General features: G+C 33.8%; 1 protein-coding gene across 1 annotated transcript; it reads left to right on the forward strand.

The window, feature by feature from the left end:
* Window positions 1-25203: 25203 nt before the first annotated feature.
* LOC128206413 (uncharacterized) lies at window positions 25204-60651 on the forward strand. The gene is made up of 19 exons (XM_052908828.1): window positions 25204-25286; window positions 31963-32058; window positions 39887-40010; window positions 40238-40334; window positions 40898-41498; window positions 41969-42013; window positions 42370-42450; window positions 47542-47616; window positions 48019-48093; window positions 48343-48417; window positions 48604-48678; window positions 48913-48987; window positions 51187-51261; window positions 51818-51880; window positions 53377-53425; window positions 56608-56725; window positions 56857-56915; window positions 57207-57355; window positions 57721-60651. The coding sequence occupies exons 4-18, from the start codon at window positions 40283-40285 to the stop codon at window positions 57306-57308; spliced, it is 1620 nt and encodes a 539-aa protein (XP_052764788.1). The 5' UTR covers window positions 25204-25286; window positions 31963-32058; window positions 39887-40010; window positions 40238-40282; the 3' UTR covers window positions 57309-57355; window positions 57721-60651.
* Window positions 60652-70400: the final 9749 nt, after the last annotated feature.

Raw genomic sequence — 70400 nt, forward strand, 5'->3', positions numbered from 1 at the left:
TTACTATGTTTTACCAATATAATATTTATACGTCCTGGTATCAGGCGGCGATATATATACTAACCCTGTGGTATTATCAGGATGAAATTGACTTTTAATTGTATCATATTGAAAACAATGTTGAAAAGAATGTGCTTTTTTGCTAACGTCTGGAAGGTATATTAAAGTTTCCAAGCATTTCTTTCGATTATCGCCCCCAAACACAACGTTAAAGGCCTTGCATGTGTAATTATTTCTTTTGTTTTAAATATCAACTATAATTGGTTGTATACGTCTTTTACCAATCACGTTTATTCTTAAATAGACACGGCATTGATGCTACAATGACGCATGGGGAGAGCAGAAACTAATGTTGTTATTACTAAATAAATAGAGGATATGTCATATTTTCAGTGTAAGATCGTTTTTAATTTCATGAGTGTCTTAGAAAATCATCTGTTCACGAGTGGCGATGACGTAGCTGTTAATTTTCTATTTCTTATTTGTTGAGAAAAGTTTACTGATATTCTTTTTTATAATTATTTCTGTTCGTTTTTAGTGCAAAGATGTTATGAACAGTAATCATTGAAGTTTTATTAGTGCATCTATGTTCCAAAAAAATAATGAAAACACTTTTATTTTTAGCGGGGCATGAATACATAACCAAATTACTACGCCGCCATTTATTGAACATTTGAAAGGTCGAATGTGTGAGAAAAAGAATTGCGGATAATCATTCAATATAAAACATCGTTCTTAGTGTGTTTCATGATACATGGATATTAAGTCATCTTACTGTCAGAGACCAGTCTGTTTTGCTTGAAGACAGGTCGATTTCCAGGTATTGATAAGGACCAGTTTGTTGGCAAATTTTGAGGCGTAGGTGGGGTTAAGAGATATCAGTAAATCAGTACATTGTTGGGTGAATTTTCCGGGAAGTTCGTATTACGTATTACAACGGGAAACAGTTCAAAATACATTTGAACGATGATATAACATTCTATTTATGTTCGAACAGTTGTTTTGAGCTGTAATTTGTTTAATATGAAAGCAAATGTTCGAACATTCAGCTTCAAGATCAAGAAAACGTTTGAAAAACGGGATAACCATTTTTCTAATAAACGGTAAGTTGTGAATTTCCAAAATATATCTTTATTTAAACTTATGTAACATTTCTTTGAATTTTAAATATTTTATTTGCCAACATTTTCTTGTTCAAAGTGAAGTGTTTTGATCAAGGGTAAGTAACTACAATGGATTTTAAAGGTAGTTCTGAAGTTGATATTTTCACTCCTTATTTTGCACATTATGGTAAAATGTTGCGCCACAGCTGTTAGGGGGCGTCGTCAGGTTGCAGAAAGAATGCGCCTCTAACATTTCAAGTTATTTTATTAGGTGAATTAAAGTTACAACTTCTTCAAATATTTTGAAAGCGTGTCTCAAATTAACCTTAGTCACGGTCCGCACTATTAGAAAGTCTCAAATTTCTCAAGTTAAATACTATCTTAGTTCAGTATTTCTAAATAAATGTCAAAACATTCTAATTTCGTAGAAAATAAAATGACAGCCGCAGCATCAATGTTATTAATTTTGAATGTATGTAAAATTATCAAACATTTCCCCTAAAAAATCGAAGTTTATAAACAAAATCAAAGAAAACTAAAAATGCGGCTTGTCTCAACGAAAACCTAAACAAGAATGACATCTCCCAGTAATTTACAGGAATTTGGCCATAAACTGGCCGAAAACAGGCCGAAAATTGACCGGGTCGTTTTCTGGCCGGTGTCAAAACAAAGCGGCCCGTTTATGGCCAAAAAACGGCCAGGAAACGACCAATCTTTGATCTGACACTTGGCCGGCGGCCAAGAAAAAAAACGGCCAACCCCGCTGTAGCAGAAACAGCGGCAGCCATATTGGATGTATATGGAAACAACGTATAGTGAACAAAAGCGAGACTTCTTAACAAAGATTTAACATATAAATATAAAAAATTCTCACTCAGGACAACAATATTGTGTTAATCGATTAAATGATGCAACATGGCAACGTTCAATCAAGCAAAACGGAAGCTGTGAAACATCCTTCAAAAAATGGAAATGTATACAATAATTCGTACTGAAAAATTCGCGAGTTCAAGTGTTATACACGAAATCAAGTGTAGTTACTTAGCAATAATGCAGGTCTTAAAGTGGTTTTCATTAAGATCTGGATTAATTTTAAATTGTGAGTACATGGAATAAACGACAAAAACTTTTACATGCAATACAAATTCGCGACATCCCTGTCAGATTCATATCAGAATTTTGTCATTGCAAATGAAGGAATTTAGAAATCTCTACGTAAAATATGCACATAATTATGCATAATGCTGCTTATTTAATGAAGTCAAATGTATGAATTTGTGGACATGCATCAAAAGCATGAAAAGGATGTCATAATCCTAAACATTTGAGAGGTAAGTAAAATGACATTATTTTATATTTCTTATGTCCAGATGCGGGTCTTATCATTACCACACGCTATTGTATTTCCAAACTCCAGTGCCAATACCAAGTCCACTCGATGAGTACCACTTCATGTCACTTCACCTCAAGGAAAATATATGTGGTGACACCTTAGTTAAGCGTGTTGTGACACCACCTTAAGTTTTGCAGATTTTCTGAACATAAGTTAAAATGAATATTTCGTATGTCTCTACATCCCGATCACCTCAAATAATTTACAGTCAAGTTCTTAAAATAACAAGTTTCCATGTAATAAAGGTCTAAAAAGTCATTTCACTTCATTGTTACCAAGTTCTATCAATTAAAATGTCACACATGTCATAATCGCACAGGACAAGGCAAGTGTTTTAAGAATCTGCCATCTGGTGGTCCAGGTCCGTAGTATGGCTCGTACCGAACACTCCCATGTGCCAACCTTCCTGGACTGGCGCCCAACGTACCTGCCGTTCTCCTCACGACAAGCGCTGCGTTGCACAGTGGTGGTCCCAGGCAGTTATGTGTGGTAACCCCCACGGTACCCACTGGGTGCCAAAATGCATGGACCGGTTTTCAGCGGACCTGTTATAGCCACAACAGACGATAAGTTCTTCACGGATGGTTCTACGCCGTCAGTCCCCGTGCTTTTCTCAGCGCCGCACTCACGTGTTTCTACAAGAGCCGACCGACCGGCACGCGTACCATGTGTAACTAGCGTAGTGCCTTTGTCGAAAGATCGAAGTCAACGTCTTCTACAAGAACAACTTGCAGGTTGCTTAACAGCCGTTACCCTAACGCGTGTGTCTTGTTGCTGTTTCCCTGGTCCTATATGACCGCGGATCGATTCTTGCATGACCACTAGACCGTCGTGGTCCACCAACAGATAACAACGCCACCCAGTACCATGTCATTCTTTCTTAAGAAAATATCTACTAGGCTCATGTGACTGTTCATCAAGATGTCCCTTCCCAATATCGCACCCTCCTCGATGTCAGCTACCATAAACTCCGCGAAGATTTCCAGCGAGCCTAGAACTACTTGGAACCTCCCCGTTCGCAGGCACTCTTGAGTACCCCTGATCCTCCTCCCATTCAGTTGTGTCCCTGTCGCCGACCAATCTTCGCCAACTTCCAAAATCCTTGAGGCGATTAAGGAACTTCGTTTGCAAACGTCTACCTTGAATACCATACTTCTCCCGTTGACTTGGCCCCTCACAAATATTCCTTTACTGAGTCCGTTTGCCGACGTTACTCGTCGTTAACGATCCCTCGGCCGTGTGTCTATAGCCTGGACCAATCGTTGGCCGCACCGGTTGGTCCCTGAACATTTAAAGGCTACGCGTTGGTATGTTCTGCTTTGCAATTTTCGAAATTGTCTTGATTACCGATGGTGCACGGGACTTTAGAAGGACACTCACGAGTGTAGTGACCCATCTTATGGCAATGGTAACACTCTAAGGCTCCTGTCTGCATTTTAGCTACTTGTCGCATTATAGGTGCGTTCTCTTCAAGATTGTCCAACCGTTTTAGAATCTGCTTCATAAGTACTTCATTGAGGTCACCACCAATTTCAATCTCGTGAATATCGCCATCATCGGTATGACCATAGATGGGGCTATCGTCCGCAGTGGGCGTTCTTACATTGCAACTTCGCCTTTTGTCTTCGCCGATACGATATCATGTTTGCAAAAGTGTCACCACTTGGTATACCGCGTCATCGATGGTGATCGGATCCTTCTGGAACTCTACTCTGAAACTAGCATCTTTATCATCGAGACCATCCAGAAATCGTCTGACCAAGTCCTACTCCCGTGTTCGCCTATTTCGGTGTGGGTGGGCCTTGCCGGACAACATTTTGACCTCCGCCGCGTACGGCTCAACAGACTCCCCTTCACGTTGATACCTGCCGCTAAACTTGGCAGCAAATGACCTCGCTGACTCCACCACACTAAACCTACTAGAGAGCTCTGTACTGATTTCCCGCATCTGGACATAAAAAATGTCATTTACGGGGAAGTTCCAAGTAGTTCTAGGCAGACAACTGGTCGGCTGACCGGGACCACCACTGTGGAACACAACGCCTGTCTTGAGGAGAAAGGCAGGTCCGCTGAGAGCCCGTCCATGCATCTGGGCACCCAGTGGGTACCGTGGGGTTTACCACACACAACTGTTCGGCTGCCAAGGACCACCACTGTGCAACGCAGCGCTTGTCGTGTGGAGAATGGCAAGTCCGTTGGGCGCCCGTCTAGGAAAATGGGCACATGGGAGTGTTCGGTACGAGCCGTACTACGGACCTGGACCACCAGATGACAGATTCTTATAACACTTGTCTTGTCCTATGCGAATATAACATGTGTGACATTTGAATGGATAGAACTTGGTAACAACAAAGTAAAATGACTTTTTAGACTTTTGTTACATGGAAACTTGTTATTTCAAGAACTTGACAGTAATTTATTTGAGCGGAAGGGGATTTAGATACATACGAAATATTAATTTTAATTATTGTTCTGCAAAACTTAAGGTGGTGTCACAACACGTTTTACTAAGGTGTCACCACATATATTTCTCTTTAGGTGAAGTGACATGAAGTGGTACTTATTTTTTGGACTTGGTATTGGCACAGGAATTTACCAATAAAATAGCGGGGGGTATTGATGCGACCCGCATCTGGACATAAGAAATATAAAATAATGTCATTTTACTTACCTCTAAAAAGTTAAGGATTATGGCATCCTTTTCATGCTTTTGATGCATTTGCACAACTTCATACATCTCAATACATTAAGTAAGCAGCCTTATGCATAATTCTGTGAATATTTTACGTAGAGATTTCTACATGATATGAATATGACTGGGTCACCTTTTGATATTTTCACTGTTGTTATTTCACTGATAAAATTCCATATTTCATTGAAAACCATGAAAGAAAGTTATATCAAATGAGCATCGAAAGAACTCAGAATAGGTTATTATTCCTATCAGCAACCTTACATTTTGATTGAGATGTTAGCTTATAAGTGTAAATTCATGATATTGAATCTGGATTGAGTTCATTATAACAAAGCGTGATCTTCATCTTTGTCAAGGACAAGCGTCGTCTGCTTGCACTTTTATAGTTTCTTTCTAATAATCAAACAAGGAAAACTATCTTTTTTCTAAAGATGATGTAAACATCCTGTTACTTCAACTTACGAATCGCAATAGTTGTTCAACGAGCCATGCAAAGTACCGATTGTGCATTCAAATGCTTTGTTTTCTTCGTCACTGATATTTGGAAGTCGGTCATAGCTGGCTTGGTACGTTAAACAAATGGTGAGTAAATGTGTAAAAAATATTGGAATATTTGTTAATATCAAGCGGAAAACTGCATGATGAAGTAAGTTAAAAATATTATATATTCTTTTAATGAAAGTACAAACATAAGCTGACATTTAGTATCTAAAAACACAACCTGACTTATTCGCAAACTTAAAGGTAATTTTAATCATGTTGACACATATTGAAACACCTTTTATTGAATTTCAAATTTGCGCCAGAAAAAAGATACTATATGTACGAACGAAAGATACGAATAAGTAAGTTATTAATCACATGCATCCAAACATGTTCATTGAATCAAAGGTCATTGGACTGTTCTTGTCAGATTTGTACAGGAACTTTGTAAGATTCTTTCCAGTTGTTTTATTCTCGTGACATATGACCTGATTGATGTGGAAGATCCACAAATTGACATTTTAATGTTTTAATGTAACTATTATATACTACGTTGTAAAGGAAAGTGTTCGCTTTCGTTTTTGTCATTTTGATATATCTTTTCTAAAAGAAGTGTGTGATGTTTTCTTTAATATTGTTGAGAAGAATTTAATTAATATCGTGTGCTTTTTATTTCTTGGCAAACATTTAAATGTTTTATTGGGCCTCAAAAAATGAGATAAATGTTTTACAAAGTTGCAATTAACATTCAAAAAGGCAAAAATAAAGTCGTGCAATTATTACGTATATTTACACCAACAATTCATCATTTATTTCCTGAGTTGTTAAAAACATACTTAATTTCATTTAAGAAACCCTTACAGTAATTCTCTCTATCTCATTCTGTATCTAGAACGACCTGACGGTAGCTGAACCGATTCATTTAATGACTTCACAAAAACGCGGGTGTAAATTAATCGCAACAAAACATTTTTTTACGTGAAATTGTAACGCTAATGACAATAATACGTTTAACAAATCATAAATAAAAAAACAACTTTTAAACATGCTGATTGAAGTTTACGTGGCCTGCTGACACAAAAAAAGATAATTATTTTTCAATTTATAATAAAAAGTGATGATTCGCAATCCGAACATATCCGTAGATGTTGCGTTTATCACAGAAAGGTCGTTCATTTAAGGAATAGAAGTTGAAGTGTAGATATTATTTCATAGGTTTTCGGATGTATTAAGGTTATGATTGGACTGGACAAAATAAACCTGACAATATTGTATTTCACCTAACATGAGCTAATTGCTGCAGATAACTTATCATTTAACAGAAATTTCAAACTACATGGGAGAATGCTTTATGCAACTGTTATTACTAAACACTTTGTTATGAATCATGCATTGAAGAGTTTTCCTCTTTCTATATCCAATTACTGTCTTGCGGATTAAGTAGTAAAATATAAGATGGATATTCAAATCTGATAAAACAGTTTTAAAATACAACAATTGAAATCCGGTTTTAAGACTCGACCTTGTTTACTATACGTTTCATCTCAGAGTTCGATTTTAAATAGTCTATATTTTATCTTAAGTAAAAATGGTCAGTTTATCAATGCCAAACTCTGACTGGATAAAATGTTTATATAAATTTATAAGATATAAGATATTTACGAAACCTATTAAATTGAAAGCTAAAGTAACATTTTGCTTTTATTCGCTGTTCTAAATTATACCCATATGTTTGGTCAAAAGCTGCTTCCAAAAACTAGTCTGTGTTTACATATCCATTACCATTAATCTATCAAGGATTCTATTTCTGAAATAAGAGTGTATTACAGGATCATAGTATAATGAAATTCTTCATGATTAATAGCTCACAATGAAATTAACATACTGCTTGGTTGAGCAATTTACATAATATTTAACTTCGTGGACACCGAAAGTATATACGTTATGCGTCTGTTTTGTAGCCGTAAAATTGCTCACTCGATGTAATAAAAACTGCATCTGACAGAAACAAACATACAATGTCTATATAATGACATACATTTAGTGCCTTTTAGACACAGGGTTGTTTATCTATCAACACCGTATTTTTAATGATTTTTGATTCGAAAAGATGTCGTTTTAGGAAGTTTATATTAAAATTGTTTTTATTTTCATGAAGAATATATTCTATTTAATGTAAATAATAAATTGTATTTTTGATTATCTTTATATCATATAATCGAATAACATGCACTTATACATTCCATTATCATGCATTGTTATCCACTCCTCCTTCTGCATTGCACAAATTGTTAGTTGATATCACCAAAAGTTTGCAGAATTCACAGACAAATCGACTCTACGACATTTTTTGTAGCGATATACTACACTATCACACAATTTGCCCAGCCACTCCTTTTCCACATTACTAACATCAATAATTCTAACACATAAGGAATTTCAGTGCTAGAGTTATATTATTTGATGCTAACCTCATCTCGCAATCACCTCTTCAATGCTTTGCGTCATTAAACACAGTATCGACATCCACTTTACAATTCCTCCAGTCTCTCAGCATTTTGATGTATATAGAATGTAATATCATCTTCTATTTGTTTGCATTAACATCATCTGCGTGGTATATTGAAATTTTAATATCGTTATGAAAGAATAATACACATGCTACTATATATAGTTACATTTTACTATTGAAAATCGTTCCCCCAAAATGATTATCGTTTCTACACGTGGGATTATTACGGCAAAATGAGGGCGATTTTCACGAACAAATAAACTGGCCGACCAATACCTCGTAGGCAAACATTTAAACAAAAAGAGATTTAAAGGGATTTAAACCGAACTATCAGTGCAAGAAAAATGAAATTAGTTTTACCATTTATAACACCTTCCGTCTTTTTGTAATGAGTACTACCTGGAACCGTATCGAATGTTTACATTCAGTGAAGGTCATAAAGCAGTGAGACAAGGAAAAGTTTTATTGAAACGTTCTGTTTTACTTTATCCGCTAAGAAATGTTTATTATACCAGCGAAATGGCTAGGGTCATTCAAGCCAAGATTCTTATGAATCTGCTTCTAGGCTTGATCGACCCTAGCTGTGCTCACCTATTGAAATGAACATCAAAATCAGCCGATGTAAAAACAGGAAATATTTGAAGAATGGAAATATCGCAGTCTTTTTTCTGAAAACACTTTTGAAAAGGTTTGCTATTGTAATTTCCAGTCACCTGTTTTTTGTACACAGCTAATGCCCTTAAAACCAAAATGTAATGTCTCATTTTTTAAACTTTCAGACTTCATGCTAATAAATCCTTTATTATTCCACAAAACAATGTTTAAAACCAGTTAAAATCATTGACAAACGACAAACATATGTATTATACAGGATAATACATTGTTGGCGATGACTTTTGGTTAATAACTGTCCCAGTGAAAATGATAACCCTCGGGCAATTATTCTCCCCACTGAGGCAGTTATCAACCAAAAGCCATGGCCGACCGTGTATTATTCTATAAATACACAATGGCTATAAAGATATAAAGTTTGAGTCCAATAAAAAAAAACTGTTGCAAGCATCATATTCTCTGTGTATTGCAATGGTCAGCAACCCATGTCAAATATCGTAGACTTTGCATCGACATTTGGATATCACGCGAGCATGTCGTTCATCATAATTAAGTATGGTCAATTCCTTAAATTATTGTATTGAAAGGCTAATTGTCGTAGGACCTGTACTTGATCTGAATCACGAATGTTTTGTTTGTTCATACTGGCTTTTCCCCGAAACATGAGCACTTTAAGAATACTTATTACATATACATTTATGTTTTTACGACTAACAAAACGCAACAGGGAAAAGAGAAAACTGTGGCAAACTTAAAAAACTACATTTATTGTTTTACAGTTTTACAGTTATCTAAAATTTGAATTTTTAAGAATAAAGTATAATGTCCTAAGTCCAAAAGGTTCTTCAAAAAAGAAACTTGAATAACACTTACTGCTTAAAGAAATCCTCCTTATATAGAGCTTATATAGTATTTCTTAAACCCATAGTTATGTGCTAACAACTTCAATATACACATGACGTACATGACAACCTCGTATTACAAACAACTTGTGGCAATATCAACACAAATGTAAAATGTCAATGATAGCAATTTGGTTGTTAGCCCATTATGTAAAATAAGCGTTCAAAAGGTAAATATATATAGGAAACTAAATGGTTAATATGATTTAATGTGGGAAGAGTAAACAACTAAATTTAGTTTAACATTTCTACCCGCTGCTTAAAATATTATATATAACTTTAGTGGAAAATAGTTAAAAAATAAAGGAATGTTTTAATACAGTTTGAATTTTACTATTAAAATGCAATTGATTCTTTAATTAGCGAAACCATTTATAAATCTGTCGCAAAACACATCTTTAAACTGTAAGAGTGAAAGGGGCAGATATTAACACAGACCGTTAGGCTCTGTTATGTTGCATAGTTATGAATTTGATCCGTTTTACATTGCATTTGCAATTAAATTTCAATGACAAAATGACATTCATCGCATTTTATCTTTCAAATTTAAAAAAGAAACCGCCAATATACGAGTAAAGGAAATGAACTGTTTATACGGACCATAAGTTAGTTTGATCTTTTTTATATCAACACACCAGAGACAATAACATAGTGAGATTTTTTGTTCACTCACCCCCAAGTTTCCATTATACTTAAGAACGTTAAAGCACAGGGACCTCAACCCTATTGATTTTGAAGTAAAATAATGTGTCAAAGGTCAAGGTCATGCTGGCATTTAAACTAAAAAGCCATTTCTGATGCATTATTAAGAACAATGCCCAGTGACCTTTGGCATGGTAGAAAAGGTTGTTATAACACTATTGGTGTCCTTAAGCGTAAATTCTGTTTTCGATCAATTACAAAGGAACCTTTTTGCCAAATTGACATCAAAGTTAGTGGGCATGTCTATCAGATGAACTCTTATGAGGTCAGTGGGTCAAAGATTAAGGTCGATGTGCCCTTAAGCTGAAATTCCGATTAATGCCCAACGATTTCAACGCTTTCTGCCATTTTTTGTGCATTTGTCACGTTCCTATGTCAGCGTTTTTGTAACTGTGTTTTTATATTGTAAGCTTCAATCTATAAAAAACTCAGGGAACTGAAAACAGTATTTTAAAACTGTATTTCGTGTTGTTATAATAAAATTGAAATCTTCTTCTTAAGCACACAATTTACTGCTGAAGCTGTATTGAGGCGTGTGTGGTCCATTTGTGTTTCCCCTTCAGTGTGGTTTTGGCTGTACAATGTGCATTCAAAAAGGGTTTATATTTACATTTTAGGCGACTAGGCTTTTTCCGTAAGTTTGCATTGCATTATTAAAAGAAACAATTTAAAAAAAAATCAGGATCTCTTTTTCTACGAAACTTTTAGTAATTACATTATTTTGCACTTATTAAAAAACACTTGCTGTAAGCTTTACTCCTTTTCAAAAGTATTGATTTTTGTCACACGTGATTAAGGGAAAAAAGAAAGAAATGCTTAACTCCTTGCTTTTAACAATGGAACATATATGAACTGCAAGAGAACTTTGCTTGTTCCAGTGTCGGATACAAATGAAAACATTTATATTTCACTGAGTTAGCACCATAAGTGTTATTTCACGCCACTTTAATACTAGTTTATTATCAAAACTTGGTTTAATTTCAAAAGTAACATTTAATAATTATCTTTCAATGAATGAAAAATGTTAAAAGTAGTAAAAACGCACTTTCGTTGGAACTAAGCAATGTTCATTGCTGGTGTTCTCCATTCATGATAACAATAATGCATTCACCTAAATACAACATGATGCTGCATTTTATCTTTAGTAAGAGTTAATTGAAATATTATTTACTGATCATTCCAATGACAAATGCAACAGTACCATCAGCACCCTAAGCCCACAGCTATTTGTCAAACCACTTTCTAAAAGGTCGCCTGTTAAAATTTTAATGAACAGTTTATTTTCTTATAATTCTCAGATTTACAGAAAGTGAGCGCGGCAGTATTTCTTTAACATAATCATAACCTATTGAAGATACCTTGTACTTTCGTTAAATAGGATCATCATCACAGTTTGGCAACTGTGCGTGTCCCTGTTAACGAGCGCTCAACATCACACTTGCGCCAAAATTATCGTAAATCGGCCACTTATGTGTATTGTTATATGCATTAGAAGTGTAGTATGATGCAAAACATATAAAACTGGACTAAACTATGAGGGATTTTATTTATTTACCAGAGTAAGAATTTTTAACATTTATATCTAACCGATGGAAAATAAAAATGATATTTTGCATGTCACCTTACCTGTAGTTTAATATTCAACTTTCGTTTTCACATTGATTTATAACGTTAAAACGAAATTTTGTCATGCATCTAATTAAAAAATATATTTCACAAATATACCAAAAATCAGCCAAAACCCGTCTGCTCGAACTGAATACACAGGACCGATTTTTAATGTACTGAAGGTAAACATTCCCGCTTTGATCAAATGCCCCGAGTTTCGAGGTTATTTGTCCGGTGGCTAGGAGTTTGAGCCGACTGGTTTGACTCTAAGTTGAAAAAAAAACGTAAGCCTAATGACGACATATATTTGTTCCAAGTTAGTTTTTCTTTTACGTCAATTACGGTCCAATAACGATTTACTTTGAAATCATTGTTTCAAGTAACTGTTTTATTTGCAAAATTGTTCAAGCTCTTGTGTTTGGGCTTTCCTACATATGGAATAGATCCTCATCGCCAACCTTCAGGCTCTTGTGTTGGCTGTTAAACAAACGGAATAGATCCTCATCTCCTACCACAAGATGGCAAGTGCACCAGCAAGCGTAAGAACTAGTGTTCCCTAAAATTTAAATGCAATGTTGGTTCCCTCTATATGTCTTTATTACGTGTAAAACTAGTTTTTTGGTGAGACATTTAATGTTTTCTGTCAAATACATGTATGTTTTAGTAAATATGCTTTGGAAATTATGAGAACATCGTCGGGGCCCCATTTTACTAACAGTTCGTAAGTTTTGCGTAAGTTTTTACGTATATTTTCAACTTACGTAAATCATATGAATTACGTACGTGCGTTTTAATTAAATTTCGTAAGTGTTAATATTTGCGTAGGAGTAAATAATGAGTAACTCTCCGATTGGAGGTAAAAATCTCTCTTCGCGCGCACCTGTCAAAAAATAAACAAACTGTGTCTGCGAAATCTTCAACAACGTCTATGCCGCAAACGATGAAGAGGAATGAGAATTGGTCCAGGGTGTTGAGGAATTCATTCCATGATGAAAGTCATGCCATCGATAGCAAGTTCAACCATTAGTCATTACTCATGTCGATGAAGAAAATTCTTGGAAGAGGAGTGAAGAGTGGTGGGGTAATTTTTTTTTTAAATATTGTTTTGGGGCTTTGACTATCATGACGGATGACGACAATGATCAGATGCTATGTTACAGTTTTATACTGATTTTTGGTATACACTTTTTCTTTCACAATATATTGTTTGCCTATTTTAATCATAGCCTCCCCCCCCCTCCCGCCCGTCCCTGATATCCTCTTATTGAACTTAAATTATAAATTTTGAAGAAAAACTATTTGACTTTCCGACTGACAGGTGGACAAAGTTAGATGAGCAGAAGGAGAAGGTCAATTATTACTAATTTGCAAATTATCTTTCATCTTTAAGTATATCAGGAATTGTAAAATTATAGTTAAATTCACGTTATAATTATTGTTTTGTTAATACATATTTAAAGCTGCTCTCTCACAGATTGAACGTTTTGAAACTTTTTTATTTGTTGTCTTGGAACAGCCAATTTTTGCGAAATCCTAAGAAAACAATTATATAAGACAGCTGACAAAATATTAGATCGCAGATTTTTATATTTAAGTACCAACATTGATGTTTTATGCATTTTTCATAAAGCGTTTTTTAACTGTTTGAGCCATAAAATATTTATTTTCGAAAGGAATTACAATCTGATCTTTTTTCAGCAATCTATATCATATGGTTTACATATCTCTAAGCAAAAAATGCCCCAAAAAGTAAAAGAAGTTTTAAAATGGTTAATCTGTGAGAGTGCGGCTTGTTTTTTGTCTATTTGGTAAAACTGTTTACAGATTAGCTGATAGGTGATTAAGACATAGGGTTTTTTCTAGGGTTGACACCTTATTTGAAATAGTAAGATTTCTTACCTGCCTCAAATGAATATCATAAATGTGTCTGTCAATATTCCCTCAAATGGTAGGCCGCAAACCTTTGAAGAGCCATTTTTTCCTTATGCATTGGAATAATTTGACAAAGTAAAGTTTTCCTTGTAGCTTTAAATAGTGTCTATAGAACAGATTACAAAAAAATGGCCTGCCTACTCTTTTAAGATTTTTTTCTAAGCAAAATAAGGTTTTTCCACTTCATCAGCTTAATGTTTTATATAAAAAAAATGACATAGAGCCAAACTGAAATGCTTCAACTTGTCAAAATTTTGCTTTTCTGGTCCACTTGTATACAAAGGTAACAGAACTGTTCAGTTTAACAAAAGAAATTTAGTGATCATGTGTTTATAGACAGTCTAAACACCACTATATGCCAAATTGTTTGCTTCTGGGAATATGGCGCAACAAAGGAAATGGAAAAAAAAAACCACCAAAACTGAAAGATTCATGACAACTGCTAGTGTTTTCATTATTGAGGTGGCTACATGATGTAGAAAATGCATAGATAGCATTATTATGCCCATTTTTAAAAACTTTTTACTTTAATTATCTGTTTTGAAGGCTAGATTTGGCATTAAATTTAGAGTACAGCACTTCACCATTGTCTATAAGTTGCTTATTTGCTATAAATCTCACTCTTTGGAATCATTTACACACACACAAGTACTACAGAGTTGACTAACATCTTCATTCTTCTGAAATATTGGATTCAAAGCTGCATCTCCTGGATTCAGATTGCAGGACTACCGCCGGGGGAAAAAGCCACAGCTAACTGGAGCTTATTGGCACATCATGATCTGCAAGCAAGACACAAAAGCAATGTTTTACACTAATAAAACTATCTGCCACTACTGTTAAAGTTTGAAAAAGGCCTGTAAACAATCATTTGAGGCATACACAACCTTTTATGTAGTCATCAATGTGATAAATATGCAGAAAAGTTCATGAATTCAAGGATTTTCAGGACAAATTTTATGAAATATATAGTCATCTTATTGAGTACCCAGATGCATTTTGAAAGCTTTGAAACCAGACATGCTTAGAATTTCTTCTTACTTGGAGACGGTATTCCTTTCTCGGAAATCCTTGCCGAGAGCCGGTATGGAAAACCACACGAGACCACATTTTGACCAGCACTGGTTCTTGTCCTTGAAAATTCCTCTGTGGCTACAGCAACCAGGCTGGTTATTAAAATAAGCAATAAATTAGGGTTTTTAAGACATTTATAATGAATTAAGGTTGTTTTTTAATGCATGAAGGGAAAAGGCTCTTATCTTTATGAAAGCGGCTCACTTTTTTTATTTCTTTTGCCTTGCGAACTGTCAAGTTTTTCAATGTATAAACTGAATAAATGAATGAATTAATGAATATATATGAATGGTTGATAGAATTGATTAATGAATTAATGAAAGGTGGCATTATTTCTTTAAAATAGGGATCTCATTGTGTTGCTGTGATTGTTGAAGTAGATGTTTTCTTGTCCATAAGCTGAAATTCATATGCACACTAATGCTTCAGTCAATTGAACCCACGCCCCCCCCCCCAGGTCCGGGGGTGTACCGGGGAAAAGGGCCGTGTTTCAACTTTCCAGGTGGCCCCGCAGGGCCGGGTGACCGCGGTGGTTTTGCCATAGCGCCAATTTTAGCGGAGGTGCGGGGCATCTGGCCGGGGTTTAACCATCAGTTCGTCAGGGCGGGGATTTTACCCCAGGTTGGCTGGACTGATGGACTGAATGTCAAAGTCCCGGCCATTCCCCGGACCTGGGGGGGGGGCGTGGTTATAATTGACTGGTGCAAAAATAAAACATCATTCTGCATCAAATGTGTAGTAAGTTTTGATTAATTGCTTATAGAATTTGCAATTAATATAATGTTTGCTTAAAAGAGCAAACAAAATGTGCGAATAGATGCACAATACAGACCAAAGCCTAATACAAGTCAGCAGTTTCATAAGAAAATAATATTATTATCAAAGCCGCACCAGAAATGATTGACAAACAACATCAAAAAAATTCATCTAGGAATGGAACAAACAGTATCAATGGGCTTATATGACCAAACTTACTCACTTTATACTTCAGTTTGGATACAATTTTCCATTATATGATCTTGAAGTGCTTACAAATTTTAGCATGATGGCATGTTGGCATACACCAAGTACAGCTCGGCAGGGTGGCAGGCGGGCTGTCTGGCTGGTTCATCATCATTTCCTCCCGGGTCTGTTTAAAATAAGAAAGGAAAATAACACAACACCTACCCAAACATACAATCATTGACACCCTTATAGTATATACAACATACTCAATTAACACATCTCTGGCCTACCAGTTTAAATAGATGGGATCCAATATTTATTTGAGAGCTGGTTGAAATTTCAATCAGTAAAAATATCTCAATATGTTTGAATCAGTGAAAGATTGTTTTTATTGTTTATAAATGTCTATAAATCACCACAAAGCATATAATATTAATAAAAATGTTTTGAATTTTGCTATGCCTATGCTTTACTATATTAGAGCTAGCATTGTAAATGTCTTGTTAATTTTACATAAACAATATCCCTTTTTAAGTAATTCATGTACAGTAGACTGTGTTTTAAGAACAAATTGAGAAGAAAATATTTCTCGACCATATTCTATCTCAAGTCGAAACAGCTGTTAGGATGAGTAAATTGCACACTGCATGAAGAAAAATCACTGATCTACAAGCAATTGTTAAAAACTTCTGAAAAATATTGCAAAAACCGCCACTGTTTTTGTGCTGAACTGATGACCCCGCATTTTCTGATTATATGCAGAAGAAAAAAGGTATTATTATCATTGCTTGTCGGGTCAGGAGGGGAAACCCCTCCCGAACCCACCCCATTCAAATAATTAATTACTTAAATGTCATTTTTACTTTGTAGAAAAGAGTTTGTCTTAAACTGTCTTGCATGCTTATACATGCCTTCAGCTGAATAATTTTGAAAAGAGGTTATTTTTTTACTTAAAGAAATTCTGTGCAGAAATATGTGCCAGTTTAAGCGAGACATGTCAATACATTTCATCTCGCCTAAAGGTATCCTTCTGAAAACCTTGTTAAAAAAATCACCGGTAAGACACTGTAAGCTCTAGTGTTGTCATGTAATTCTGCAAAAAAGAAACACTGCCTTTTATGCTTAAACCTCCCCAGGGTCCATAATCTATAATACTCACATTATAATGCTTGTTGAAACCAGGTCAAACATGCCAAATTTGATGGTTGTCGGGAGGGGAAACCCCTCCCGAACACTCCCCTGTAAATCAAATTATGAATTACTAAACATTTGATTTCATTGTTTGTGCTGAAGTGGTTTTTCTGTAAATTCATTCATACATCTTTATCGCTTAAAGTATTCGTGAGTTATCTGCCCCACTCCGCCATGACAAAAATATTAATTCAAAAAACATTTTTAATTTTTAAACAGGGCATAATTACACACAGGTTACCCACAATCGTGGCAGCAGTAAAAGAGCAGGAGTGCCTACATGTAGGCTTAATGGTTAAACGGACTGTGTCACAGATCGATGCCAAATTTATGATATTTTTTGACAATTTTCTTTTTTTTTTCTCTATTTAATCATCTGTGAGACAGCCCCTTTAATGGACGGACGAGTCTAGTCTGTGTGAGTTGGAACCAGCTGCCCGTTTAACTCAGTTGGCAAGAGCGCCGTGCTAGTGTTCCTGTGGTCGTGAGTCTGAGCCCCACACCACGCTCACTTTTCTTCTCAGGTTTACCATAATCATGCACAATGATTTTCAATAAAAAACAAATGTTTTTTAGATTTAGTTTACACTACTTAAGTTTTAACATTTTTTATTCAATACTTTAATTTTACAATACAATAAACGAAGTACACAATCTCAGACTCATAGTTAACAGTTAGTTTGGCATCGATAGTGATGAGTCATAAATTATGACTTGAAGGTCATATCGATTGATGATGTGGATATCGATTGCATCAACTTAGCTTGTTCATTACGTAAAACCCAACGTTATGTCATTATGGTGTCCAAACAGCAACGTTTGAACGATTGAGTTTACATAAACAAGTATAATTCTTAGTACAACTCACCGTGAAAGCAACGTTAAATCCGTGTTATTGCATCATGATGAAAGTTTCAATATAATAGACACATTGAAAGAAGACGTCACACGAAGGAATGTGCCTATATGCAAATCATTGTTTACATCAACTGTCGTAAAATGCGCATAAATACATTTATCTTAATTATTTAGATATCCGGTTTAGACGGTATTTTTTAAGATGTGGGGTAAAAAAACAATTGTTATGACAAACCCTGTTCGTTTTGTATTATTATTGCAGAGTTATGAAATATAATTTCCGGTCAAAAGAAGTAGTCTTTAGACGTGTATTCATTATATGTGTTCTCCACTCCTTTTATGGAAGTGCCGAAGGTGGATTGTACATGTACCTCGGGTATTTCCGAATTGATTTTCATTGGTTAACGGAGGTCAAACCCCGCCCTAAACATGTACAATTTGCTTGCCGGCATGCACGCGCTTTATATGAACAATGTATGACGAGCTTTTCTGGTTCTCATTTTCACGGTCCAGTGGTGCCCCAATTTTTTAATGCCTATCACTCCGGCAAAAAAGAAGTAGTCCCTTGCATACACGTACAAACCGTAAGAGGGCTTGTACAGACAAACGCTTCGCGTTTGTCTTCAAGCCCGTATAATATTTAACCATTTTGTGAAACGCAAGTTTGTATCACTGTAAGGACAAACAAGCTTAAAACGATTTTCTTTTAACATGTTGATTAAAATCTCCATAAGCAAATATGCGAAATACTTATACACAGGAAATGACTATGTGTGTTCCTCTTCCATTCTTCAACAGTATACAATACTTAATGACGATGTTTTTCGTAAAGCAAAATATCTGGTTCAATGAAGTTATTCGTGACCCTATAGTCACCAGAACGTCATATCAAAATAATTTCGTCATATAAACCGAGACCATAAGAAAAGTATTGTTAATATGTATATAGATTTCAGATTTAAATATAATTTTGTCAGGTAAACACTCATCAACTATTTAAGCTATTATTATAAAATATTTTTTAACATAAAGCATAGCATTTGATAAAATGGTTGTTAAGGAAACAATGGCCCATTTGCTTACTGTTTGTTAACACAGCCCTGAATAAAATGCTCTTTGTAACGTGTGAATTTTGAAATCCGTGACGTATATAAATCAGGTTGGTTATTACCGTGCGGTACATGAGGTTGTCTCCAATTTCCCTCAAAAGATTAAACCACACTCTCGCGCAGATATTATAAATACGTTTGAAGTAGACATGCTTTTTTAAACCATATTGAATATTATTTTCTGAATTCTTTTGTTACGATATTTATATGAAATTTGTTGTTGGTAAAACGAATATTTTAATTTAAGGTATTGTTACTACGGTGATAACTCCTTTAAATTCTAAGTTATGGATGAAGTAAAACCCGACCTATATTGCTTTACTTCTTGTTTAATTCATCTCGTAGTATGTATGCAGTACGATACATAAAATGTTAAACTGCTACGGTTGACCGGCTTACTATGTTTTACCAATATAATATTTATACGTCCTGGTATCAGGCGGCGATATATATACTAACCCTGTGGTATTATAAGGATGAAATTGACTTTTAATTGTATCATATTGAAAACAATGTTGAAAAGAATGTGCTTTTTGCTAACGTCTGGAAGGTATATTAAAGTTTCCAAGCATTTCTTTCGATTATCGCCCCCAAACACAACGTTAAAGGCCTTGCATGTGTAATTATTTCTTTTGATTTTAATATCAACTATAATTGGTTGTATACGTCTTTTACCAATCAAGTTTATTCTTAAATAGACACGGCATTGATGCTACAATGACGCATGGGGAGAGCAGAAACTAATGTTGTTATTACTAAATAAATAGAGGATATGTCATATTTTCAGTGTAAGATCGTTTTTAATTTCATGAGTGTCTTAGAAAATCATCTGTTCACGAGTGGCGATGACGTAGCTGTTAATTTTCTATTTCTTATTTGTTGAGAAAAGTTTACTGATATTCTTTTTTATAATTATTTCCGTTCGTTTTTACTGCAAAGATGTTATGAACAGGAATCATTGAAGTTTTATTAGTGCATCTATGTTCCAAAAAAATAACGAAAACACTTTTATTTTTAGCGGGGCATGAATACATAACCAAATTACTACGCCGCCATTTATTGAACATTTGAAAGGTCGAATGTGTGAGAAAAAGAATTGCGGATAATCATTCAATATAAAACATCGTTCTTAGTGTGTTTCATGATACATGGATATTAAGTCATCTTACTGTCAGAGACCAGTCTGTTTTGCTTGAAGACAGGTCGATTTCCAGGTATTGATAAGGACCAGTTTGTTGGCAAATTTTGAGGCGTAGGTGGGGTTAAGAGATATCAGTAAATCAGTACATTGTTGGGTGAATTTTCCGGGAAGTTCGTATTACGTATTACAACGGGAAACAGTTCAAAATACATTTGAACGATGATATAACATTCTATTTATGTTCGAACAGTTGTTTTGAGCTGTAATTTGTTTAATATGAAAGCAAATGTTCGAACATTCAGCTTCAAGATCAAGAAAACGTTTGAAAAACGGGATAACCATTTTTCTAATAAACGGTAAGTTGTGAATTTCCAAAATATATCTTTATTTAAACTTATGTAACATTTCTTTGAATTTTAAATATTTTATTTGCCAACATTTTCTTGTTCAAAGTGAAGTGTTTTGATCAAGGGTAAGTAACTACAATGGATTTTAAAGGTAGTTCTGAAGTTGATATTTTCACTCCTTATTTTGCACATTATGGTAAAATGTTGCGCCACAGCTGTTAGGGGGCGTCGTCAGGTTGCAGAAAGAATGCGCCTCTAACATTTCAAGTTATTTTATTAGGTGAATTAAAGTTACAACTTCTTCAAATATTTTGAAAGCGTGTCTCAAATTAACCTTAGTCACGGTCCGCACTATTAGAAAGTCTCAAATTTCTCAAGTTAAATACTATCTTAGTTCAGTATTTCTAAATAAATGTCAAAACATTCTAATTTCGTAGAAAATAAAATGACAGCCGCAGCATCAATGTTATTAATTTTGAATGTATGTAAAATTATCAAACATTTCCCCTAAAAAATCGAAGTTTATAAACAAAATCAAAGAAAACTAAAAATGCGGCTTGTCTCAACGAAAACCTAAACAAGAATGACATCTCCCAGTAATTTACAGGAATTTGGCCATAAACTGGCCGAAAACAGGCCGAAAATTGACCGGGTCGTTTTCTGGCCGGTGTCAAAACAAAGCGGCCCGTTTATGGCCAAAAAACGGCCAGGAAACGACCAATCTTTGATCTGACACTTGGCCGGCGGCCAAGAAAAAAAACGGCCAACCCCGCTGTAGCAGAAACAGCGGCAGCCATATTGGATGTATATGGAAACAACGTATAGTGAACAAAAGCGAGACTTCTTAACAAAGATTTAACATATAAATATAAAAAATTCTCACTCAGGACAACAATATTGTGTTAATCGATTAAATGATGCAACATGGCAACGTTCAATCAAGCAAAACGGAAGCTGTGAAACATCCTTCAAAAAATGGAAATGTATACAATAATTCGTACTGAAAAATTCGCGAGTTCAAGTGTTATACACGAAATCAAGTGTAGTTACTTAGCAATAATGCAGGTCTTAAAGTGGTTTTCATTAAGATCTGGATTAATTTTAAATTGTGAGTACATGGAATAAACGACAAAAACTTTTACATGCAATACAAATTCGCGACATCCCTGTCAGATTCATATCAGAATTTTGTCATTGCAAATGAAGGAATTTAGAAATCTCTACGTAAAATATGCACATAATTATGCATAATGCTGCTTATTTAATGAAGTCAAATGTATGAATTTGTGGACATGCATCAAAAGCATGAAAAGGATGTCATAATCCTAAACATTTGAGAGGTAAGTAAAATGACATTATTTTATATTTCTTATGTCCAGATGCGGGTCTTATCATTACCACACGCTATTGTATTTCCAAACTCCAGTGCCAATACCAAGTCCACTCGATGAGTACCACTTCATGTCACTTCACCTCAAGGAAAATATATGTGGTGACACCTTAGTTAAGCGTGTTGTGACACCACCTTAAGTTTTGCAGATTTTCTGAACATAAGTTAAAATGAATATTTCGTATGTCTCTACATCCCGATCACCTCAAATAATTTACAGTCAAGTTCTTAAAATAACAAGTTTCCATGTAATAAAGGTCTAAAAAGTCATTTCACTTCATTGTTACCAAGTTCTATCAATTAAAATGTCACACATGTCATAATCGCACAGGACAAGGCAAGTGTTTTAAGAATCTGCCATCTGGTGGTCCAGGTCCGTAGTATGGCTCGTACCGAACACTCCCATGTGCCAACCTTCCTGGACTGGCGCCCAACGTACCTGTCGTTCTCCTCACGACAAGCGCTGCGTTGCACAGTGGTGGTCCCAGGCAGTTATGTGTGGTAACCCCCACGGTACCCACTGGGTGCCAAAATGCATGGACCGGTTTTCAGCGGACCTGTTATAGCCACAACAGACGATAAGTTCTTCACGGATGGTTCTACGCCGTCAGTCCCCGTGCTTTTCTCAGCGCCGCACTCACGTGTTTCTACAAGAGCCGACCGACCGGCACGCGTACCATGTGTAACTAGCGTAGTGCCTTTGTCGAAAGATCGAAGTCAACGTCTTCTACAAGAACAACTTGCAGGTTGCTTAACAGCCGTTACCCTAACGCGTGTGTCTTGTTGCTGTTTCCCTGGTCCTATATGACCGCGGATCGATTCTTGCATGACCACTAGACCGTCGTGGTCCACCAACAGATAACAACGCCACCCAGTACCATGTCATTCTTTCTTAAGAAAATATCTACTAGGCTCATGTGACTGTTCATCAAGATGTCCCTTCCCAATATCGCACCCTCCTCGATGTCAGCTACCATAAACTCCGCGAAGATTTCCAGCGAGCCTAGAACTACTTGGAACCTCCCCGTTCGCAGGCACTCTTGAGTACCCCTGATCCTCCTCCCATTCAGTTGTGTCCCTGTCGCCGACCAATCTTCGCCAACTTCCAAAATCCTTGAGGCGATTAAGGAACTTCGTTTGCAAACGTCTACCTTGAATACCATACTTCTCCCGTTGACTTGGCCCCTCACAAATATTCCTTTACTGAGTCCGTTTGCCGACGTTACTCGTCGTTAACGATCCCTCGGCCGTGTGTCTATAGCCTGGACCAATCGTTGGCCGCACCGGTTGGTCCCTGAACATTTAAAGGCTACGCGTTGGTATGTTCTGCTTTGCAATTTTCGAAATTGTCTTGATTACCGATGGTGCACGGGACTTTAGAAGGACACTCACGAGTGTAGTGACCCATCTTATGGCAATGGTAACACTCTAAGGCTCCTGTCTGCATTTTAGCTACTTGTCGCATTATAGGTGCGTTCTCTTCAAGATTGTCCAACCGTTTTAGAATCTGCTTCATAAGTACTTCATTGAGGTCACCACCAATTTCAATCTCGTGAATATCGCCATCATCGGTATGACCATAGATGGGGCTATCGTCCGCAGTGGGCGTTCTTACATTGCAACTTCGCCTTTTGTCTTCGCCGATACGATATCATGTTTGCAAAAGTGTCACCACTTGGTATACCGCGTCATCGATGGTGATCGGATCCTTCTGGAACTCTACTCTGAAACTAGCATCTTTATCATCGAGACCATCCAGAAATCGTCTGACCAAGTCCTACTCCCGTGTTCGCCTATTTCGGTGTGGGTGGGCCTTGCCGGACAACATTTTGACCTCCGCCGCGTACGGCTCAACAGACTCCCCTTCACGTTGATACCTGCCGCTAAACTTGGCAGCAAATGACCTCGCTGACTCCACCACCCTAAACCTACTAGAGAGCTCTGTACTGATTTCCCGCATCTGGACATAAAAAATGTCATTTACGGGGAAGTTCCAAGTAGTTCTAGGCAGACAACTGGTCGGCTGACCGGGACCACCACTGTGGAACACAACGCCTGTCTTGAGGAGAAAGGCAGGTCCGCTGAGAGCCCGTCCATGCATCTGGGCACCCAGTGGGTACCGTGGGGTTTACCACACACAACTGTTCGGCTGCCAAGGACCACCACTGTGCAACGCAGCGCTTGTCGTGTGGAGAATGGCAAGTCCGTTGGGCGCCCGTCTAGGAAAATGGGCACATGGGAGTGTTCGGTACGAGCCGTACTACGGACCTGGACCACCAGATGACAGATTCTTATAACACTTGTCTTGTCCTATGCGAATATAACATGTGTGACATTTGAATGGATAGAACTTGGTAACAACAAAGTAAAATGACTTTTTAGACTTTTGTTACATGGAAACTTGTTATTTCAAGAACTTGACAGTAATTTATTTGAGCGGAAGGGGATTTAGATACATACGAAATATTAATTTTAATTATTGTTCTGCAAAACTTAAGGTGGTGTCACAACACGTTTTACTAAGGTGTCACCACATATATTTCTCTTTAGGTGAAGTGACATGAAGTGGTACTTATTTTTTGGACTTGGTATTGGCACAGGAATTTACCAATAAAATAGCGGGGGGTATTGATGCGACCCGCATCTGGACATAAGAAATATAAAATAATGTCATTTTACTTACCTCTAAAAAGTTAAGGATTATGGCATCCTTTTCATGCTTTTGATGCATTTGCACAACTTCATACATCTCAATACATTAAGTAAGCAGCCTTATGCATAATTCTGTGAATATTTTACGTAGAGATTTCTACATGATATGAATATGACTGGGTCACCTTTTGATATTTTCACTGTTGTTATTTCACTGATAAAATTCCATATTTCATTGAAAACCATGAAAGAAAGTTATATCAAATGAGCATCGAAAGAACTCAGAATAGGTTATTATTCCTATCAGCAACCTTACATTTTGATTGAGATGTTAGCTTATAAGTGTAAATTCATGATATTGAATCTGGATTGAGTTCATTATAACAAAGCGTGATCTTCATCTTTGTCAAGGACAAGCGTCGTCTGCTTGCACTTTTATAGTTTCTTTCTAATAATCAAACAAGGAAAACTATCTTTTTTCTAAAGATGATGTAAACATCCTGTTACTTCAACTTACGAATCGAAATAGTTGTTCAACGAGCCATGCAAAGTACCGATTGTGCATTCAAATGCTTTGTTTTCTTCGTCACTGATATTTGGAAGTCGGTCATAGCTGGCTTGGTACGTTAAACAAATGGTGAGTAAATGTGTAAAAAATATTGGAATATTTGTTAATATCAAGCGGAAAACTGCATGATGAAGTAAGTTAAAAATATTATATATTCTTTTAATGAAAGTACAAACATAAGCTGACATTTAGTATCTAAAAACACAACCTGACTTATTCGCAAACTTAAAGGTAATTTTAATCATGTTGACACATATTGAAACACCTTTTATTGAATTTCAAATTTGCGCCAGAAAAAAGATACTATATGTACGAACGAAAGATACGAATAAGTAAGTTATTAATCACATGCATCCAAACATGTTCATTGAATCAAAGGTCATTGGACTGTTCTTGTCAGATTTGTACAGGAACTTTGTAAGATTCTTTCCAGTTGTTTTATTCTCGTGACATATGACCTGATTGATGTGGAAGATCCACAAATTGACATTTTAATGTTTTAATGTAACTATTATATACTACGTTGTAAAGGAAAGTGTTCGCTTTCGTTTTTGTCATTTTGATATATCTTTTCTAAAAGAAGTGTGTGATGTTTTCTTTAATATTGTTGAGAAGAATTTAATTAATATCGTGTGCTTTTTATTTCTTGGCAAACATTTAAATGTTTTATTGGGCCTCAAAAAATGAGATAAATGTTTTACAAAGTTGCAATTAACATTCAAAAAGGCAAAAATAAAGTCGTGCAATTATTACGTATATTTACACCAACAATTCATCATTTATTTCCTGAGTTGTTAAAAACATACTTAATTTCATTTAAGAAACCCTTACAGTAATTCTCTCTATCTCATTCTGTATCTAGAACGACCCGACGGTAGCTGAACCGATTCATTTAATGACTTCACAAAAACGCGGGTGTAAATTAATCGCAACAAAACATTTTTTTACGTGAAATTGTAACGCTAATGACAATAATACGTTTAACAAATCATAAATAAAAAAACAACTTTTAAACATGCTGATTGAAGTTTACGTGGCCTGCTGACACAAAAAAAGATAATTATTTTTCAATTTATAATAAAAAGTGATGATTCGCAATCCGAACATATCCGTAGATGTTGCGTTTATCACAGAAAGGTCGTTCATTTAAGGAATAGAAGTTGAAGTGTAGATATTATTTCATAGGTTTTCGGATGTATTAAGGTTATGATTGGACTGGACAAAATAAACCTGACAATATTGTATTTCACCTAACATGAGCTAATTGCTGCAGATAACTTATCATTTAACAGAAATTTCAAACTACAGGGGAGAATGCTTTATGCAACTGTTATTACTAAACACTTTGTTATGAATCATGCATTGAAGAGTTTTCCTCTATATCCAATTACTGTCTTGCGGATTAAGTAGTAAAATATAAGATGGATATTCAAATCTGATAAAACAGTTTTAAAATACAACAATTGAAATCCGGTTTTAAGACTCGACCTTGTTTACTATACGTTTCATCTCAGAGTTCGATTTTAAATAGTCTATATTTTATCTTAAGTAAAAATGGTCAGTTTATCAATGCCAAACTCTGACTGGATAAAATGTTTATATAAATTTATAAGATATAAGATATTTACGAAACCTATTAAATTGAAAGCTAAAGTAACATTTTGCTTTTATTCGCTGTTCTAAATTATACCCATATGTTTGGTCAAAAGCTGCTTCCAAAAACTAGTCTGTGTTTACATATCCATTACCATTAATCTATCAAGGATTCTATTTCTGAAATAAGAGTGTATTACAGGATCATAGTATAATGAAATTCTTCATGATTAATAGCTCACAATGAAATTAACATACTGCTTGGTTGAGCAATTTACATAATATTTAACTTCGTGGACACCGAAAGTATATACGTTATGCGTCTGTTTTGTAGCCGTAAAATTGCTCACTCGATGTAATAAAAACTGCATCTGACAGAAACAAACATACAATGTCTATATAATGACATACATTTAGTGCCTTTTAGACACAGGGTTGTTTATCTATCAACACCGTATTTTTAATGATTTTTGATTCGAAAAGATGTCGTTTTAGGAAGTTTATATTAAAATTGTTTTTATTTTCATGAAGAATATATTCTATTTAATGTAAATAATAAATTGTATTTTTGATTATCTTTATATCATATAATCGAATAACATGCACTTATACATTCCATTATCATGCATTGTTATCCACTCCTCCTTCTGCATTGCACAAATTGTTAGTTGATATCACCAAAAGTTTGCAGAATTCACAGACAAATCGACTCTACGACATTTTTTGTAGCGATATACTACACTATCACACAATTTGCCCAGCCACTCCTTTTCCACATTACTAACATCAATAATTCTAACACATAAGGAATTTCAGTGCTAGAGTTATATTATTTGATGCTAACCTCATCTCGCAATCACCTCTTCAATGCTTTGCGTCATTAAACACAGTATCGACATCCACTTTACAATTCCTCCAGTCTCTCAGCATTTTGATGTATATAGAATGTAATATCATCTTCTATTTGTTTGCATTAACATCATCTGCGTGGTATATTGAAATTTTAATATCGTTATGAAAGAATAATACACATGCTACTATATATAGTTACATTTTACTATTGAAAATCGTTCCCCCAAAATGATTATCGTTTCTACACGTGGGATTATTACGGCAAAATGAGGGCGATTTTCACGAACAAATAAACTGGCCGACCAATACCTCGTAGGCAAACATTTAAACAAAAAGAGATTTAAAGGGATTTAAACCGAACTATCAGTGCAAGAAAAATGAAATTAGTTTTACCATTTATAACACCTTCCGTCTTTTTGTAATGAGTACTACCTGGAACCGTATCGAATGTTTACATTCAGTGAAGGTCATAAAGCAGTGAGACAAGGAAAAGTTTTATTGAAACGTTCTGTTTTACTTTATCCGCTAAGAAATGTTTATTATACCAGCGAAATGGCTAGGGTCATTCAAGCCAAGATTCTTATGAATCTGCTTCTAGGCTTGATCGACCCTAGCTGTGCTCACCTATTGAAATGAACATCAAAATCAGCCGATGTAAAAACAGGAAATATTTGAAGAATGGAAATATCGCAGTCTTTTTTCTGAAAACACTTTTGAAAAGGTTTGCTATTGTAATTTCCAGTCACCTGTTTTTTGTACACAGCTAATGCCCTTAAAACCAAAATGTATTGTCTCATTTTTTAAACTTTCAGACTTCATGCTAATAAATCCTTTATTATTCCACAAAACAATGTTTAAAACCAGTTAAAATCATTGACAAACGACAAACATATGTATTATACAGGATAATACATTGTTGGCGATGACTTTTGGTTAATAACTGTCCCAGTGAAAATGATAACCCTCGGGCAATTATTCTCCCCACTGAGGCAGTTATCAACCAAAAGCCATGGCCGACCGTGTATTATTCTATAAATACACAATGGCTATAAAGATATAAAGTTTGAGTCCAATAAAAAAAAACTGTTGCAAGCATCATATTCTCTGTGTATTGCAATGGTCAGCAACCCATGTCAAATATCGTAGACTTTGCATCGACATTTGGATATCACGCGAGCATGTCGTTCATCATAATTAAGTATGGTCAATTCCTTAAATTATTGTATTGAAAGGCTAATTGTCGTAGGACCTGTACTTGATCTGAATCACGAATGTTTTGTTTGTTCATACTGGCTTTTCCCCGAAACATGAGCACTTTAAGAATACTTATTACATATACATTTATGTTTTTACGACTAACAAAACGCAACAGGGAAAAGAGAAAACTGTGGCAAACTTAAAAAACTACATTTATTGTTTTACAGTTTTACAGTTATCTAAAATTTGAATTTTTAAGAATAAAGTATAATGTCCTAAGTCCAAAAGGTTCTTCAAAAAAGAAACTTGAATAACACTTACTGCTTAAAGAAATCCTCCTTATATAGAGCTTATATAGTATTTCTTAAACCCATAGTTATGTGCTAACAACTTCAATATACACATGACGTACATGACAACCTCGTATTACAAACAACTTGTGGCAATATCAACACAAATGTAAAATGTCAATGATAGCAATTTGGTTGTTAGCCCATTATGTAAAATAAGCGTTCAAAAGGTAAATATATATAGGAAACTAAATGGTTAATATGATTTAATGTGGGAAGAGTAAACAACTAAATTTAGTTTAACATTTCTACCCGCTGCTTAAAATATTATATATAACTTTAGTGGAAAATAGTTAAAAAATAAAGGAATGTTTTAATACAGTTTGAATTTTACTATTAAAATGCAATTGATTCTTTAATTAGCGAAACCATTTATAAATCTGCCGCAAAACACATCTTTAAACTGTAAGAGTGAAAGGGGCAGATATTAACACAGACCGTTAGGCTCTGTTATGTTGCATAGTTATGAATTTGATCCGTTTTACATTGCATTTGCAATTAAATTTCAATGACAAAATGACATTCATCGCATTTTATCTTTCAAATTTAAAAAAGAAACCGCCAATATACGAGTAAAGGAAATGAACTGTTTATACGGACCATAAGTTAGTTTGATCTTTTTTATATCAACACACCAGAGACAATAACATAGTGAGATTTTTTGTTCACTCACCCCCAAGTTTCCATTATACTTAAGAACGTTAAAGCACAGGGACCTCAACCCTATTGATTTTGAAGTAAAATAATGTGTCAAAGGTCAAGGTCATGCTGGCATTTAAACTAAAAAGCCATTTCTGATGCATTATTAAGAACAATGCCCAGTGACCTTTGGCATGGTAGAAAAGGTTGTTATAACACTATTGGTGTCCTTAAGCGTAAATTCTGTTTTCGATCAATTACAAAGGAACCTTTTTGCCAAATTGACATCAAAGTTAGTGGGCATGTCTATCAGATGAACTCTTATGAGGTCAGTGGGTCAAAGATTAAGGTCGATGTGCCCTTAAGCTGAAATTCCGATTAATGCCCAACGATTTCAACGCTTTCTGCCATTTTTTGTGCATTTGTCACGTTCCTATGTCAGCGTTTTTGTAACTGTGTTTTTATATTGTAAGCTTCAATCTATAAAAAACTCAGGGAACTGAAAACAGTATTTTAAAACTGTATTTCGTGTTGTTATAATAAAATTGAAATCTTCTTCTTAAGCACACAATTTACTGCTGAAGCTGTATTGAGGCGTGTGTGGTCCATTTGTGTTTCCCCTTCAGTGTGGTTTTGGCTGTACAATGTGCATTCAAAAAGGGTTTATATTTACATTTTAGGCGACTAGGCTTTTTCCGTAAGTTTGCATTGCATTATTAAAAGAAACAATTTAAAAAAAAATCAGGATCTCTTTTTCTACGAAACTTTTAGTAATTACATTATTTTGCACTTATTAAAAAACACTTGCTGTAAGCTTTACTCCTTTTCAAAAGTATTGATTTTTGTCACACGTGATTAAGGAAAAAAAGAAAGAAATGCTTAACTCCTTTCTTTTAACAATGGAACATATATGAACTGCAAGAGAACTTTGCTTGTTCCAGTGTCGGATACAAATGAAAACATTTATATTTCACTGAGTTAGCACCATAAGTGTTATTTCACGCCACTTTAATACTAGTTTATTATCAAAACTTGGTTTAATTTCAAAAGTAACATTTAATAATTATCTTTCAATGAATGAAAAATGTTAAAAGTAGTAAAAACGCACTTTCGTTGGAACTAAGCAATGTTCATTGCTGGTGTTCTCCATTCATGATAACAATAATGCATTCACCTAAATACAACATGATGCTGCATTTTATCTTTAGTAAGAGTTAATTGAAATATTATTTACTGATCATTCCAATGACAAATGCAACAGTACCATCAGCACCCTAAGCCCACAGCTATTTGTCAAACCACTTTCTAAAAGGTCGCCTGTTAAAATTTTAATGAACAGTTTATTTTCTTATAATTCTCAGATTTACAGAAAGTGAGCGCGGCAGTATTTCTTTAACATAATCATAACCTATTGAAGATACCTTGTACATTCGTTAAATAGGATCATCATCACAGTTTGGCAACTGTGCGTGTCCCTGTTAACGAGCGCTCAACATCACACTTGCGCCAAAATTATCGTAAATCGGCCACTTATGTGTATTGTTATATGCATTAGAAGTGTAGTATGATGCAAAACATATAAAACTGGACTAAACTATGAGGGATTTTATTTATTTACCAGAGTAAGAATTTTTAACATTTATATCTAACCGATGGAAAATAAAAATGATATTTTGCATGTCACCTTACCTGTAGTTTAATATTCAACTTTCGTTTTCACATTGATTTATAACGTTAAAACGAAATTTTGTCATGCATCTAATTAAAAAATATATTTCACAAATATACCAAAAATCAGCCAAAACCCGTCTGCTCGAACTGAATACACAGGACCGATTTTTAATGTACTGAAGGTAAACATTCCCGCTTTGATCAAATGCCCCGAGTTTCGAGGTTATTTGTCCGGTGGCTAGGAGTTTGAGCCGACTGGTTTGACTCTAAGTTGAAAAAAAAACGTAAGCCTAATGACGACATATATTTGTTCCAAGTTAGTTTTTCTTTTACGTCAATTACGGTCCAATAACGATTTACTTTGAAATCATTGTTTCAAGTAACTGTTTTATTTGCAAAATTGTTCAAGCTCTTGTGTTTGGGCTTTCCTACATATGGAATAGATCCTCATCGCCAACCTTCAGGCTCTTGTGTTGGCTGTTAAACAAACGGAATAGATCCTCATCTCCTACCACAAGATGGCAAGTGCACCAGCAAGCGTAAGAACTAGTGTTCCCTAAAATTTAAATGCAATGTTGGTTCCCTCTATATGTCTTTATTACGTGTAAAACTAGTTTTTTGGTGAGACATTTAATGTTTTCTGTCAAATACATGTATGTTTTAGTAAATATGCTTTGGAAATTATGAGAACATCGTCGGGGCCCCGTTTTACTAACAGTTCGTAAGTTTTGCGTAAGTTTTTACGTATATTTTCAACTTACGTAAATCATATGAATTACGTACGTGCGTTTTAATTAAATTTCGTAAGTGTTAATATTTGCGTAGGAGTAAATAATGAGTAACTCTCCGATTGGAGGTAAAAATCTCTCTTCGCGCGCACCTGTCAAAAAATAAACAAACTGTGTCTGCGAAATCTTCAACAACGTCTATGCCGCAAACGATGAAGAGGAATGAGAATTGGTCCAGGGTGTTGAGGAATTCATTCCATGATGAAAGTCATGCCATCGATAGCAAGTTCAACCATTAGTCATTACTCATGTCGATGAAGAAAATTCTTGGAAGAGGAGTGAAGAGTGGTGGGGTAATTTTTTTTTTAAATATTGTTTTGGGGCTTTGACTATCATGACGGATGACGACAATGATCAGATGCTATGTTACAGTTTTATACTGATTTTTGGTATACACTTTTTCTTTCACAATATATTGTTTGCCTATTTTAATCATAGCCTCCCCCCCCCCTCCCGCCCGTCCCTGATATCCTCTTATTGAACTTAAATTATAAATTTTGAAGAAAAACTATTTGACTTTCCGACTGACAGGTGGACAAAGTTAGATGAGCAGAAGGAGAAGGTCAATTATTACTAATTTGCAAATTATCTTTCATCTTTAAGTATATCAGGAATTGTAAAATTATAGTTAAATTCACGTTATAATTATTGTTTTGTTAATACATATTTAAAGCTGCTCTCTCACAGATTGAACGTTTTGAAACTTTTTTATTTGTTGTCTTGGAACAGCCAATTTTTGCGAAATCCTAAGAAAACAATTATATAAGACAGCTGACAAAATATTAGATCGCAGATTTTTATATTTAAGTACCAACATTGATGTTTTATGCATTTTTCATAAAGCGTTTTTTAACTGTTTGAGCCATAAAATATTTATTTTCGAAAGGAATTACAATCTGATCTTTTTTCAGCAATCTATATCATATGGTTTACATATCTCTAAGCAAAAAATGCCCCAAAAAGTAAAAGAAGTTTTAAAATGGTTAATCTGTGAGAGTGCGGCTTGTTTTGTCTATTTGGTAAAACTGTTTACAGATTAGCTGATAGGTGTTTAAGACATAGGGTTTTTTCTAGGGTTGACACCTTATTTGAAATAGTAAGATTTCTTACCTGCCTCAAATGAATATCATAAATGTGTCTGTCAATATTTTTTTATTACGAGTCTCATTGCATTTGAATGAAAATGAGTATATAATGATGTCATTCTAAAAGAATTGGTGATTCTTAAGGTCGTTTATATGTACCTTTTTTTTTAAATAACACTAATGTGTTTATATGTGTATATATTTTACTGCAGCAACAAGTCCATCATCTTTGGTGCTACATCACGCTGTCAAAACAGCTACAAGTACATCACTTGCAGTGGAGTTGTGTCAATCAACCTCCAACATAGTGTCCTCTGCAATGCCCCCGGGGACTGCCTTGATTCCAAAAAGGTAGAACAAAAAATATGACTAGTAAATATACAAACTTGAGACAGACTGTGTTATGGCAGTGTCTTCCATGCCAATAATCATGCATTGGATACAAAAGGTAAAACAGTTACTATCAAAATCCCAAAATTGTGAAAAATATATGTATTCAAATGAAACTAAAAGCTGCACCAAAGGGATCACTGGATAAAGCACTCAGATTTTTTCTTTATGCTTTTAAGATATTTATGCATTAAACTTATAGATCAGACAGTTCACTTCTGTCTAAAATCTAAATATTTAAGAATTTGAAATTCTTTTTAAAGACAAAGTAAGACTTTCAAAAAGTTCATGTGAAATTGAATGTGTTATATTTTTATATTTCAGTACAACACCAACTGACAACAAAAGTGACAAGAGTTTCCGATATTCCATCAACAGGCAACTTAAAAAGACTATTTAAACGCCAGAGTTAGCTCTTGGAGCAAATATTACATCAACAAAAACTGACAATTGACAGTCTTCTTTATTACAACTTATTTAAAAAATGATAACATAAATGAAAAGTGACTCTGACAGCAACTGTTTCGAATCAACACACATTATTACATAAACCTTTGGAGTCCTATAGTAGAATCATATGCCTGATTATAACAGTTGCATTCTTGGTTTTCTTCATAAAAGTTAGTAAAATAATTCAATTCCAACAATTTGAAAATTAATAATCTACTAATAGTCCCTTTCTGATAATGAATGCTACAATTCTGTGTTTTTGTTCTTCAAGTTGAACTTCATGGGGAAATAAAATGTCAATTTAAAATAAAATTTTGAATTCACACAAATAACGTTTTCACTTATTTCAAAGATAGATACCTTTGTCTTTTCCACTTAGTTGAAATTTTAATAATGATACATCTATTGAATTCAAAAATACTATATTTGAAATATTAGCACAAACACAAACAACTGTTTTTCTACAAAGATATAGAGATGCACAATTTCTATTTTGTATTGAATAATCAATAAAATCCCTAGAATGACATTTTATTCCTCTTGATTGCTTTTTTTCTGCAATACATACTGTAACAATTTTGCCATCATCAATGCAAAAAGAAACTAAGTGCAACCACAACCCTTAACAGTATTTTGACTGATTATAGACAGTTTATAAACCAAATATATACATTATATCCATAACTATATATACATATCAATTTAATTAATTCTCAAGTGGACAAGAAATTAAAACAAAAATCACATTACATAAAAAAGAGAAAATCATTCGACAGATTGCAAAATCAAAGTACTTTTTTAGTTAACAATGTTTAAAAAAAGAACCTCAAATATCTATTCATTACAATTCAAACAGTTAAAATTATTCAAAATATTTGTAAAAGAAAAAATAACAGTTCAATGTTATAAATTTAATAACCAAAATTTCATTAAAAATGGAATGGTAAGCATTTTGAAACTTTTGAAGACACACAAAAATAACAATAAATGTTTGGGAGGGCTACTCTTGCCTTCTGAGCATTGGGGTCAACTGGCTACAAGTATGGTGGTGCATTTCCTGGTGCAACTTGAATCTGCCCATCAAACTGCACCCCTCCATCAATGCACATGTTGTGCAGCCAACTTCTCTGTGGTGATGTGCAAAATTCCTCCTGTTTTTGAAGGCATCTGTTTCAAAATAAATGATATTGTTTAAATACAAAAAAAATGTACATTGGAAAACAACATATATAACAGATGAAATGCCTAATGGCTCTCTCTGATATGCTTGTTGGTGAACTAAATAATTTTATCGGATAATACATTTTTATCGGATATTTTACTATTTGGATGTTCATAACACAATTCCACTACACTACATAAGAATTATAACTATTGGTACAAAATTTCAAGGGAGCAGTAAAATTCTAATATTCAACAGACTTGATAACTAGCTTTCCATTATGGTACATTGAACAGGAATGGTTTATAAAAACAAAACATGTTGGACCTAAAAACAGCCTGCTTTACTATTCCACAAGTTTTAATGTAATTCATATAAAGACTGTAGGTCAATTCTGAACTGAAAAGAGTTGTTTAGTTCATTTCATGAATAAGAATTTTCTTAATTGGCATTGCTTTTATAGGTATACATTACTGAAAGTAGACAGTGGAATGTGCACTTCAACATTGTCAGTGTTGTTCCCAAAACACTATCCACAACTTCAAAGTGGAACCCATCCAGGGTATTTAAATGTTAAAGTGACACTCTTATTCAAAATAAATACAAACACATATACAACAAGCACATATTTTGAGTGATAAACCTTAAACTACTTACTAAACAATGCACTTTTGGAAATTATTAATTACTAATAACAGGATTATGACCATGTATATATACTAGCTGAAAATGCAAAAAAAAAAAATGCTTGGTGAATGCTAAAAGATTTACTCTGATCTACTATCTTTTCATATGCTAGAAATACCCTGCTTTCTGCACCTTTCTTTCAAATTAAACTCTGTATCCCTCATAAGACCCATTGTTTTTGACATTTATTCATCCTTTTTGGAATATTAAAACAATTATATTAATTGTGGGAATTCTATTTGGGAGTAAGAGTGCAACTTTAACTTAATCATATTATTATACCCCCGACAAACGAAGTTTGAAGGGGGTATATTGAAGTCACCCTGTGGTCGGTCGGTCGGTCGGTCGGTTTGTCGGTCGGTCCGTTGCAATTACCTTTTCCGGAGCATAACTTAAAAACTACTGGATGGAATTGGATTAAACTTCATACAATGGTAGAGCATAATGAGAGGAAGTGCAGTGTACAATAACCATAACTCTATTCTTGCCTATTATTGAGTAATTGCCCTTTGTTACTTTTGTTGTCCGGTATATAACTTGAAAAGTACTGGATGGAATTGATTGGAACTTCATACAATGGTAAAGCACAATGAGAGGAAGTGCAGTGTTCAAGAACCATAACTCTACTTTAGCTAATTACTGAGTTATTGCCCTTTATTTGTTTATTTTGCTTTCATTTTTTCCAGATATCAACTTGCAAACTACTAGATGGAATTTATTAAAACTTAATACAATGGTAAAGCACAATGAGAGGAAGTGCAGTGCAGAAAAAAACCATAACTCTATTTCAGCTGATTACAGAGTTACTGCCCTTTGTTACTTTTTTCTTGTCCGAAGCATAACTTGAACACTATTGGATGGAATTTAATAAAACTTCATACAGTGATAGATCATAATGAGAGGGAGTGCAGTGTGTAGGTACCGCAATTCTATTTCAGGTAATTACAGAGTTACTGCCCTTTGTTATTTTTTCTTGTCCGGAGCATAACTTAAAAACTATTGGATGGAATTTAATAAAACTTCATACAGAGTTAGATCATAATGAGAGAAAGTGCAGTGTACAGGAACCGCAATTCTATTTCAGCCAATTACAGAGTAATTGCCCTTTGTTACTTATTTCTTGTCCGGAGCAAACTTGAAAACTACCGGATGGAATGTAAAAAAACCTTTTTAGAATGGTACAGCACAATGAGATGGAGTTCAGTGTACATGAATCTTTACAATATTTTAGCAAATTACAGAGTTATTGCCTTTTTCTGTGTTTTTTTTGTCAAACTTTTGTCCGCACATTACCTTGAAAACTACTAGATGGAATAGATTGATAACATATTCTTCAAACACTACACTTACTTTTTAAAGCTGAAATTTTCGTCCAACACTGTGGACATCATCAGAGCAACTGGCCTGACTATCGCTCACTCGCAGCTCTGACACTCGGGACTTCCCGCCGAATTTCCGTAATCCGGCGAAAAGTGGGTTGTAAATCCCAGAAAGGAAGGCCCCCTCGTCCCGGTTCATAACTGCCCCCTCAGTTTTGATGCAGATAGCCTCCTTCGTTTTTCGCACTCTCCAGTCTGATTCTCTCTCTATTACGCGTGCCCCCTCCCAGTCTATTTTATGAACATGAAAATAACAATACACATGTTATTCCAGTACACAGCAAATTTCAGGTTGTAGATTTTAAGTTGCAAATAAATGTATGTTATGCAATATCACATATGGGGATTAAAATGCCACCCAAAGGAATAAAGCACAAACACAATTATAAACAACTTTATTTTTATCTCAGACACTCGTTTCAATATATCCGGATAGAGAGAACATTCGGATACAAATAAAAACTTCACATTACGGTGATGAACACAATCCACAGGCTTTCTAAACACGTTTAAACCATGATTCAACATCTACAATGCGCTACTCCGATGGGGAGTATAAATTTAAACCGTTATTTTTAATATAAAATGTTAAAAAATGTAAGAAAGTAATTTGTGACTGTGAAATGTTAATTGATCAATAAAGACTTCAGAGAAAATTTGTCTTTGAACAGTGCATTCTTTGCCAGGCAAACTGTTGGTGTTGTGGGTGTGAAAAAGACATTCAAAGACGTGTGAAAGAATATGTGCCTTTATTTGTTAATGTTCTCCAAAGCTGATTAAAGAACATTTGAGTAATATAAACAACGTCTCAATTTAAGTATATATATCAAATCGTTTCTAAAGACAGGTACCATTTTTTTTAAACGTTTTGCTGTGCTACTCTTAATTTATCATGAATTGAAAGATCAAAATTAGCGGGATTCTATCGTGGGTCATTTCACCATTATAAATAATAATAACTTACAGTTAATGATTAAATCTGATGTAGTTGATGTCAAGTTTAATTTTTTATGACTCACATTGGCACATGCTGTTGTCATAGTTGCATAATAAAACACACGCGTGTCTGACATGGTATTATAAAAATTGGAAGATCTATATTAGCGGGGTTCTTTCGTGGGTTTATGTTACTATTATAAATAATAATAATAATAACGTGATAAAGTCATATGTACAGTTTAGTTGAGGTTTAATTTGCAGGTTATTAAAGTATCAATAAACTAAGATAATTCACAAATTCAAATTCAAATGATAAACTGCTTTGCCATATGCCTTTACGTTTCAAACCATCAAATTATTATGTACTTATTTAAGGTATACTATTGCTCTCAATATTGTCATAAAAATATACCCTTATTTCAATATTGGTACTGCATAATAGTGACATATCATTATACCACTTATAGCAGCATGCTTATGTAAATTATTTAAAGATTATTTCATGAAAGATTTATTTGTTTAACTTAAAAATAAATCTCATCAATGAATGTCTTTGTTCAAATCATCTGATTTATATTTGTGTTCAAGTATAAAGATTTTTTTTTATCATTTTTTATGCATATATATAGCTTTATGTGAATAATTAAAATTTTATGTTTTTTTCTTATATTTAGAAATAAAAAAAAATAAAAAAAAGGCCGAAACGTCTTCGTTATCAGGGGACGAAACGTCTACAGGATGGGGCCGATTTGGTAAGGGGCCGAAAAGGTAACCGTTTTAACTAGGGGCCGATTTGGTAAGGGGCCGATTTGTCTGGTAGCCCTCCGATGCCATTATTTCAAATCGGTTCGTCAAGCAAGTTATGTGTAAATTTGTAGAACAACAATGTTTCAAGCGTTGACACATCCAAGGTGAAGGTCAAATCTGAGTAAGGGAGGCTATCGGGAAAGAACTTAATTCATGCTATAGAAACGAGCTATTGAAACGCGCTATAGAAACGATGACTGTACCATCATAATTTATCTCACCAAATATAAATATTTTTTACCTTTGTCGTCGCTGGAATGGCACGAATTCGCAAGGTTTTTGGTTTAATGTATTCTTCAATGATATCGTGCAAATCAATTATTTGCTGCCTGGATAACCTGTATTTTACTTTCATTCAAATTATTTCAAATCCACTCTATCGCGAAAATTACGGGGTTGACGACGTCTAGGATTTCTTCCGTCGGCCATATTTACGCTATTTGTAACAAACTTACGGATGCTTTTTTTAACGTAGTATTACGCAAAAACTTACGTGCATACGTACGTACGAAATGTTTAGTATACCGCAGTTACGCTAAAAAATTGTGCGTACGCAAAAACTTACGGAAATGTTGGAGTTACGCTTACGTAAGTCCGTTAGTAAAACGGGGCCCAGATGTCTCATGAAATAGTAATTTCTATGTTCAAATATTGATTAAACCCTTCATGTAATATACCAGAGTTCCATATCGGAAGACACAATTTCAAGTCATATCCCACCGAAGCCTTCACGGATAACAAAAAAAACGGGTTGATGACCACGAATTAAAGCAAGAACCTTCTTTTCTCAAAGATTCAGATGCAGTAAGTTACACATCTAACTAAATATGTAACATACAAAATGTGTTCATATAACAAGCTAAATGCCTCTGTTAGAGTCCTTACAACACTTTGCAGTTATGCAGATGAAAATTGAAATAAATGAATGAAATAAACTACCTCTTAAACACACTTTAAGCCAGTCTTTAAAAAAAACAAACATGTGTATTGATTTAATATTTAAAGATGTATTATGTTTTGTTTTAATATAGGTTAAAGAAAGTTTGCAATATACATTTAAACGTATAAATGAAGATATGCGTCAAATGAATATGTTAGTATTAGGACTGCAGGAAATGCTGTCAACTGGTATGTATATTTTAATGTATTGTGTGCTTTGGCTTTACATTAAATATTCAAATAAGTATATGATAAGTTGTTGTTCCGATTCTCTTTATTTTGTAATATAAATGCGGTTATTACCATTGTTTGAAAAGATATCTTGGGTCAATACCATGTCGGAATTGTTTATGTTAAATTATCTTGAATTCTTGCTCGTATGTTTTTCGAATTAAAAATGCGAGGTATTGGCAAAGCCTTAGTGTGGTTGACATCGGTGTTGGTGTCTTTGTGGATGTCCAGACGTTAACGTTTTCTATAACCTAAAAGTTTTGCAATATAATGGAATTAAACGTAGTGCACATGTTTCCTGTAATAATACGCGCATTTATAGCACGAGACAAATCTCTTGACTTCACTAATTGTTCAGTAAACTTCTTTTTGTCACAACCCTCAACGATCAGTAGTGTTCTGCGGCGCTCCTGTTTCAAAGTGGCGTAACTTACCCTATTGAGTCGTGCCTGTATTTTGATTCATTCAATTTATTAAAGTCGTTTATAGTTTCATTGTTTATATGTTCAATTTTATTTCAGTCAATATATACAAAAATATTAAACAGCAGTTAAGTGATGCGTATTCTAAAAACAAAAAACTCAGAAAAGTTCTTGAAGAACACCAGCGCATTTTTAACATTTTAAATGCAGATTTGCAGGATGCAATGGAAAAAATCCAAAGAGAAAATCGAACTTCATCAAAAAGAGAAGATGAAATAAAATCATTGAAAGTAGCACTACAAAGAAAGGAATATGAAATTAAGGAAAAGGTGACTGAAAATGAAAAAATAAAAATTGCACTGGAAAGTAAATCAAAAATTAATGATATTTCTCATAAACAGTCTTTAGAAGAAATGATTTCTCACCAAAAAGAACAAATGCAAATTGATGAGGTATCGACTTTAAATGGACACAAACACACTGTTGAAAATCTCCTCAAAAATATGAATTCACTGAATGAAGTTGATGAGTTGCAAAGTGAGACAAGAACTGATCTTTTCAACGAGTTACATCAAAGTAACGTCGAACAAGAAACAATTGAAATACACCATGGACAGGTTATATCTGAAAACATAATAATAGAGGCATGTGGTGGTTTGGAATCCCCAAATAAAAGCGAAAGACAATTAAGACACATAAGGTAAGATCCATAACCCTGTGGCATGTATGTTTTCATTTGATTAAAGTTGATATGTACCCCATATGTTTTGTGGTGTTAAACGTAAGCTAATATTGCATATATATATATATATATATATATATATATATATATATATATATATATATATATATATATATATATATATATATATATATATATATAAACACCTAAACTCGCTTAGCACGCGCTTTTCAAACACATATTCGTAGAAATTCCTTCCATAATGCAACTACAGAAAAAACAACAAAAAAAACCAATAGTCAACATTATAAGAAAACTGATCAATGATAGTATTGATGCAACATTGTCAAGTTGACAACACTTTTTAGCTAATGTCGTAATCTTTTTCCAAGAAACATTTGGCATATTCTGTTAAGCAAATGTATAAAAAGGTAAGAACCCTTCTTTAGAGGCTGCCAATTTTTCATTTATAAAACTTTGCTTTTCAGAGAAGAAGTACTAACAAAGCTGACGGACAAATTAAGACACTCAAGGTATATTCAGGGTTTTTTGAATACCACGAATGTCAATTTGTATCCAATTCATATTCCTCTTATGTTGTTCATTTAAACATGAATATATTAGTTGTCTTTTCAATAAACTGTGAAAGCAATAGGATGATAATTTACTTATATATACTCTAAAAAATTCTCAATCGTAAAAACTCAATGATAAATGAGGATGACAATTTTGAAATGATACAAAATATTAAGACCCAAGATCTCGTTATAAACACTCAAATAACATTAACTACGGCTATACAAGTATCGTCTTGAGAATACTTTTGTGTCTAAATTTATCAATTAGTGACCTTCTTTAAAGTGCTAAGCACCGACTATTTCTATTTTAGTGCACTATCGCTGGACGATGAAGGTAAAGCGATGCTGCAGCCTGTACGCGTACATTTGGAGGCCGAAATACAGACTTTAAAGTAAGAGTTGTTACTTTTTTGCATATCGTAGAGATTGAATTTCGGCAACGATCCCTTACTACTACTAAGCTAGTAATTATTAAACTGTAATATTGAGATGTCTGAAGCAAATGGTACAAACCTGTAAAATGCTGTGCTAATGTAATATATCAGCTAGTCTGAACCTCTGATGAAGTAATTGAAGAGAAGTTATTCAAATGCCATGGAACTATGTGTTCAATTTCAACGTTATCCAAACGCTGTCCAGATGAAAACATTGTATCGGTGGTGACCTCATTTTACAATAATGTAATTTAAAAGGGTTGTGGTTGATGATCCAGAATATGATTATCAAACAACCAAACACATATTCCTAATTGTGATTATATATGTGTGATCTCTATTTCCGCTACATGTTCATTTTAAGTCCAAGCCAACAATAGTTCGGTGGTAAATTGATATTGGTAAGAAATAATCAAATTTGGCATGCATGCAAAATGCTTACAAATGATACATACGTTATATAAAATATTCATATTAATGAATTGTATTTCTTATATGAAGAATTTGTTTAGAGTAATGCTGATAATTGGTTGCCCGAAGTGTTTGTCGTCAATACTTAACCTAAAATATTATAGTCTGTGTTCAAAGGCAGAAAAATGTGAAAAATAAGGAAATTTACTGCACTCCTCTGCAATACACAATATTTGATATCGAATTGTAGGTTAAAGTTTGTAGATTATGAATAGTGAGTTTAGCTACTTTGTGGCTCTTGCGAAAAGGAAATATTCAAGATGGCGCCAAAGATGACCTCCATTAATGGACAGTTGAGTTATATTGCTATGTTCGAATACAGCTATTTTCATTAAATAACTTTCAGAGAATATGCACATTGATATTACTTTTCTCATAATGTACTTTAGATTGACATATAACCTAAACTACTTTAATGTCAACGTCAAGGTCATTTCAGGGTCAAAATATAAAAATACCCTAAAATTCGATTTTTCATTTCCTTACTTTTCTCCTTTTGTAAATTATTTATGTTTAGTGTGTGCCAAAACTTGTATTTTTCTCCATTTATAACAATATTTTAGGACATAGCTTTTATATATTTTGAACACACGAAGGCTTCATACTATAAAAACATGCCGAAGGTGGTCGCAAGATTGCTATTGCTGTAAGAGTCTTATAGCAAACTGTGTTATTGTTTCGCTGAAAGTCTGTCTAAATACATGGCATGTAAAGCCTCTTTAATAATATACTTTACGTTGAAATATTCATCTGACCTATCCCATGTCAAGTTCAAACTTATTTCAGCCATTTCAAGGTCATGGTCATTTCAAGGTCAAAATATGAAAAATAACCAAAATAATGTTGTTTTTTCTGTATACTTTTTTTCCAATTTTATTTTAATTTACGTTTAGTATGTGTCCAAAAGCGGCGACAGAATTGCAAAATGTCCCCCAACAGCCCCTTGAATGATTGCACTTAAGCCCATTTTGTACCTTCCTCACTACAGAGGAGTTCGTCAAGAGCTTAAAGATTCCTATTGTGGTTACAATCAAGCGCATTCATTATCAAACACACCTGGACGGGCTCTACGAAAGCCAGAGGTCATTCAACCGCTTTTGGGCGGTAACCAAACCCAACCTTCCGGACCTTTATCATGCTCTGGCTTTTTTCAAGTCAACTTTGTGTCAAATAAACTTTTTATATTCTGATATCTACCAAATATAGACTGTATGAATCCAGTCGAGTGCCATGTTATCCATAAAGTTGCAATATTCGGGACCATGTAAATTTTAAACAAGCCAAACCAGTACCAGTGCCAGTGTGCAATCATGGATATCAATAATTGAATAATCAAAACGTCAGTCGGTTTAATTCTCTATCAAGTCAATTGTGACTACAAAAGTGCTTATTTAGAGCAAAACAAGCCCATGTGTAGCTCTAATTAAGTCTACTAAGTGTCAAATATACCACATTTGGAAACGATAAAGCCCATTTAGATCCAAACAAACCCATTTTCAGCTCTAATTAGACGTACTCCGTGTCAAATAGACAGTATTTGGAAACCATAAAGCCCATTTAGTTTGAAACAGACCCATGTGCAGCACTATATAAGCCTACTCAGTGTCAAATAGTCCGCATTTTGAAACCATCAAGCTCATTTAGATCCAAACAAACCCATGTGAAACTCTAAATTACCATACACAGTGCCCCTTAGACTACATTTGGAAAACCATTAAGCCAATTTAGACCAAAACAAACCCTTGTGCAGCTCAAATTAAGCATACACAGTGCCTTTAAACCCACATTTTGGGAATTTAGTATATAGTATATCTAGAGCAAAACAAACTCAATAAATACACATACCGAGTGATACATATTTATATGATATGAACCATTTTGCAAATAAAATCAGAAGTTTGTTCTTTGTTTTATATCTACTAGTATATCCTTTAAGGTTGTTTTCATATTTGATGAGTTTCCCTTCATTTCCACATTTTTTATTAAAAATAATGCAACCACTTTTCAATTTTGAATTTATTTCTCTATATAAGTTAGAACACATTAAGTAAAATGTAGAAGAACAACAGCATTTGACCACATTAACTACACTGAACTTAAAACATCTTCAAAAAGATACTACATCGATAGGCAATCTCTAAAAAAAAGTTTTATGATAACGTATCAACAGCATTTTATATATTTCAATAATGAGAGTACAGGGTGACGTTACTGTTGTCAAGGAAAATGTTCAAAAAATAGCATGTGTATAAGTGAATTCCTTTTTAATTTTCTTGACTCTAGTTAGTGTATGGTTAGGATCCGCCTACTGGTTACCGTTCAGATTTGAGAGTTTTTTTAAAGACGAAGACAAAGAAAACACCCCAACAAGGTAAAATTTTGTATAATGACCTTAAAATAACTTTGACCGTTATATCGTCTTTTCTTCGGGTGAGTTTATAATTTTAAGTATATAATAAAATAGACACACTGCTTGATTTTAGACATAATTATATATTCAACAATTTAACTGTAAAAAATAATGGTAACGCCAATATTTGCACTTTCATTATGCAACGTGTACTGGTATGGCACCAAAATGTTTTTGAAAACTCTGACACTGTTCTCTGAAAACTGACCTAATATTGAAATAGATGTATATATATATTTATGATAACAAGTTCTACAATCACACGTTTTAAGTGTACATGCCATAATAAACTTTAAAAAAGAAGAACATAGACAATATATTATTACCTTAAAGTTACAAGATTTCTGCGTATTGTTTTGTATTTATAGTGTGTATGCACTGTGCTGTTTGTGGAGCTTTGTGCTGTTCTTCTATGTGTCTTGTTTGTGAGTTTGTGTTCTATGTCTTAGGCGTTTGCCCAGTGCCGCTAAACCGGGTTTATGTTGACACTTTTTGCTACTGAGCTTGTTTCTGTAGCTTTTTGCATAAATATTGACCTTGGAATTAACTTGACGTTGACATTGAAGAGATCATTCATGCATGGTAACAGAAAACCATTATGAAATAGATGCATGCCATGCATTTAGATATGCTATTGACTAAGACTTACAGTGTAACACTTGCACAATTTGCCTTATTATCAAGATTCTTACAGCAATATCAACATTGACACTCTGAAATGGTATAAAATCTGCACCTATTCAACAAAATCTAAAACCTTCACATTAAAATATTGTTTAAAATGAAGGAGCATACATTTTGCAATTCTGCTGCCACTTGTTGACACAACTACACCTAAATATTAAAAAATAATAGTATTACAGGACATATCAAGTTTTTGGGTAAATATCATTATTTGATCTTGAAATAAACTTCACCTTGACCTTGTATGAGTCAAGGTTATAAGTCAATCTGAAGAACAGCATGAGAAAAGAAATATCAATAAGAATGTTCCTCCTTATATTTAAACTTTATATTTTTACTGAATTGGCAATTTATAACAGCCATCTGTTTTTATCATTTTGAATATTTCCCTTATTTACGCCATTTTGGATATTGCCATGGTAACAGCATATAGGGTGCATCCAAAATAAGATATTGAAAGATCATACGTTCATTTGGTACATCTTTAAGCTGGATACTCATTATCATTTTTAAAAAATCAAAGAAAGGAGCAAGTCCGATAGTAAATTTTCCATATTTACATCTAAAATGACCTTGACCTTGAAATATAACTGTATATAAACTTGAATATAAACAGTAGTGAGTGAATGTATATATTTCAAAGTGTTTTGGTTTTAATATTTACTTTCAAAATATATTTACAAACCATTATTTGATAATTTCCCATATTACAATTTGGCGGCCATTTAGAACGCCATCTTGAATTTAGCAAATTCGCATAAGCCGCCATGTTGCCAAACGCAATATTAATGAACAATGGACATTCTCCTAACAAAACATATAAAATTATTTGTATGCCAGACAATTTTCTCTCAAAGGTGAGGACTTGGAATCCGGGTTATTATCATCATGGCTATATGCGATGATTATGTTGTCCCTTATGTTGGAATAATACTTTTCTACCACCTCAGATAACTAGATCCCAACATTTGACCATGCTAGAAATGCTTATCTTGCCTACGGGCAAAGATAAAACAATAACCCGCATGGAACTCCTTTTTTATTGTCATCACACAATTACATCCCTTGTTGAAGGCCGTCGTCTGTAGCATCATGGAAACCTTGTCCTGTGGCAATATTTAAAATCCTAATTAATTATTTCTCGCTGGAAATGGCACCATAGTTCTCTTTTCACGCTCCCTTAAAAAATAATGCTGTACTCTCCTCAGAACTATTCAAAGAACGAGTTGGCTATTTACATACTCTGAATCACGGCGCGCATATCCATGACAACCACGAATCATAACATATCTATACGCATTTATTTTAAAAACGCACAAAAGACTTCCAGCGAAGAAATACAATTTTACTCTATTTTGTTTTACTGAGGTGGGAGAAAAACCATAATCCTCGTTTCCGTAAAACACTCTAATCTCGTTATGGGATGAACCTACCTTACACTCTCGGCCATGGAAGATACTTATAATCTTGTTTCCTATTTACAGATCTGAAATTGAGAAACAAAAACATTTCCAAAGGACTGCCGAAGAATTTGCAAACAGCCAGATAGATTACCTTGGGTATTTCTTTTTTTTACAATAAGATAGATGTTCACATTTGTTCGAGATAGATAGATGAATGGATGGATGGATTTGATGTATGCGATGGTTGGATGGATGGATGGATGGATGGATTAATGGATGGTTAGATGGATGGATGAATGGATGGATGTATGTATGGATGAATGGATTGATAAGACAGATCGATAGAAAGAGATAGGGTGAGGGTAAGCCGAGTGCTAAGAGTTTGTTGGCTCCACTCCAGAAAGAGGTACTTTCTCATGATTTTTCAAAAGGGATATCAACACTGTTTTCTAAACAGGCTATCAGCTTTAATCATTATCATTGAAAACTAAGCAAGACAAGTATACGTCTTTTAAAGGCCAGCTTTTTGTCGACACATGTTATGAATTTGTTTTTAAGACAGCAGATTCAAAAGCTAAGGAACCAACAACATAAAGCAGAAACATTTGCAAACGAAGAAATTACAAAATTAGAGTAAGTACGAATTCACGTTGTCTGCATTATTCAATTGCTTTTATTTTAATATTGAAGCAAATAATATATGTTATCGGTTAAATATTGTGCTTATGTCATTGCCATTGTCACAAAAATCATCATCGATCGTATTTTTATGTAATATATATGGCAGCCCCGTGTCAATCCCCTGTCGTTTATATTTGATAGTATTCGTCTTCCCTGTGCGTATGCATTCTTAATAATCACAGCTTAATTTACATGTTACAGAGATGAAATAGAAGAACGAAAACGAACCCAGACAACAGCCAAAGTGTTTGCAGAACGTTGTTTGGAAAAGCTTGAGTAAATATATTTACAGCTGTCAATTATGACATTTTACTAATTGATAAGGTGTGCTTTTTGTTTAATACTATGGTATGGCTAACATGACCACCTGTTAATATAGAATTACACAAAAACATGCATGTCATTAAACAACTAAGGTACCGGCATTCCGGTTTTTCAGCGTAATCCCAAATGCGTATTTAGATTTCAGCTTAAAGAAGAAAAAAATAAACGGATATTCGCCGAGAAACATGCTAGAGTGGAAATCTTAAAACTGGAGTAAGCGTTTGAACATTAATGTTTTCTAAATAAATTAATTCTACTTTGGTTTTCAAATAAATTCCTAGTTTTATATGTAAGTCATTATTTCTATTTCTACAAGGGGAAGACTCAACAGATACGCTAAGTATTTATTCTCAAATATGAATATATATATATAAGTTAAATAATAGTTAGCTTTATAGTGTGGAGTATTAGTAAGATATTAGTAAGCCAAATACTTTGTTCTTTCAGAGACGCCATAGAAGTGAAGAAAAAATCTCTTATACTTGCGGAAACGTTTGCAGAAAGAGAAATATCTACATTAGAGTACGTATTCCTGTTATACGCTAATCAATGAAATGAACGTAATATTGCAGCAATCTTTGGTCGTAAGGCGTCTACAAATGTTCCCGTTCTCTTTTTTAAACCATGCATTTGAAAAAAATCCCCATTCCTTATCTTTTGTCAACTTTATCGGAATATTTACTGCGGTGTTATAACCCTATTATTATAAGTATAAACTAAAATGCCTGGCGGTCTTGCTTTTGATCAGTGGAGTGTTAAAGTTTTTGAAAAAAAGTAATACCTATGCCTATTACGAAGATATCTTTTCTATCTATTGCTACGTCAACTGCTCACAAACAATATCATGTGGTCTTTTTAGTAAACTAGGTCAGCCAATGATCATGCGATATTCAAGAGTAGTTATTGTATTTGATTTATTATTGCTGAGGTAACTGAAATATTAATGCCAATAAGGGACCTGTCTATTACCAACCGATCGCTGTAGACTTTATTTAGATATGGGACTTGATTGCCAGCTTTTTACAAAATTATTTGTTCTTAATCTTACTTAATTGAGTCAGGTTTTGAGATTAAGTAACACCATGGGATAATTTAGAGATAAATACAAATATATTAACATTCGCTTAGTCCTTTGTATAGATACTGCATATTGTATAAAAGGCAAAAAGTTATTATGTCATTGTTGATTTTAAAATTACTCTCCGATTAGATTATTGCGACGTTGATTATACAATATTATACGTCGTTACATACTCATATAACCTATTCATTTAAACAAACGTATGTTTTCGATAACACTGCTTTATGAAAAATAAATAATTTAAGGAGATACTGCTTATTTGTAATCGTATGGAATATTTTTTGTAGTACGAAAATAAAATTATTTACCGCATTTTTTATCTTCTTATTCTGTATGAACGAACTCGGGCAAGCGAGCAAATGACCAACAAGCACAAGCTCGCTTCAAATAATTTGCTTGCTTGCAATACTGCGTTCATACATCATAAACGCTGAATCAGAATGCGATCATTTTTTAAACAAATAAATGGCAAACACCATGATAAAAACACATTTTGCGACGTTGCTAGTGACTTTATGCAAACTGTCATTTAATTATAAATTTAGGTATTGTCTCTAAAAGATTTGTTATCCCAAGATCTTGTTCAATTATCAAGCCCAATTATATCTTATTTCATGTTTTTTGCAAAAACATACAAGGTTTTAAATGCGTTATATTTATATCATCAAGTCCCGTTTTTTTCTGATTATAAATAGGCAATTTCTGCTTAATGTTAGCGTTAATTATGCTAGACACATTGATAACAAACCGCTCTAGATACCCAATACAGGGCCCTAGCGCTATAGGTTTGTTACCCAATGTGTTGAAATAAAGTACAAAGCCTCTGGTACTTATTTTTTAAGTCTATCTCATGTAGTATAGAACGAAAGCCTTTGACAATAATATCTAACATTATCCTAATATGTAATCTAGGACCCCTGTAATCTAGTAAGCCGCTGACACGAACTAACTTTTTCTCATGCAGTTTAGCACGAACGCCTCTGGTACTAATTGTTTATTTTATCTCATGTACTTTAGTACGAAATCATTTGACACTTTGCTAACGTTATATCAATATAGTACATATCGAAACCACTGGTACGCATTGCTAACCTTGTCTCATATAGTTTAGTGGGAAACGTCTGATGCTAATTGCTAACATATCCCATGTGATAAAGTACGAAAACCTATTCTGCTAATTGCTAGCTATATCTGATGTAGTAAAGTACAAAACCTCTGATATCCATTGCTAACATTATGTCGTATAGTATAATACAAACGCATTTTTGCTAACCTTGTGTTATGGAAATAAGTACAATAGCCTCTGGCAATGATTGCTAACCTTGTCTCATGTATCATAGTACAAAAGCTCTGAAAATAATTGCAAACTTTATCTAATGTGATATAATATGAAAGCCCTTGATTTAAATTTATAGCGTTGTCTCATGTATTAAAGTACTGAAACCTCTTCCACTAAATGCAAACCTTTTATCATGTGACTTGTGTACTATTGACAAAATTGCGACGAACTTTTTTGCATGCTTAGCGACAAAACAGTAACTTTGACTTATATTTTATTATACATTTAGTTGATAATAAAATGGTGAATTGTACAAGGGTTGCTAAGAAAAAGCATCTTAATTAACTGTTTCCTGTTTCAGAGCGAAGATAGAAAGAAAGGAAAGCACACTCAACTTGGTTCAAAGATTTGCCGACGCCGAGATAACGAGACTTGAGTACATTATATTTTATCTGAAAATGGCATGTTGTTGATTAAAGTGATGACCATACTACTGTATAAACTGAACATTATTACTGTTCTTTTTAGAAATTATCCTAATCAATTCAAATAAAAAAAAAACTCATTATAATTTCGATTTTAAAGTGCTACACTATAGGGTAATGCAAAGGGGCACACTATTAGGTGATGCGAACGGGCACACTTGAGAGTGATGCAAAGGGGCACACTATAGTTTTTTTTCATTTAATTTTAATGCAATTGACTACGATGATAAAAAACGAGAACATACCATTTGTGATTATAACATATAAGCCTTTAGGATCAATATATATCTGCATGGACACAAACACCTTGGGTAACGAAGCGCCATTTCTTATTTGTACACAAAATCATATGATGTTTTTATATCATTAGAATCAAATGAGTTAAACGTAATAATACATTTACATTTATAAAATAAATTGTAATCTATGTCGTACCCTTCATTTACAGTTCGATGATTTAAATTATTTCACATTATTCGATGAAAATGTATTGTTATGATTTTTCAGAGACGAAGTAAATGCATGTTCACATTTAAAAGACGTATTGGAAGCCGAGGCTTCATCTTTGAGGTATATGAAATATCTCTTACTGTTATAGTTATTTTGCATTATCGTTGATCAATATATATCTGTTATTCAGTTTTATAACATTATCGTTTATCAATTATGAATTAACAGCACAAATCGAAAATCTATTCTCGTTTGATGACGGCGTTAATAGTTTTTCTCCTTTTCAAAATAGTTTAGGACTGCGCAAATAAGGCTTATGACTTACTTTTGTGCATCGAAAGTTCAAATGCTTATGTTTTGTTATTTTATGTGTCTCTGATTTAAACCTTCTTTAGAAAAATGGCCAAACTTAATATATTATTCATGTTTTTATTCATCGTTACAAACACATAAACAGACCAAAGTAGAGAATGGTGATTTAAGTATTTCATAATCGACAAATAATTCAAACGTCATAACATAGATTTTGCGTTCTCGAATATAAGCAATATACCTATCGTAAATATATGAAAATGGCATAAAAATGCAAACTGTTCCCCAAACTGCAAGAAATATATAAGTTTTATGGAGGTATTGTTACTATGGTTGCTTAGTCTCATTTAGACACATGTTGACTGATCTGCAACATGAAGATATGGCAGTGAATGACAACGTGAGATGTTGTAACCTTCAAATAATTAGGTTTAATTTGCTTGCTTTTCATGCGTCATTTGTCTCATATCGATTTTTTAGGAATTTGTTATCCGTTGAATTTTATCATATTAATATTAGAAATAAATTTGTACCTTGTAATGGAATTTTCTAAAAAAAACGTGTTGGAAATCGGTTAAATTTGTAAGTTTCCAAATTTAGTTATTTTATTCATTATTGTAAGCAAACTAAACACAGTAGCTATTTGGTACTTTTTGATACTTCTTTAATGAGAAGCAAGCCGATTCAGGCCTTAGATCATTTTTTATTGAAATTGTTTTTAACGCTGTTCACAAAAATAAGTATTCACAGCCATATTTTAATATATATATATGAACAAATCACTCTCATTAAGATAAAATGTAGACTCACCATCTTTACCAGCACCTTATACAATTTCTCTTTCAAAGACTGGCCCAATAAACATGAAAGTTACTTTAATCACTTGGTTAAATAATTTTATTTTAAGATATTAATGTAAACTGAAGTTGCGTAGGTACATATATGCCAAGTTGTAAATAGAACCATTGTTCAACACGTTAATATTCCAGCTGTTATATTGGACCCATAGCTTAAAAATCATCTTGCCATTGATGTGTTCAAGGTAAATTTAGCATGAACGTTTAGATATTTGATACTTCATAATTTAATAGTGAACTTGCGGTTCTACAATGGTTACAAAATACTTTGTTGTGCTTTCCAAAAAGGGCAAACAATGCAAGATATGAGGATAACTGTAGTTGGTTTAAAAAATAAAAACTTATTGTCATAATATCTTATCGATATTACACGGTATCTGCCCAAAGCTGCGGTCGTTTTAAACAAGTTCTGATGATATATTTTTGAAACAATGTTTATTTTGACAGACTTGAAGATAAAGAAGAACCTCAGTTTTCGGATGATAATAGAACACAGGTATTCATGTAATATGCAGCGTTTTATTTCGAACATTCCAAAAATTCCATACATTTAACAAATAAAATATAACTTTCCGGAACATTTTATTGACCATATTTCGTCGGTTTTCAATTGATTAAATTAATAAAAATGTAACCTAGCCAACTACGTGGGTTGAACGAAACATTTCTCGAATTCTATTCAATGTTTTGTCACGTTATCTGCATTAAGTATGCACAACTCTACTCTCCTCTATTGCACTAGTCGCATACGGAATACATCCATCGATGTAGTATATCTGTGTCTACAAATATATACATCACATCGTGCACATTTCTATGCATATAACATGTCAAAATAACTGTATTTAAGATCAAAACATATTAAATCACATTTTTTACTACAAACACTACTAGCAAAGTGGATGTTTTGGCTTGTGGTTCACTTACATGACATTTGTTACTAATTGTAAAATACGAACTACATTCTTATAATTAAACAAACTGTGAGCATACAAAAAACTATTTTACTTAGAAAATAACTTCTCTGTACTAAAATAGAGAAAAAAACCCTAACCATCTCAACAATGAATAATTCGGTGTTTCTTTCTTGTTACTGCAAGCTGTCGTTTAGCACTGTGATAACATAATGCAATGTTATAACAATGTGCAATGACCATACTACTCGTACTATACTTATGAAGTTCGCCCGTTAAGATTTGTAAAAGAAAGTAGATCGAAGAATAGAGAGTTCAAAAGACCTGAAATATGTGTTCCTGAATGCAAATGGTAAATATTGTAGAAGTGACAAGCATGATAAGAATAGGTGTTAAACACATTTTTCGTTGACATTGACCATGTGGTTACTATGGTAATGGACAAAATAAATTACCATGCACAAGAATATTATACGGTAGAGCATATGTGTAGTTTGCATGATGTCAAACTGATTCATATTAACTTCAAAAAGCGGGTATTAAGATTTTAAGGTATCCAATGTTTTGATGCAATTCCTTAAAGTTACCGCAATTTTTGACGCACAATAAATGTGTGGACCGGGCCTTTCTGGCAAAATTGGCCGTTTTGATCCGATACCAACTCACGTAATCAAAGCGGCCATATAGTGGCCATTGCGTAGCGTAGGTGAATGAATCACGGCTGCATTGTATATCAATATCAAAGTTCATCGTCCCAATTATAAAACTGGCTGCCTGGCAAAGAACGATGTCTTCTCTTATTTCAAACGCAATAAATCTATATAACAATGGATGCAGAATTAAAATACGTTTACAACAAACAAATTGAGATAAAACAAATATGACAATACTTGATATTTAATTTTGTAACGACGTGACCAACATTTTTGATTGTAATCGGTTACGAGCCTACTGAAAGGTATCACTAACGACATTCAAACTGAAAGGGTGATTCCAATGAATGCTACCAAACACGTGTTTATTTACGGGCTTGAATAACTGTGGTGGTAGCAACAAATCAATATCAGTAAATTTAGATTTTTTCAACTGCCATTAAATGGTTGGTTCACTGACGATCATTGCATGCTACACAGTGAATTGTTGAATCATATCTTAATAATTTTTGGCCGTATGTAAAACTTACCTCAGTATTCAATGGGGGATTTTAGCTCGAGCTTTCGTCGAATATGCAATACGAATAGAGATTCTGAGCAGCCTAGTAACTATTGGATGAATAAGTGTGCGCAAATATAAATCATCATCTATTAGAGGTTATTTTATTTATACGATATTATATTACCGATGACTCATTTGAAATCAATATTGTTTATATGATATCTTTTTAATATTTGGTAACACTTTAGGTGTTTAATTTGATTTCAGCATTTTCTTAATCATATCTTCTCTTATAAAAACCACATATACACATAAAGCATTCGGCTTGCCTACCTACATATGCGATTAAAGGTAATTGAACACTTGATTATTAAAATGTTATCATTTAGATTGAAAATATAGAAGTCAAAATAATACATAGTAACACCCCTCAAGTGCTTTGTAAACTATATATGTACACACTTTAAATTGAATCTGAAAGAAAATGAATACCATTTTCTTCTTGTTTGCCGACTCTTTAGTGACATAAGAAATAATAACTCAAAACAAAGGATTGTCATTGTTCGACGAAATTTGATGAATATTCGATAGAATTTGAATCAGTGTCCCTTGTAACGTAGAAATCTCTTTTTTAAACGTCGTCAGTCATTATTTCCTGTCCTTTGTTGGAATGACCTGAGCATTGCAAGTCTGTTTAACCGAAGTCAAGACCCCAAATCGATTTTACTGCCCCTGTAAAACTACCAGAAAAAGTAGTAATACGGCAATGCGATGGTTACAGGTACTGTTTATCATTGTACGGGATAACTAACTGCGATTCAGGATATAGATATATAAAAGATAGATATATAAAAGTTGACAGGTATTGTTCTTACATGTTTACAGAATACTGTAATGCAATACTACAAGTGTTGTCATAGTGAATTAAATGCTTTTCAACCAAAACCGAAGCTGAGTTGGTCATTTTCTCAAATCAATCAGTCGATCTTAGATCCGCAATTGGTCCTAAGGTAAATTGTACACACGGCCAATAGTTATCGAAGTATGATTAAGTAAATCACTTATTAGCAATACAATATTGCACTACCACGTTAAAGCCTTGTAAGTATACCATACCTTTAAAACAGTTGACAAAGACTGAAACTACTTTAAATGAGACTGAAAAAATATCATTAGTTTCATAGTATGTTTAATTTTAAGAATGAGAACAATGAGCATCAACTATCATGATGGTTAGCCAAAAGCAAACAATAAACGTTTATGTTTCTAGTAAAAGTTGTGTTTTATTAAAATAACATTACCAAGTAGTGTAATAATGTCATAGTATATGTAAATTTGATATAAGCACGCTTCAGTTTTTTTATATATATATAGTTGCTGATCCATATAGCCCACGTATGTGGATGTATCCCAGCTGCGACTGGTGCTAGACAGAAGAGCAGAGTAGTGCATACTTAATGTATGTAACGTGAATAACATTGCAGAAAAAGAGATTTATTTTATTCCGCCCACTTTGTTAGCGGGAATAACTCATGCATTTTATTTCATCAACTATGGTCGGAAGAGTACCAATACATTCTATTGTGACTAAATTGCTTTTCTTCAAAAGTCTTTCTTCAGCCTGCAGTCAATGGAGGAAATACAAGATAGATACCGGTTTCTTGAGGAAAACAACAAGAATCTTAGAGAAGAAATAGAAAAGCTTAAGTCACACAGACACGACTTAGGTATGGATGAATTTTGAATCAGTAGTTTGTGATTTGTTTGAAAGTGTAATAAAATACCTCGTAGTCCTTTTAAGTGTCGGAATCCGATAAGACTAATTAACAAAATATCTTCAACATATGAAATTTTGCAGATTGTAAGCAGACACCGAAAAAAGTGAACTTCTTAAAGAAATTGGCATATGTTATTAAGGTAATATTTGGTACTTTAACCTTATATATCAGAATGGTTTTTCGTCTGGTCTGTTGCATGAGATATTACAAATTCAACCATATGGTAAAATTGTACAATGATGCAGTCACTGCCAAATCCTTTTTAAACACTATCAGACAAACTCAACCAGCTGGGTGAGTTAAGCTTGGTGAAAAGTGTCCAGTTGAACACCATTTATATTTTAACTAAAACATTACTCAAGTTGAAAGTTTATTATACCAGCTTTGTTTATTAAAAAATAACAGGGTCATATATTTCTATTTTGTACAGAAATCACCGACTCCGCAAACGTCCAGAACGAAAACTCCAGATTTACATTTCAGTGATGTAATGGCAACTACTCCTCCTACAAGTTTGTCCTCATCAGTGTAGCAGCAACAGACAACAGTCAATACAGACATTTGGATGAGACTGTTACGGTATTTATATACTTTTCATATAAAGGTATGTTATGGCATTCTAAAGAAATTTTGTAAAATGTATTAGGCATACTTGTCGTAACTTGCAATGTTTAAATTATATGGTCATATCAATGTAACTTTTCAAAGGTTTGCAATGTTTTGAGTGCATAATTACATACTGTACAAGTACTTGACTGGTTTTACACCAAACACACTTACAAATGTGTGAAGGTCAGTCCGTAGGTTTTTATTTAGGTCGATCTGAGGAGCTTACCTTTTGATTTGACACCGGTGTTCTTCATAAAAGGAAAGCAGTTTTTCGGAATTTAATTGACATCACTATGTCAAAATGTATACCCTAATTACTTATTTTCATTTTACAGAGTTCTTAAGTACGGAAGGTGAAATTGTTGTTCGAGTTGAATATATTCCATACAACACAGAAGCTTTTCATAACCTTACCTACTCCGCCGTTTAAAAATGGAGGATTGTTTGCCATTTATATCGGATATTGTTTACAGTAAATGTTCAACAAGCAGGCTTTCTTTGAAACCATCAAATCTACCAGGTTGTTTTTTCCTGTCAATATTGATATTTTTGTTTGCCTACAATGAATGTTTAGATAACGTTTTTAACACATGCCCAGTTTATGTAAAAGACGGATGACATTTTTACTTTATCCTGACTTATTTTGTGTAACAATGTTGTAAAAGCAGTATAATTGTAAATGTCAAACCACTTTAGTTAAGCTATTTGTTTTTATGTAAATAACATTTCATCTGATTTGTTTCGTATTTGTCATTGTTGCCAAACACTGCTTTATTACAGCCGTCCGTCTTACCATTATTTCATCTTACATTTTAACCTAATTTAATACACATCAATTTTTTGCTGTTTCCAATGACGTCATTTAAGTATAAAAGTACATTTTTGATACCCAGTATCTTATATAATATGTCAAATTAATCAATGCAAAAAGTTAAATTATGAATATCAATTTTATATCAATGAACATCCTGAATCATCATGTTTGTGAAATCAGTTATTCATAATGCTGGTTTTAAGGAACTATATCATGCTTCATTATATATGTGTATATTAAGATAGTGTGAGTTCCAGCAAACATCTATATATAGGTATCATTTTGACAGAGTAAAAAGAGGAGTTACGAAGTACAACATGTACACTCATATTTTTGTTCGATTTGCTACACGTACAGGTTCAATTTTAAACTCCTTTACAAAATTTATCTCTTTACAATATTTCTGATCTATCATTAATCACTTCTTCGTGCTATCGTTCTTCGCCACCGCTCTATTATGTTTGGTTTGTAGTATGATGTGATTCATTACCCTCAATTGTCATCCCTACATACACAACAAATAATTGTACAAAATAACGTTATTGATGTTTAGTACATTAATTGACATAAATGACTTTTCAAACGTATTACACTTGCGCATTATGTTGCGGATCAATGATTTTGTCTTCAAATGAAACGTTTGAAATTTTATTATTGTTGATCACTGTCATATATATGAAGTTTGTGTATCCAATACTGAAGATCATTGTCAGATAGAGTTAACGAGCTTGCGATGTTAAATAGAACAACACATTTAAATGTAATATAGTGTACACTGTTTATATCCGAGGTACATGTATATGTAAATGTCATTCATACATGAACAATGTACAGTGTACATGAACATATCGTCTCGATGTGAATTGAATTCCTTTTATAGATATACAAAAGGATTGAATTACACAAACGATGTCATAAGCGGGGTATAAACGCAGTTGGGCTTATTAAAATGTGTTGAGTCCGAACGCGCACTATATCCTGTCCAATTGCTTTCATATTCCCGATTATGACATCAATCACGCAATTCATTACTAATGTTTACACCAAAAAATGACTTCATTTCATATCAATGCCTTTCAGTTATTTCTCATCCAGTCTGTAAATAGAAGGAACTGACCGTAACTGCAAATAGTTTATCAAATTACGTCAAAACAACGCGGGAAAATTCAATCGCTTCTAATCACATTTAAACGTAAAAGTAATTTAAACGTGATTCACACTTTCTTACATTTTGATTCAAGTTTTTCGAGACCTGCTGACCAAATACAAAAAGTAAAAGATTTTTAATTTCCGTATACATTTTATGCAATGATTTGCGATCCGAACATGTCCGAAGGTGTTGCGTTTATCGGAAAGTGTTCGCGATTGACGAAATGCAGTTTATTTAAGGAATGAAAGTTGAGGTGTAAATATTTGTCATTTAAGCCCATTCCAATTTTTTACCTTATTAAAAATTGTCTTACTATTGCAGTTTGCAATGTATTTAAAACAGTAATTTGTTAATGCTTTTGAATAAAATTTTAACTATAATATTCGAAAAGTAAAGTCAACTTTTATTTTAAAAGAAAAGCCTGCGGACCATAATACAATATATAAAACACAAAACATAAAGTCTATAGAGTTGTGTTTTCTTTATCGTCTTGTTTTATTATTACATTTACAAACAGTGCTATATTTATATGATGTCATCATTTAGACTTTGTATCAGATTAATTTAGTTTTGCCTACCTGTGGCTTTCTTTTCTGGGTTTAACAAAGTTTTAAAATGCTTATAAGTGTCACATCGTGTAGAGTCCCTCACATTTTTGAACCAGCTTTGTCTTATACAATCATCTAACCTTTGTTTAAATTATATTAACAGATCACAAACATTTTCAACTTAAAGACTTAGCCAAACAAAACAAAAAAATATTTGTATAATAAATTCTTCACAGATGTAGCCCAATTTTTCCCATCAATGTTATCATGTCGTTCAATAGCAGTTTCATGTATTACGTCATTAGACATAGAGTAGTTTGCATCAGTACTCGATACATTTTACATGATGATCAATACATAAAGGAAACCCCTGTATAATATGCATTCAGCCATATAAATACATTTTTCACACGGTGCCAAAACCCGGCTTTTAACAACGCTGTCTATGCCTGAATGAAAAGATCCTTTCGATTGGTCACTGGTAACGTTCTGAAAATTATTGATACACCCATAATTTCCTAAAATAAATGTCGGTACACGCAAAATTGATGAGTACATCCATAAACATTTAACTGGTAAATTCTTATAATTATTATGGGTGCATAAACTATGTGAGTACCGTATACATGTGATTAAGGACCATATCGTACAACATATTGATGTCATTTGCCGGCATTGCCAGTACGCTAGCAATATGGGCTTTACCTCGATTGTTTGAGATAGTACGTATCGCCCTTACACTTTGTTAACTCAAATTAGCCATAATTGTATTGTTGTGTTTTGATGTGATTCTATTAAAAGGAATATTGTTTTGATTACTGTACAATACAGATTGAAACAAACTTGCTTTTGTCATTACGGCCTTACCAAATCAACCCTTCGTTACTCCGGTTTTTGCCAAAAGAAATTGAAGCGTCCGAGCGAAAGAGTACAATTTTGATTTCATTTAACCCAAAGCAAACGCTGAGAGAACATTATATATAAATATTCTGATAATGAATAAAAACAAGAAAACATGTTCAATATAATTGCCCTTTTACAATCCTCAATTTAAAGGGACAACAGAAAATGTTTGAATACATTCTATTTACTCGATAGTCATAAGTTAGCACAATATTTCGATTACACCATATTTTAAGTGATTATCATTCATTAAATACCCTGCTGTTAGAAAAGGGTTCGAAACAACTTAACCCTTTATCATCATATGAAACTGTATTTAGATATTTATTATGATTGATTTTGGATATTTAAAAAATAACCTGTTAGCATGTTCTACGCTTCAAATACTTAAGGGAGTCCAAACATATTGTATTCGCTTGATTTAATACCGTTTTGAATATAACAGTAATTGTAATGGCGTGTGTTTAATGAAATTAACAGTATATATATAAACTATAAACTCTTACGAATAATATTAAGGTCAGGGAACTGAGTTTTTAAAACCTAGCAAAATATATAAATGTACCGATTTTGTTTACATTTAAGTAGCCAATTATAAATTTTACGAAATGATTATTTCTGTCGTTAAACCATTTTTTTAAAGCAGAGAGAGAGTCTTTACTTCCAACATTCGTCTTTTTGTGTCATTGGTGGTTTTTAAACTAGCTGGTATGTGTAGGTGTGTTTAAGTAAGAACGTGTACCTGAAATGTAAGCAGATCTCAAAATATGCACAGTTCGATTCGGGAGAAAAGCTCCTGGCACAATGTTGAAACGAAATCGTAACCAACCTGCAGTAAAAGTCTTTTTACACGGTACCACATTCTCCGAATTTCGAAATATGTCCATTTGATACAATTATCAAATAAAGTATAAATCATACTCACGTGTATAGAAGTAGACACAAGGTACAGTAGGCTCTACTGAAGTGTCGACAGCTCTTTGTTTGTACCACTGATAAGTGGTCGAGCTTGCGTTTAGTGGCCGTGTAACAGCAAGTGTTTTCATATACAGCTATATATTAAAACGGTATGTGGTAGCATATTTAAACACATATGAATAGTGACAAACATGACTAGAAACTACTTCATATTATATAAGTTAATGTCGTATCATAAAAAATGTCATATCGTCAGAGCGTTATGCAAGTCTAAATATGTACATGTGAAGTTGAACAGCAACAAAATGGTATATATATTCAATGTAATTGCAACAATTCATACACCATGAACATTTTCATAGCACTTTTCTTTTCCCACAGTTCATACAAACGTTTCATAATTTACACCTCGTGCATAATGCCAAATGATACATCTGTCATCCTAGCACAAACATAATGAGTCACACTACAGCTGTCACACTAAACAGACTATCAATGTACAGATTGTGGGTCATCAAAGCCATCCAAACCACAGACACCACATACATAATAGTGTCTTTGACTTTATTTTCTTGCTTGTTTTTTTTCGCTTCAATGGTTGTCTGGAGATTGAAATCACTGCACGTCGTGCTGATATTGCAGAACTTGTTTTATCATTTTTCATTGCAGCAACCTGATTAGCGATGTTGTTTGAGTCAATTCCTATGGTTTCCGAGATTGGAGCGTATATCATTAATTCATATCAGAAGGCTGATTGTCCCTTTTATTGCTTTTCTTCTTAAAAATAGCCTGGAACACAGTTTTGTCCAAAATGTGCTTAGATTATTTCCTATCAAATACAAAGATGGCATGTCAAAACATACCCGCACAGAATGACTGCCATGAAATTAATAACTTAACACTCACAGTATCTTTTGCCAAAAAAAACGTTTTTTTTTTCTTTTTGTATTTAGTAAATGTTGGTGTGTTTGTTTCGAGGATTATTTCTGTCAAAATATATATGTTATATTATATACAGTATGCATTTCAATCTTCACTGTTCCTGGGCTCTTAATTTTGCATAACAGTCACACTTTGTTTTAAAGTCAGGACCTAACCCCAAAACAGGATCTCTTCCATCAACACGGGCTGGTTTGTCTACTAATATCCATATTCCATATATCGTATACTTTTTTGGTGAATGACAAAACCTTCTAATACCTTTGCTGCGAAATCCGTTGATTGAGATGAAATCGAGTTCTGCATGTGTAACTCTTCTGTGTGTTGTGGCTGTTTAAATATCAAGATGAAAACATGGTGCAAAACTAAATTAACATTCTGTTGATTATATGAACATATCAAAGAGAACAAAATATGTGAATCTGGAAGATTGCGTCAAGCTTCATTACGATAAGACCGACAGCAATCGTAACAACTCAGAAATGTTTGCGGAAAGACGAGTGTTAATGTTGATCGTTAAATGCCATCGAAGAAAAGGATACACAGTTTTTCTAAACATGATAAAGGCATAATCAACATGGTATTAATTTCGAACAAAATTTTTGTAAATAATTCGGCGTATAAAAATCACTTATCAACAAACAAAATATAGTTGTAAAAGTGAAAACAGACAAAATCAATTTCATAACCAGTTCTGGAAAAACACTTCATAACCAGTTCTGGTAAAACATTTTATAACCAGGTTATACTGGTTAATGAAAATAGAACAGTTACCTCAATCTTTCACGATCACCCCTTCGATTGTTTCTTTTTAATATCAACCAGTTTCACAAAGCATTTGTAATTTATATATATTTTGTAAGAATCCTGAAGTCCGCATCGTTTTAAATAATCACGGTTAATTACCCATTTTTGGGAAAATACACACAGCCGTACATGTTGAAACTCAGCTAGTCACGCATATAGTACCACAATATTGTGCATGATGACCTCAAATCGAGTAATCATTAATAGCAATGTGTGCCGAGTTTAGTTCAATCGCCATTTGAAATTGATGTGATAATATCCAAAGGAATGTCAAGTGATATTTTAAGTGGACTTCAAAGCTTATAGAAACTGAGTGTAAATATATACCATGGGTAATGAATTTTTATGCTTTTAACTTTCCTTTATTTCTTTGTTAATTTTGTTGCATCTTTTATTTTACAAGGAGCAGCTAGTGTACAGATAATGGCAAAGAAGATGGTTAGCTTTTTCCACTGCTATGTGAAATGTGGAACAAAATGAAGGGAACAAAGACAATTCAATGATTTCTCATAATTTTCGAACTATTTTGGTTTTTTGGCTGAAAATAAAAGGCTTAGTACGTTAATTGTACGTTGCACTAAAATGTTTAAGTAGGATATTCCACCCCAAAGGTTTCATAGAAAAACCGAAGTACGAAGTTCCGTGTCACACAAATGTTTAAGTATATTGTTTACGCTCGGAATTTCCAATAATGCTACGCCCGAAGTCTACAGGACACATGTATAGAATATTGGCTGAATAATAATTCCGTCCACTCTGCAGGTGGAATCCACAAATTCCGTGCCAATTCAGCCTAAATTCAGCCCGAAATATACCCCATTATTTCCTACGGGAATCGGCCGAAAATATAACCGGAAGTGCATAGCCCAATATACCCGCATAAACCAAAATATTGAAACTGCCTTAGCATTTCTAACTACAAAATGAATTATGAGTTATTAACTAAGTGATTATAAAGGCATTGCTTTAGCTGAATTATTTGATTTTAGTCGGTCTTTAATTCTTCACTGTTTACTTGGTACAAAACATTGTTGACATATAGAAGTGAGTGAATTATTGCCCTCATACTAGAAATGCATTATTAATAAACTTTTTCCATATTTACTGTTTTAGTTTTAATGGGTGCTAAGGTCCAATTTATGGAAAAAATAACCTCATGCGAAGATTGAGCAGTACCTTTGTGATAATGTTACATCGTTCCATCTAGGAAAAAATTAATCTACAATAACATTTGAAACATGCAAACTATCATAGCATGTTATACATGTAAACGAGCAATTGTATTTGATAACATAAACGTTGATAAATGCAAACATTAAGGAGAACGTTTGAGATTATTTGTTTGCAAGCTATCAGGTTGTATGATCTATGCGAACTAACAGTGCATTCGATATATGCAAACAAGCAAAATATTTATATGCAAACAAGCAGAATATTCATTGTCTGCGAGCAAGCAAAACATTCGATACATGCAAACTAGCAGAAAAATCGATATGAAAAATAGTACAACATGCAGAACATTCGATATGATATGCAAACTAGCAAACCATTCGATGCATTCAAACATTAACTTTTGTAATATGCAAACTGCCAGAACATTCGATATGTAAACAAGAAGGACATTGATTATAAGCAAACAAGCAGAAAATTCAACATAATCAATCTACCAGAATACTTGATGTATGCAAAAAGCTGAACATTCGATTATATGCTTATTAACTGAACGTTGAACATATGTAAACATGCAGATCATTTATTAAATGCAAACTAGCAGAACACATGATGTAATAGGCAAATTAGCAGAACAAATTGTACATGCAAATAGCAGAACATTTCAAATATGTAAACTTTGAGGGCATTTAATATATGCAAACAAGCAAAACATTTGGAACATGCGAACTTGCGCAACATTCGATATATGCAAACAAGCAGAACCTTTCAAATATGCAATTTAGCAGGACCTTAACGAGGCAGGACAGATAATTGTCGATGCCATATCAAATTACTACTTGTTTTCCCCCTTTTTATTATATTTACCTCCTGCTCTATTCAATGTTTCAATCATAATACGACTTTACTATAAATGCATAACCTTATTTTAAAACCAGTTTTCAGGAGATAACTGTCTTAGTATTATATGCCTAAGAGGAATAGGTGATTTCTGTGTCTTGTCGTTTGTAAAATGAAGATTATGTATGATATGACATCAAAACTTTTATAATTGCTACTTCTAATGAGGCTTATATGATTATGTCTGAAACTATTGATAAATGCTGCTGTGATTTTAACTTGCGAATGTATAAACACTTGATGCAAATACTATTCTTGATGTATGTACTCGAATATATTAGTGAACTTTATCAGCTGAATCAGGATTTTCAGAAAAATAGAGACTGAATTTCATGTACAGATACTGAACGGATAAATAGAGGTAAGTAAATGAAATAATGCGGGTCTGATTTTGCATTGAAAGTCACAATTTTACTTTCACGCTATTAACTGAAAACGAATGTTGAATCAAGCACTTTAAAAGAAGTCACAGTACGTCTAAAGAATGCCTCGTTAAGAACGTCCACCAATAAGGGAATTGACCTTTAGTTTATGTAACTTAGTATTGTCAAGGCTAACCTGTTGCTTAGACTTTTGCAGCATATAAAGATGGTTACTTTCACCATACCATAGTCGGATAGCGTATTTATGAAATACATTTGTTCTGTTTATTATAAAAATAACGTATAGGACTTCTTTTGATTCTTCTGGAACATTGTCATATATGATCGGTCTAACTTTTGCATATTGTTCTCTGTACTTCACTGGGATACTATTTAGTGCATTATTCTCTATATTATGATTGAAATCTCAAGTAAAAGTATGTGTGTTCTAAATTTGTTTCTACCAGCTGAACCCAAAATGTATATTGTGTATATTGTTTATTTAATTATTATTTATGAATATACCCATGCATTGCACAGAGCTTGTGACAATATGACCAAAATGAAGTAGAAAGAAAATGAAGATTAATTGAATAATTAACTGAGACTAACCTTCATAGACCATTGTAAACTTCCTTAGGGCTCACGCAGAGATAGCTTCCGCGGCCGTGTAGATCAGTTTTTAGAGTATAAATCAGTGGCGGATCCAGGTTTCTCAGTTAGAGGGGGGGGGGGGCGTAACTTCTGAAATTGACTTCTGTTGGCCGCTAAGGCCCCCATGTGTTTTCATGGTAATTCAGGGGGTCGGAGGCATTCGCGACGGCCTCAAGCTCTTAAACTATTGCATGTGTTTACTATGGAACGCCGGGGCTCAATGCTTCTTGCGAAATGCGTTATGCAAATGCTATATATAGAACAATAGTTTCATTTTCGACCAATCGAATGGCCGGGTACGGAATTACGGAAGCTCGTGCTATGTGAAATCTAAATATAGTAACACCTCCTGAATAACGGATTTCCTTCGCATCTCGCATGAAGCATTTTAAAAGCATTTAGCATCTCGCATTTTGCACAAAAATCATTTTCCAAAAAGCATTTCGCATATGGCATAACACAATCAAATTGAATCGGACGAAATATTGTGCACGTTCCGAACTGCTCCCGGCAGTGAAGGGGATGTAAGACATAGGCTACTGATACTGCTACAGAAATATTATTATACGGTGGAAGAAACGATACTCTTTCTAACCTAACGCGTTTACAGCAATATACAGAGTTGCACATCTTGCTTTTCGCAATCTAACTGACTTTCTGGCATATTTTCTCTAGGACACCTCTTTACTTTACCGTTTCTGAATATTATATTGTATTGGTGTGTTTATATATGTTATTCTAATGAATAGACACAACAAACGTATTATATGTCACCTCTATTACATGCAGATAAAAGTATTTTTCAAATTAATGTGTTCCTTTTTTCATTGCATACAAAATGATTCTGCTCAATTTATGCTAACAACGGTAAAAAATATTGAATCGAAGCTTTTCGCATTTCGCAAAAAGAATTTCGCATTAAGCAATTCGCAAGAAGCATTTCGCATAAAGCATTAAGCGTTTTGCAAAAAAACATTAAGCATTATGCGAAAAGCATGAAGTATTTCGCATTTCGCAAGAAGCATTGCGCCCTTGCGTTCCATAGTTTACACTGTTTTTACAAAGCTTGAACTGCGAGAGACACTTTGTAACGTAGTAACGCCGTTAAGCTGATCGTCACCTCCCTATAGATCATAGTAATTTTAAAGTTAACCAGCTTGGACGAACTAACTCGGCGTCTGATCTGGATCCAAGCTGTTTTACACTCAGTCAACTGTTTTACCAGTTTTCAGACGGACCAAACAAGTTTTAATGACCAAACACATTCTACTGAATACGTCATAATAGATAATTTAATCGATAAGAGCGTTCGACAACGTCTCGGACCAATTATGTTTCCTAAGAGTCCAATGTGGCTAAATAGATGTTCGATACAACCACGGTAAATCGAGATCTATTTTTTTGTGTGGGGCAAATCATAACCTTAAAAGCTATCTACAATGATGGAACGATATTAATAATTTATACATATACTTGGAAAATTTTAGGGGGGGGGGGGGGCGCCGGGTCCGACCCCCCCCCTGGATCCGCCTATGTAAATAACTACGTATAATGATGTAAGCGTTGTTAGTTTTATACTTTCACGAATTTTAAGTACCTTACATTTGGGTGGTTTGAGGGATGAATGTGTGAGCCTACGAAGGTGAGTCTCGGTTGATTGTTCAATTTTATCTCCTACGTCTATCTTTATTGAGCCCCATTCTGGTTAGCGACCTAATATTCGCCCGTACCACTTTTTCGCCCACCCAGTTTAAACCAGTCAAAACGAAATATTTTACACACATTAGTATGGCGTTTTATTGCGTCATCTCTTTTGACAGATATCAGCTGTTTTCTGTGTTAAAATGTAAGTAGTATGTGGAATTCGACCCAAATAAACATTGTTTACACTTCTGACCGTGTTAGTTGCACGCGGGGATGACGTCATCACGCGCGCGCTCGCTTGCATGAAGCCCTGTAAGGATTTAATTTTCCTTATACCTTGCAATATCAGACGACAGTATTGATTTGTCATTATAAAGTTTAAAGCCGGTGATAAATTATCCAAATACCATAAATTGCTGCTTTTAAGTTCAATTTTCGAAAAGGCAAATGGTAAAACCTCAAAACAGTAAAGTTATCGCCGAATTTTTCGTCTAAGGGAAGCAACTCAAATTTTCAATTAATCATTACATTCTTGTACCGACATGCGTTGTCCCTCTTCGGAAGTCTACAAATATGCATACATTATGTAGGTAATGTTTGAAGAAGGAATCCCAGCAGCTTCTTAAATTTTCTGCTAAGAGAAGAATTATCGAGTAGGTGTTGTATCATTTTACACATACAATAACAGTATGTAATAGTAAACATGTTATAATAATTGATCAATTGTCGTTTTAAACGTTGACTAGACTGGTCAATAAAATAAAAATGTTTGAAGATATAATTTAGAGAGAAATATATGAAAAACATCGTAAGAATAGCGAATTAATGGGGTGGGCGAATAATTGGTACAGAAGGGTGCTTATTTTAGCGAAATTATAGGGGTACTTTGCGCGTGGGTATATTCGGAATCCCTAGCTATTTTCACAAATACAAATTACACAGTTTTTGTCGGAAGAGCCAACCTATCTGAGTGTAAAGTTGTATCGTAATAGCTATCTTGTGTCAAAAGTAACGTAGGAAAAACCTACATTTCCGGCCGAAAAGGGGTCGCTAACCAGTATAGACTTTAGATTAAATTCTTGAAAGAGTATTAGAAAACCATCACATTTTACGATATACTTAATTAAATTATTATATATTTAATTTATATTAAATTAATGCCATGTTTGTACACACTGGCCATCATCTATTCGATATAATCATACATGTTATATAGTTGAGATAACAGATTACACACTAGTATATGTTATACAGACATTTTAGTTGTATGTGAATATGTTTTACACAACACAGCATCTTGCACAGAACTTGACTCCTCGATTGATTTGTCATTGACTTTTGCGAATGTCTTCGCATTTTACCAACCGACAGTTTTCTAAATAGTTCGTAGTTTTACTCCATGTTATTTTGCTTTTGACGTTGAAGCAGCTCGGGTACTGTGTGACCAGTACGAGCGATCAATCCCGGAATTCATCATAACATTTTTAATCCAACTGCTTAATGTGATTCTGGCCACGTGCTTTTGTAGTTTTATTGTACTTTTGATGAGGTTTCCCCCTTATCTGAGTGACTGAGTACGCTTCGGGAATTCTTGTAGGATACTAATAATGCAAATAGGTTCGTTTTCGACCCTTTTAACACTAAAGGACTTTAATGATAGCCCGATCTAGACTGTCTTAAAATGTCACTCGGAGCAATAGTAGCAAAACTGCTGTTTGAATGAAATGTTATGTCTTTTAACAAATGTAACGTCTTACCTCTTTGTGATGATACTCAGAGATTTAGCATACAAATTTTTTGTGATAACAACACTTATGATATATCTTTATATCCATTACATCCTAAATGGTGTCCCCTAGTCGGAGAAGCGCAGGTCAGGACACAAATCATCCTTTAATTTGTCATAAATTTGGATATGTGGTCATGAATGTCGATATTGCTACGCATATTATCAAATGAGCTAATTATTTAACGAGCTGTATTTAAAGCACTGTATGTTAAAAAGGTCAGCTATAAACTTATGCACAAAGTTCAGATAGGGACGAAGGGGAACTTGTATAACTCAACATACTTGTAACCATTTTCTTTAAATATATCCGTCATATTGTCGCTTTGTCGACGCTTTCCATGATGCAACATAAGCTCTATAGCCTTGCGCGGAACTTGTTTTCTTAGGGCTTTGCTGATATAGGAAAAAGGGCCAATT

The sequence above is a fragment of the Mya arenaria genome, chromosome 10, assembly GCF_026914265.1.
Source record: "Mya arenaria isolate MELC-2E11 chromosome 10, ASM2691426v1".
NCBI classification, from domain to species: domain Eukaryota; kingdom Metazoa; phylum Mollusca; class Bivalvia; order Myida; family Myidae; genus Mya; species Mya arenaria.

Bases quoted from the DNA above. Each gene is read 5' to 3' on its own strand.
- LOC128206413 (XM_052908828.1), top strand. From the start codon at position 40,283: ATGCGTCAAATGAATATGTTAGTATTAGGACTGCAGGAAATGCTGTCA. The intron at 42,451-47,541 runs GTAAGAGTTGTT...TCCTATTTACAG, and splicing joins GCCGAAATACAGACTTTAAA to ATCTGAAATTGAGAAACAAA. The intron at 48,679-48,912 runs GTAAGCGTTTGA...TTGTTCTTTCAG, and splicing joins GTGGAAATCTTAAAACTGGA to AGACGCCATAGAAGTGAAGA.